This window comes from Fundulus heteroclitus, chromosome 19 (assembly GCF_011125445.2).
Source record: "Fundulus heteroclitus isolate FHET01 chromosome 19, MU-UCD_Fhet_4.1, whole genome shotgun sequence".
NCBI classification, from domain to species: domain Eukaryota; kingdom Metazoa; phylum Chordata; class Actinopteri; order Cyprinodontiformes; family Fundulidae; genus Fundulus; species Fundulus heteroclitus.
Window position 1 is genome coordinate 14983574 of NC_046379.1, and position 72089 is coordinate 15055662.

At 40.6% G+C, this 72089-nt stretch overlaps 1 protein-coding gene across 6 annotated transcripts; it reads right to left on the minus strand.

The window, feature by feature from the left end:
* Positions 1 to 7705: 7705 nt before the first annotated feature.
* Positions 7706 to 40454, minus strand: kiz (kizuna centrosomal protein). 6 transcript variants are annotated; one of them, XM_036150704.1, is made up of 15 exons: positions 40274 to 40454; positions 39297 to 39359; positions 37223 to 37385; positions 36056 to 36127; positions 33062 to 33659; positions 32663 to 32921; positions 27226 to 27345; positions 26447 to 26611; positions 25265 to 25415; positions 23029 to 23185; positions 19264 to 19326; positions 15809 to 15898; positions 15578 to 15647; positions 8580 to 8617; positions 7706 to 8005 (listed from the first exon to the last, which is right to left on the minus strand). In XM_036150704.1, exons 1-15 carry the CDS (start codon positions 40345 to 40347, stop codon positions 7983 to 7985), a joined length of 2106 nt encoding a protein of 701 aa, XP_036006597.1. In that variant the 5' UTR covers positions 40348 to 40454; the 3' UTR covers positions 7706 to 7982. The 6 variants fall into 6 exon arrangements, 5 of the variants coding, with proteins under 5 accessions (XP_036006597.1, XP_012717553.2, XP_021171863.2 ...); XM_012862099.3 differs by having other exon boundaries at positions 7706 to 8001; positions 8577 to 8617; positions 40274 to 40453; XM_021316188.2 differs by lacking the exon at positions 26447 to 26611 and having other exon boundaries at positions 7706 to 8001; positions 8577 to 8617.
* Positions 40455 to 72089: the final 31635 nt, after the last annotated feature.

Sequence of the window (72089 nt, forward strand, 5' to 3'; positions counted from 1 at the left end):
TTTTAACAGTGCATGTTAATATCTGGTTTTACCTGCAGTTGAGCCAATATTAACATGCAGCTTTGCTGTTAAAATTAACCTGGGAGCAGAATATCAATTTAAGACACTTGCAATGGAACCCTAAAAATCCAGTAATACGGTATCTAAAAAGTCAGATCTGCAGAAAAGTCATATAAATCTTTATGAGAATTGCTGTATTCATTGTGCTCTATAAATGATTATATGGTTTGATCCTTCACATAATATTGACAATTTTAAACCTTTCGCAAACGTTAAACTGGTGAAAAATATTTAGCACTGAGAGAAAGAAACATTAAACAAAAGACATTGATGAGCTTTCTAAATTGAATAAATTGCTTTTCTTTCAACATTCAAGGACAAAAATCAGTATAGCTTAAGCAAACATTTTTACTAGAAAGAGTTGATCGGGGAGAAAGAATTGTTTAACTAGATTTAATAGTGTCTGATCTCTTTTTTAAAAAAGCCCAGGCTTGTATAATCAAACGCAAAAGCCCTTTGTCTCTTTAACACACGTACGAAAGAAGCTGCAGAAGAGGCCGCATCAGAATGAATGAATATTTAATTGAGGTCTATTGAGGCAGAAGATCAAAATGACCTTGCTTTAAATGATTATTCAGTGCAAAGTAAGAGTAGGGTAGTGTGGAGAATGGAAGCCGCACGCTGAAGAGCCATTTTGCAACGCTGCTCAACAATCAAACATGGAGATCTGGAGTACAGGAGACAATTTCTGCGTCTACAGTTCACCATAATGCAGCCACAAGATATGTTGTATTTTGAATAATGGACTCGAGTGCAATCAGAAGACTGAGCATCTCAACATATCTCTGTATTTCTTCTTTTTTCACTGTACAGTTGTGGGTAAAATGAGGTTGAATAAACTGGAATCGGAATTCCATTTCCTCCTATTTTCTGTTTGCTGTTTGGTAGCAGGCTTTAGATGTTTGGTTCTTTTAAATCAACTCTGAAATGTTACTTGATTGTCAAACAAGCAGAGGGCTGCTTCTGTAGACATGTACATCTGATGAAACCACATCAACTCAGACCTTGACCTATGTTATAAACAGGAGAGCTTCTCTCTGTATGGAAAGTGAGTCACTCTATTTACTGAGAGCATTATGTATTTACTCAACAGGCGACTGATAGATGATATTGTGCTCAACCACTTTGATTGACAGATACTATAAAGGGACACTGGAAGTTGAAAAAAAAACAACGAGTTTCAGTCGTGATTTACTCTTCTGTGGAGCATCCTGCGAAGGTTTAAAATTCTGAATGAAATCTGTAGAGAAAGATAGCTGACCTATAGTAAAAGAAGCTTCAAGAAGTAATTTTATTTTGCTTTCCTTGTTCAGCATGACTTTGAGCTTTTTTCTTTTAACGTCTTGAGTGTTTGATTTCACAACAAAGAACTTACATCCGACTGTTAAATGTGAGAACTGAGTTCTGATTTGATTTTTGAAAGTATTCAACATCATGAACCTTTTTAAATGTTGTCAACTTACAGCCAAAAAAACCTCTATGTAACTTTATGCAAAGTGACTAACCACCAAGTTATGCATGCAGTAGATGTTTCACTGAGCACTGTTCTGTTATATTACAAGAGAACGTATGCATAACTGCAAACCAATGAAGCACAATCATCTGCCTAAATCCAAAATCCTGGGAAGGAGAGTATTAATTAGAGAAGCACCCAAGAGGTCAATGTTAACTTCAGAGGAGCTGCAGATATCCATGGCTCAGGTGGGAGAACCTGCTTAAAGGGCGACGATGTGCACTCTACAAATCTGGTCTTAATGCAAGAGTAGAAAGAAAAGAGGCAAAGGTGTGCCACAGGCTATTTAGTTACAGAACAAATGTAGGAGACAGTGATGTGGACAGACGTGAACAAAACTGAATTGTTTCATGATTTAGGTTTTTGTTTGTTTGTTTTGGACTTTTCTGGAGTTGTCTAGAATCAGCTCTGTCACCTCTCAGCCACATAAACCCTCCAATTAGCTCAGTCACCAGTCATCAGACCAAACCAGTTCCACCTGCTGCCACTAATCAGTTCCTACTCTGCTCACCTGTTCCCCAGCCTTCATATACCTGCCTCACTCACCCACTCACTGCTAGATCATCTCGTCATGCACTGCTAGTGTGCTGCTGCTGAAAAATTTACCAAAATGTCTGTGTAGATTTGTGAAGCTGGTAGAAACCTACCCTAAACGATTTGTAGCTGTCAATTTAACAAAAAGTGGATCTACAAAGTATCGCTCAATGACCAGAATACATATGCACGCCACATGTTTTATGTTTTCATATATACATATAAAAAAAATCTTTTCACTTCACGTTTATGCACTACTTTCTGTTGATCTCATAAAATCTCTTGCAGTATATTATGGCTGTATTCAAACAAATTGAACATTTTGTCAGGCAAAATTTCACCAGCAGGATTAAGGATTAAAAGATCCCTGATACAGCCATCTTCTCACAAAGCACACGTTCTGTCTTTCATGTCCATTAGGCCTGCTAAGTACATTTTACAGTTTATTAATGTGAGACCAATAACAGTTTGTACTTTTCCTGCTTCTCTTGCAGCAAAGGCTTGATTCTTAAACTCAACATAAACAAAACAAGAAGTCAAACGGTCACATTTAAATACATTCTGCATCTGTACATTTATTTAGAAGGAATGCTTAGTGAAAGATTTTCAATCTCTATAAACTGTAAAATTTAATGTTGGCATTTCAATTTGTAAAATGATACTAAAATAATTTTAAGGTGATACCAGCATTTTCTGACCACCTACATATCACACAGCAGGTATAACTACACGATCAAACAGCTTCAGGCCTAAATGTATTGGCAATTCAGATTTATGTTGTCTTGTTGACCGGGCAAACATCAACTTATCTTATTAATAGTGATTTAGGCACATCAACTCCCATATTCAACAGGTTTCTAGGATATCCTTCATTCACTTCCACAATACTGCAAAAATTAGAAATATCCTGTCCAGGAGTGACGGTGGAAAACTAGTCCATGCATTTGTTTCTTCAAGGCTGAATTATTGTAATTTTTAACTATCAGGAAGTTCACAAAATGTTAAGATCCTCCAGCTAATTCAAAATTCTGGAGCAGGAGTTCTGATGAAAAAAAAAAAAACAGATTATATATCTCCTATTTTAGCTTCTCTTCATTGGCTTCATGTTAAATCCAGAAAATAATTTAACATTCTCCTTCTCACATATAAAGCCCTGAATCATCAAGCTCCATCATATATCAGAGATCTGATTGCTCCATATGTTCCAAACAGAGCACTTTGCTCTCAGAGAGCAGGTCTACTTGTGATTTCTAGAGTCTCTAAAAGTAGAATGGGAGGGATATTAATAATTTAGTTATCAGGCTCCCAGTTTTAGTCCGTGAGGCAGACACCCTGTCTACTTTCAAGACCAGGCTTAAAACTTTCCTGTTTGAAAAAGCTTATAGTTAAGAGTGGCATAGGTTACTCTGTGTCATCTCTGTAGGTATGCTGCTGTAGGATTAAGCTGTTGGAGGAAAAAAAGACCACTTTATCTCACTCTGCTACATTCTCCTACTACTCTCCAATTTTGCATTATTTGCTATTATTATAACTTTTTAATTTTTGTGCCTCTGTGACACCATTCTGGAGGTTGGCATTGGCTGGGCTACTGCTGCTAACAACTTCACGTTCTCTTTCTGCAGATGAAATATGTGATCCTGTCTTTCAGTGTTAAACCTTGTTTCTCTTCAAGACATAACTATTAGCTGAGCTTTTACTGCAACTAACTGTATGCATGCACTCTCTTCCATCCTCATGTCTTGAAAAATGTCTCAGAGCTCATCTGATTAGCTGTTATGAGAAATTGTTATACAAAGCTGACACTATGTGCTCATGCACCTGTGTAGAAGTCTTCACTGCCTTTGTTTGAGCACAATTTGCTCCTCAGCCTTGTGCTATCAAGGAGTAACTAGTTTCAGAAGCAAGGTCCTGTTGTTGTAATAAGAATGTTCCTGAGACAGAATGCTGAAGTTTAGAAGGTCAGCATGTTCCCATGGTTTAAAACTGTGCGGGCGGTTGCAGGTCGAATGCTTGTCATAAATACCCTGCTCAGAGTGTGAAAGGCAGAGAACATGTTAGCAAGTGCTTATGTGCAGTTATCATCTTCCAAGATAATAAAAGCTGAGTAAATTCTCGATGATCTCCACTTGATTAATTAAAATTCCCCATTACACTGTGTGTATCTCCAAAATGAAGCCACTAAAGGAGTTACTACTGTCATGACACTATCCCAGAAAGTACCCCTGACTCAGTGCTTCTCTGTGTTCTTTGTGTGTATGCTGTCTTCTCAAATCCCCAGTCGGTTTTGGCAGATGGCCGTTGACACTCAGCCTGGTTCTGCCAGAGGGTTCTTCCTGTTAAAGGGGAGTTTCCTCTCCACTGTAGCTACATGTATGCTCAGTATGAGGGATTGTTGCAAAGTCAATGGCACAATACTAGCGACTATCCACTGTTGCTACATGGTTATCCTGCAGCCGCAAATGCTGCAAGTCAATGACCGAATGCAATCTGCTGAGTTTTTCTGTTGGCAGAAAAAAAAAAAAAAAAAAAAAAAAAAAAAAAAAAAAAATATATATATATATATATATATATATATATATATATATATATATATACACTACCGTTCAAAAGTTTGGGGTTACATTGAAATGTCCTTATTTTTTAAGGAAAAGCACTGTACTTTTCAATGAAGATAACTTTAAACTAGTCTTAACTTTAAATAAATACACTCTATACATTGCCAATGTGCTAAATGACTATTCTAGCTGCAAATGTCTGGTTTTTGGTGCAATATCTACATAGGTGTATAGAGGCCCATTTCCAGCAACTATCACTCCAGTGTTGTAATGGTACAATGTGTTTGCTCATTGGCTCAGAAGGCAAATTGATGATTAGAAAACCCTTGTGCAATCATGTTCACACATCTGAAAACAGGTTAGCTCGTTACAGAAGCTACAAAACTGACGTTCCTTTGAGCAGATTGAGTTTCTGGAGCATCACATTTGTGGGGTCAATTAAACGCTCAAAATGGCCAGAAAAAGAGAACTTTCATCTGAAAGCTGACAGTCTATTCTTGTTCTTAGAAATGAAGGCTATACCATGCGAGAAATTGCTAAGAAATTGAAGATTTCCTACAACGGCGTGTACTACTCCCTTCAGAGGACAGCACAAACAGGCTTTAACCAGAGTAGAAAAAGAAGTGGTAGGCCGCGTTGCACAACTGAGCAAGAAGATAAGTACATTAGAGTCTCTAGTTTGAGAAACAGACGCCTCACAGGTCCCCAACTGGCATCTTCATTAAATGGTACCCGCAAAACACCAGTGTCAACTTCTACAGTGAAGAGGCGGCTGTGGGATTCTGGGCTTCAGGGCAGAGTGGCAAAGAAAAAGCCATATCTGTGACTGGCCAATAAAAGAAAAAGATTAAGCTGGGCAAAATAACACAGACACCGGACAGAGGAAGACTGGAAAAAAGTGTTGTGGACGGATGAATCCAAGTTTGAGGTGTTTGGATCACAAAGAAGAACGCTTGTGAGACGCAGAACAAATGAAAAGATGCTGGAAGAATGCCTGACGCCATCTGTTAAGCATGGTGGAGGTAATGTGATGGTCTCGGGTTGCTTTGGTGCTGGTAAGGTGGAAGATTTATACAGGGTAAAAGGGATTCTGAATAAGGAAGGCTATTACTCCATTTTGCAACGCCATGCCATACCCAGTGGACATCGCTTGATTGGAGCCAATTTCATCCTAGAACAGGACAATGACCCTAAACACACCTCCAAATTGTGCAAGAACTATTTAGAGCAGAAGCAGGTAGCTGGTATTCTATCGGTAATGGAGTGGCCAGCGCAGTCACCAGATCTGAACCCCATTGAGCTGTTGTGGGAGCAGCTTGACCGTATGGTACGCTAGAAGTGCCCATCCAACCAATCCAACTTGTGGGAGCTGCTTCTGGAAGCGTGGGGTACAATTTCTCCAGATTACCTCAATTAACAGCTAGAATGTCAAAGGTCTGCAATGCTGTAATTGCTGCAAATGGAGGATTCTTTGACGAACGCAAAGTTTGATGTAAAAAAAAATCTTATTTCAAATACAAATCATTATTTCTAACTTTGTCAATGTCTTGACTCTATTTTCTATTCATTTCACAACGTATGGTGGTGAATAAGTGTGACTTTTCATGGAAAACACAAAATTGTTTGGGTGACCCCAAACTTTTTAACGGTAGTGTATGTATATACACACACATATATACATATACATATATATATATATATATATATATATATATATATATATATATATATATATATATATATATATATATATATAAATAAAAGCTACTTTTGTTGAATTGATCTTTGCTGTAAGCTCACTTGAAGCGATTCATTTCTTAACAGATGTGCAATTAATTAGTTAATCTTTATTAATTGATTTAAGATGCAATCCCTAATACATCATGTTTCATTACTCCATCCTGTAAAATAACAGTTCAAATAAATAAACCAAATTTATGGTATTGATGCTAACATTGCATGTATGTAAACCTCTGAGCACTGTAGCTAAAAATGTCAATGGAAAAACATGAACTGCTTTGATAAAGCCAAGGGAGGAGCTCCACCCAATGACAACGTGAGTCAGAAATCCCATTTTTAACCGCAAGATAAAAATGTTGTGGACGCCAAAATAAAAGAGTGAATATCATCCTAACTGTCTCAGTGGCACAGATTCAAAGAAGATCTTCATAAAAAATATTCCCGATAGTACACATTAGTACAATATAACTCCACTTTCACCATGAGCCATCAGTCGCACACAAGTATCTGTTGACATGCTCCTTAACTGGATATTATGTTGGGGAACCTTTTAGCAAACTGTAAATTACCCTGCCACAGTCCCTTTTCTGTACTGGGTCAGGGCCGACTGAAGCCATTATTGGTAATGAATGTGGAGTCCTACTTTGAAAGGTTCAGGCATATAAAGTCACCAAAAGCTGACTAATGGAATCCTACTGACACGGTGTGCCAGGGGGCTTTTACCACATCTCAGCTTGGAAAATTTACACCGCAGAAATAATGAACTATAAATGTAAACCTTGGAATGCAACCTCCCACACAGTTAATAATAGACGCAGGATGTTCAATGTGTGTGAAAATTCTAAATTGCAGAAGACTTTCTTTTTTTTTTTTTTTGCAATATCAGCATAATTTCAGCCAGTTGTGAGTCATTAGAACACTAAAATAGAGAGATTTTAAACATATTTTTAGGTCACAAATCTGCTCCAGCCCTAAGGAACTGTCTAAAGCATTTGTTTGGGTCTCTAAATGTTCCGAGTTTGTCAGCGCTGCAACACTTTGTGCCCCGAGAGACGAGCCTCTTCAGCGGGTTCACGGGTCACGCCGGAGCGAGCAGAGTGGCCATTGTGCTTTGTCGTTTCACAGGTGACTCACATCAATACACTCCAGCTTGCTGCAAGTAGAGCACTCGGAGAAGCTTGCGGCATTCGAAATGCATGATTTTCAGCCCAGTGCAAACAAATCGCTTTAAAAGATCAGTTTAATCTATTTCGAGCTGTTATTATGAGCCGGGAGAGTTGTTCAGATAAAGAGAATGAAGCGGGGTTAACATCAGAGCGTTGGACAACTCTTCACATTCTTTATCCAGCGTGAGAGCTGTCAACTTTATTATTTGTTTTTACAATATGCTTTGCATGTGATTTAGAATGCAGACCGATAAAAGTATGGTCAGGGGGGTGAATTACTAAGAGCCGATCGGCCTCATGTTTTACACTGATATAATATTGCAGAAACATCAATCATAAAAGTCATCGGTGCCATTGCTGTTTGCGTTGAAAGTTGGAGGACATAGAGCCGCCTCAATCTCGGAGTTGCTGTCATCAGATTCCTGCCAAAAAGCTTTACAAAAATCACACAAAAACACATTATTAGAAAAAAATCTCTTTCAAATACACCAAAGTTAGAGAACACAATACTAAAGGGGTCCTATGTAACATCACAGAAATAATAAAAAGCTGTTTCACTTTTACACAAAGACAAGAGCTTGGATAGCTTCTTTTTGTGATGTTATGACACAAACACCTTCATTTTTACCTGGCTGTTACCCAAGAGTCAAAAATGTTCTCCGCTATTATAAGTAAGCAGTGGTAAAATGATAAAAATGTTTTATGATATTAAAAAAATGAAGAGGTAGAATCATCCCTCAAACAGGTCATTTTAGTTGTTTATCAACTGGGTGCGTAACTTCAAAAGAAGCTTTCAGTAACCTAGACTTGGCTTCAAGGTCTTTTATTTTTTACACACCCTCAAAAGGCACAGCTGCAATCACAGACAATTTTAATCAAACAGTTGGAAGTTTTTGTGAAGCCTCAATTTTACAATAATTTCCACCATGTTAACAGGCAAATTTCTGTATGGTGGTCTGTTTGGTGTAATTATCATATTTTACATTAGACATAGGCGTCTGCACTCACCTTTTTTTTGCAGAGCAGAATAAACTCTTGAGTTTCCTGCCCTGGAAATACAGAGTTAGTTAGTAGAGCTGTAAAAGTGTTAGCTTTTTTTTTAAAGAACTTTTTCACACTGGAAATGGGCACAGAAAACAAAAAAAAGTAAATTAAAACCTGCACTGCTACAAGTTTATACACTACATAGAAAATGATGCAATATCACTGTGAATCTTTAAGAATAAAGAGACACAAATCAATTAGAAACATAAAAATGATAATAAAACCCTGCAACACGAAAGTGAATTAGGTTTAGCTACACTCAGACAATGAACTGGGAAGAAGTTCGTTGACGCCAAAAGACTTCCATAAGACCCTCTTTATTCAAAAAATAGCCCACAGACCGGGTTGCCAGGTTCCCATAGCTCCGGTGATATCGCTATGTAAATGCGTGACCTCCGCAAAGGCTTTGATCTGCCTCGATGCATATGCAATAAGATCCCCCCCTCCTCTTTTAAAGGCGTCCTCTTTAATTTACATCATGACAGAGACTGTTCAAAACCCCACAGTATAGCCCCATCATCTCTCAGGTTAGCATACACGTCCACGTGGCTATTAGGTCATCCGTTTCGGACGTCTTGACGCTTTTCTTGGAAGAAGTAATAAATAATGTGGTGTTTTGCCCCACGAAAAAAGCAGCTGGGTTACGATTTTTTTCCATCTGCTTCACTACAAACCCATGACCTCTTTGATTGTCATCCTCTCGATCACCCTCATCTCCTCAGCTAAATCTTGGCACATGTGACTGCACAAGCACGAGGAGCAAATTACCTTGGCTCTGTTCCAGTAGCTCCTGTTTAAAACTATACATTGCAGCTTTGCCACACTCGAGAGAGAAGGAGAGGAAAAAGATGAGCCTCCCTTTCCAAACTGGAAGCAGATTTATTTTGCATTAGGAACAATATACCCCGGAGCCAAAATAATCATCACAATATAACCTGTATGTTCATATGGTAATAGCATCTCCTGACAGGTGGATGGTTAATAAATCAGTGACGTATATTGAAGCTCTTTTTAGAAAAGAAAAAATAAATGCAGGAATAGATAATTAGCAAACTTGCAGGAAGCAATGTATAAACTGTCAACGCTTGGTTTTGACAGAAAGCTTGGGAAACCAAAATCTTAAGCTTCTGCCTGTCGCACTGTTCGCCATCTTGCCATGTTGCAGGCGTTTATAAAAAAAAAAAAAAAAAAAAAAACTTTACACGAGTCTGATGAGGATTTGTGGCAAATATAGCTCAGTTGCATCTTTGTTCTTGTTTCTGAATAGTGCATGTGCATTGGGACCAAGTGTGTGGAATTCAGAATGTAACTCCATCAGGACTGGATGTCATTATTGGGTCACTGCTGTGGCAGTGGCGTCGATATTAGTAGCAGTAGCACACACTGAGGTATACATGGCATTGTTTTATACCTCCAGAAAATCTATGGCATTCTGGTCTATGTGGGGCTCAAACTGTGTATGCTACAGTGTTGGTGGCACGGGCGATCTAGTGCTTGGCACTCATGCTTCACAGCAAGAAGGTCCCGGGTTTGAGTCCTGGGCTCGGCAGTGGTCCTTTCGGTGTGGAGTTTAGTGGCGGTGTGCTCAGTCGCAGCAGCTCAGGCTAACACCCTATCTGATCTATTAAATTTCGTTTTATGTACCTTGTATGTATAATGACAAATAAAAACATCTTATCTCTTATTTTATCTCTGTGTAGTAAGACAAATTTGGAGCTTTATTTTTTTCTTTGGCATTGACACTTTCTTTATCATTAGAACAAAAGGTAAATAGAGTGATGAGGTTCTAAGCACGCACAAAATAACTCAAATGGAATGCTGAAGAAAAAAATATTTTGTTTTGTTGCCAATACTGCAGGTCTGTCATGTAAAGAAACAATCTGGAATAAATACAACCACGTCAGAATCATGTGCTAGGTTGTTTTTTTCTGAATGCCACATATTCTTCTTTGGGTGAGAGTCTTGAAGTAAGCTAACCTTGAGTTAAAATGTAATTTACACAACAATTAAAAAAAAACATTCATGACCTAATCTGCTTTGAATTAAAAAAAGATAAACAACAATTGTTCACACTGCTTATAAAATTACATATTTATCAGTGCATTTAGAACAGTTATTTATGACATTTATTTATTGTTTATAAGAGGCAGAGTTAAGCTCTGATATTTAATGAACACCTCATAAATTTAGTGGTAGTAGCAGTAGAATATTCTACATATTTTCTGTTCTGTCCTTCATAGAGTAGCACAAGTGTAACAAGCTGATATCAGATTGTTAATTAGCCAGGCTATCTATATACATGATAGTCATTAAAGAGCTATAACAGAATAAAAGTTCTTAAATCCTAACATCATGAATTTATGATCAAATCAATTCAGTGATCGTTGTCAAGTTGTATAAATATATTTCAGGTCACAAATGTACTGATATATAGTTAAAATATAGAATATCAATAACAAAAACAGTTCTACTTTATGCATGAGAAATGTTACTGAAAAAAGTAATGCTGATTTAAGAATAGTGCAGTTACTTACAAATACGAAAAGCATTTTGATATATTTTTTAACTTTTATTTTTTAATTTGACCAATTTTCACTTTATCTAGTCTAAAGAGCAGCATGACATGACATGTCAGAAAATCCTCAATTGTTATCATGATAAAAATAACAAATTACTGCTGCAGGATTCAGACTAATGCACATATAATAGGAGGTTATAAATGCAAAGGCTGCCTGTTTCTGAGGTGAGTTAAAATTTCTCTTCAAATAAAAAAAAACAAAAAAACAATAAAATCTTAAAACACAATTCAAGCAAATTCCTAAGATGCAAGACTAGTGTCCAAAGTCACAAAAGACGCACTTCTCCTTTTACTCAGAAGTCTCATTAGGAAATAGTAAGACTGCCAGGGGAAATAATGCTTACCAAGCATTTAGCACTGCCTTGCTGACAACTACAACCTGCTTTTATTTATCCTAGTTTTTTTTTTTTTTTTTTTTCTAAAGCCCCTGCCACCCACGCACAAATGCTAATAGCACAATAGCACTTTTGCTCGGCTCTGCTTGTCTAAAGGTAAAGGGAGACCCATCACCTCATCATTCCCATCAACTCCTACTCCCATCCCAGCTATGACCCTGCAAAAACATTGTTTAGGCTCCGTTTAGTCGTGCTCTAACGGGCCTGAATGGTAGCAGGATGTAGCCCCTCAGTGGGGGCAAACAGTGAGAGGGGGCCTGTGAGTGCAGCATGAGTGGGTGCTCTCCAACGTGTGAGTGCTCTCTGCTGGCAGCGAGCAAGTACTGCAGCTCAAAACGAGAGGTATTTGGGCCACTGATCTCAACAAAACACGCTCTTCCACTGACTGGTGGCGGTCTAGTGGAGACTGTCGGTGCAAAGGCGGGATGAAGGGCAGAGCATTCATGGTGTTTCTTTTGCTTTAGAGCACAGATGTGGCGAGGGTTGGAAGGGGGGGGGGGCATAAATTTACTGGCTGTTTCTGCAGCCACACTCCATCACTTTATTACACCAACACATATTATTCAAATGTTATGTGTTATGCTCTTTGGGCTTTTTTTTTTTGGGCTGTATATGATATCACAAATAAACTGCACTGCAGAATGCAAAATATAAATATTCAGAAATATTCAAGCAGGAAATGTGTCACAAATAACATTATTTTTTTTCTAATCTTAAAAGATATAAAAATAAAAAGCAGGTGTAGGACAGTGACCTCCACTGGTCAGGCTTTCTAAATGCTGCCTCTCTGTTATTTCAGGAAGCAATGGCTGGGAAGCGACGCGCCGATCGGGCTTGACCAATAGCAACTTTCTTTGAGGTCTGACCTGCCAATTTCAATTTTGACCAATCCTGAAACATGAGGTGCAGTTTTTTTTTTTTTTTTTTTTGACTGCGACAGTTGTTATGACGCTAACAGAAAATTAATGTTTTACAAGATTATGCCCTATTAATATATCCAAATATCTACTTGATATTCATTTTTTTTAAAGTACACCACTGTGTACTTTGATATGCTTATAGGTCTTAGTTTCTATGCATTTAATGGAAATGAAATAAAAATGGAATTTTTCAGTATCTGATCTGCTAATCAAAGGAAATAAAAAAAAAAAACCTGCCCTATTCTGATGTCGTCTGTCCAGATGAGTGTTACACGTCTAGGATTGGGGTATTTCTTTTTGTCTGAGCTGAAAGTGAGAAATCCTACGCTGATTCATGTGACAACGATTAGTATTATTTTATTTTTCTATGAAGTGCGACCCGACAAGGAAAAAATCCAGAGAAGAAAAATAATCCCCTTGATGTGCCACGTTGCTTTTGTCTTCTTTGTTTAACTTCGCTCACTGCTGGATTTTATAACAGAAAGACCACTACCGCTCCATCCCCACTCATGTCCTCGTTTTTAGATTTCCTCCTTTTCCCTCCCCTCGCTCTGCTCGTGTCCCCTCCAGCCCTCCATCTGTCTTTTAGGTGAATCGTCAGTGCCGCACACGCAGTCCCCACCTCATGGGAGGCAGAGGGGAGGGGTCTAAAGGGAGACAGATAGAGCTTCTGATTTTGACACATAGTTATTTGAGGTCGAATGCTTGAGCACATCCTGTTGTCCAAACCAAAGCCGTAAACCACTAATGGTTGAGTCAAGGTTTTTGTCAAGCAGGCTCTAGGCACGGCACTTATTATCCCCTCTGCAGCTGCGCCGTTTTGTTTTGTCCGTCTCTGCACGTGTGTTGAGGATTTTATTTTTTGTGGGGTGGAAAAGGGTGGGTGGGTTAAAATGGTAAGTTAAAAACCTGAACTGAGAAATAAGAAGGGAGTGGCATCGACGAACGCCTGCAGAAGAGAAAGGCAAGATTATTCTTTGCCCGAGAGGAAGCAGCGGCATGCACTCGCATACAAAGGCGAACAAGTGGTCTTTACATGGAGTGCAGCTGCTTATTAAGACTCACTCCTTCGTGCATTATTCTTTTCAACCCCACTCAACCACAAAGTGATTTGACTGCAAAAGATTTACAATGGGGGGAAAAAAATCTGCAATAAATGTTGCAGATCAGTCGCTTCCCTGCAAGTTATAACACAATAAACAGAACAGTCCATAAAAGTATCAGGCTGAAAAACGCTGTGTGGGAGAGAGAGCAAAGACGAGGGGGAAAAAAAAAAAAGAATATGAAAGACTCCAAATCTCTCCAACTCCATAATAGAGAAATGAGCACATATAAATGTGTTAAGAGTATCTCCTTGCATCTTGTATAGACTGCATGTATTTAATCTGTAAAGCTTATTAAGGCCGAGTCATTACTATGCAAAGCAGCACCCAGAGCTTTTCTCTCGCTTTTCAGCCGGGAGCAGTGTTTGGCCAATAGCACTGGCCCCCCGCCTCTCATTCTGCATTCATAACATGCAACATTTGCACAATGTATCTCTCAAAGGCCCTGAATAGAAGGCCTTAATACTCATGTAAACAACTGCAAACCAATTACTTAATGAATCGAGCCCACACATAATGAGGAGCTTCACAAAGGGCTATAAATGCATTTTTGTACCAAAGCCTCTGCTTTAAACTACAATCCCTCTGCTGTAGTCCCAGGCTTAACAGGCAAATCATAATTATTGTCTAAGACAACAGAGACAGAGCCATTTTTGTATTTTTCAGAGTCCAGCTCCGTCCTCCTTTTGAAGTCACTCATCAGCTCACTGACAAAATAAAGCAAATAATTAACAAGCGGGATGGAGAGGAGGGAGAGGAAAATACGGGATGACAGAGAGGAAAAGGCAAAGAGGGATAAAGAAGGGGCAAGAAAAACGGAGGGAAGGAGGAACGCTGCAGTGTTGTGCTTCTGCTGAAGTGCGAGGCTTCCAGACCACTTGTGGGAGCAATAAACTGCAAAAGTAGCTGCGGTAAGGGGAATGCGTAAATCAGAGCACAGTGGAAAAATTAGAGATATCTGTGCCACGACAAAGAGGAGATTAGGATGTCTCTTTCCCAACTGAGAGGAGATTACAGCATCAGGCATGCCTAACTACCGATTTGTCCTATTCTCTTGTCACATACACCTTGTGTTTCATCATTGCGTTCAGGACGTCTACATTTCGCACCCCCCGCAAATTTTGTTTAATCACGCACTTTGTGGATTCCACATGCACATCCCTGACAGGGAGACAGACACCACCTGAGAGGGTCTTTTTCTTTTGCCCAAAATTGGCTCATGTTTATTAAATACGTTGGTCAGTGGCGCTGGCAGGGGCAGGAGTGAGGAGGACCACAATAGAGCCAGGCCATTAGGCCCTTCCATGGACTAATAGGCAGACCGGAGCGCCTGTTTGCCAGGGAGATACAGACTTCAGCCCTCGTGTCAGCGTGTTGCCCAGTAATCACATGAAATCAGAGAAGATTATTCCTCATAACGTTTACCCAGCCATTACTAAAGCCCAAATGGGTCTGCGGTGAAGAGGCGCTCTGAGGACCTAAAAAGCGATTGCAGATTTGATGAAGTTGTGTTGATATTCAAATGTAACAGAGACGGTGTCAGCTTCCGCCGAGCTAGTTATCATTAGACGGTAAATAATGTTTGGAGGGTGACAGATGAGAGGACATTTGTCCTTATCGACTCTCGAGTCCCCTTCTTCTGAAACAGTTTTTGGTGATTCTCTTCTTGACATGATCTGTTTGCATTCTCACAACAAGCCTGGAAACAGTAGTATTATGGCTCCAATTTATTTTTTTGTGGCGGCTGATTTGCTTTTGAATCCTGAAAACCTGGTTGAACCCCGCTAACAGTGAGTAAGAGGGGCTTTAGGGGCCTTTTGTCTTTGTAAGCGAGTTAATGGGTGGCGCCCCCTTGATCTTATGGAAATGAACAGGGAATTATGAGAGCCGCCATGCAAATGTACATCAACCACTTTGGTGTCTGGTGGCCCATTTCCTGTGGCCCGTTGAATAACAACAATGTTCTTACCGAGGGTAAGGGTCTTGATGTGAGGAGCGTTTGGCCCTCCCCAGGTCCTCTTCATGGCCGTGATTTATTCCTTAAAAGAGCAAACAGCCCCAGATAAAACCATTTGATTCTTGATTGATCTCATCACAGGCTAATTTACCATCCACACTCATGAAGAAGCTCAAAACTAGTCTCGGACTCCCTTAATGTGCACAAGAAGTAAACAGAAGCTATCAAGTTCCAGTCGCTCACCTGACAAGCTGCTTTCCTCCTCCTCCTCTTCAGAACTCAGCGGTCTTTTCTGCATGGCTGACTGCTTAAGCAACTGATATGCTTTTGTCTCTGCTCGGGGGGGCATACACACAGACACAAACACACACAAAGTCATGGTCAAATATTTACCCAAAACTCTGGCGTCCAACTTCCAGAGGTCTCAGCATGTGTGATGAGGCGACACGCTCCAGTAGCTGAGTTTTGTACTTGGGCTCGTTGCTGAACAGAAAGCCGAGCAGCTGATTCAACCAAACTAAAGCGACAACTGTTTCCTAGAGATACCAGTCGGTAAAACACAGTATCTTGGCATTCTTTAGGGGGAAGAATTGGTGGTGGATTTTTGCACGTTTGTCACCAACTTGAATGTATTTTAAATTTTAAAGAAAGAATAGAGCATAGTTGTGATCCCAGCCTCCCCTGTCACATGTCGATTAAATCTAAAGTTACCCACCAATCTGCATATCTATGTATATAAGTGTGTTGCGACTGCATGATTGAGACTAGTACTGTAAAAGGACTTTGTGTCTACAGTATCACTAGAAAAGCTCGTTGTAAATTCATGCTGTTTACAATTTAAAACAGTTACTCACTCCCTTCACCAAGCTGGACACAGCATTAACATGGAAGACGATGCTATAGGCAAATCAGGCCAAAATGACTCGGCCGTAGCAGCATCATGCTATGCAGGCCACGCCTTCAAATTTCAGTTTGTATCAAATTGTGAAAACCATGTATCATTAGGGCATTCCTCAAATGACGTCAAATTACTAAACATAGACGCATGCGTTGCGGTCGCACAAGCAGAGCGGTAACGCTTGAATAGTTTACTTGTTTGAGTCAAAAAGTGAACAGATCCGTCCTGAATATCGCCTCGACAGACATATTATGGCAACAACAAAACACTGCTGCTGCGTTGGTATCTGCTGGAGTGACTAGCAATATGGTGACCGTGAACACATGAAGGGAGTTTTTTTCTCCATTGGTTTTCCAAAACCGTGAAGGATTGCAGATGAATGTCAGTGTTGGATACAAGCTTGTAACCGGGAGGACTTTACTTTGTAATTTGACCAAATAAATAAATGTGGTCTCTACATTTTCTCGGTCGTAAGGAGCCAACACTTGAATGTCCAGACCTGAAACCAGCGACCGCAGCATGGGGGCAGGTAGGCAACGTTTATTTGGCTTTTTCTCAGCGGCTTTAAAACTTCATACAATCCATGAAGGGTGTTTATGTGAGCTTCATTGTTGCATTTAGTCTGCTTATTATCAGCGACTTTGGGCTTGTTTTTTTCTAAAGTCACTTGCAACTTTTATTAGTCGGTGGTTGCCGTTTCTTGGGGTTATTTCTGAATGTGTAGTCGCTTTTCCGGGCTGCACTTTTTTCCAACAAAACCCCTTTTTCTGGTTATCATGCCCCATAACAAGAGAGTGGGGCTCAACCCCCTCCCCCGCGTCAACTACTTTACGAGCAGTAAAAGTCCTGGTGTGTATAAATACCAGCTAAACACGTCCATTTGTGATGATTAGGAGCGGCGTGAGGTGGTTTCCTTGCTGGTCTTTCACTTCTTTTCATGGATCAAGTCGATGTTTCTCTCACAGTAATCTTGTTTGTGTGTGTCTGCAGAAGTGTGTGTGAAGCTGAGACGGAATCTGAGTGTCTGATTACAGCAGGATGACTGAGTGTTTTTAAGCCTATTTTCTGCAATGAGCTCTTTAATAAATTAAAACATAGGCCTGTAATAATACATATATATTTTCCTTAGTATTAGCTGTAATTCTACGCGGATCCTGCGGTTTTCTTGTTCGAGTTTGGTCTGTTGTGACAGAGGAGAGGACAGCCTTTCCTACCTTTCTACTAACACTGCTTTCTTTCCGCTCATTTTGAGCACTCTACATTTCATTTAAGCTGTTCTTCGCTAGGTTTCTCGCTTGAAGCAGGTTGAAATGAAGCTCCTGGGACTTCCTCATCTTACAAAATTATTAGTGATGCGGTTGTTGCCGTTGTAATTTTCACTCTTCCTGTTCGACCAGCCGGGAAACCGGGCTGTCTTCGGACAAATGTGATGTCATTTGAGAAATGCACCCTTTAATTTTACTATACAATTATGTAGAACATTGTGTTGGTTTATAACATTAAATTCTAGTAAAAATTTAAGTTTGAGGTTCTAACATCATGAAATGTGAGAAAGTTTAAAGGAGCATAGCGCAAGTTCCAGAGTTTTTGCACAAGTCTGCCCCCTCTGGGAATAAGTTGAAATGACACCAGTGTTGTGCGCGTGCATGGGAGAAGAAGAAAACATCTGCCGCTGTGACTGCACAGGTCTTTTGTTTAGAGGCGTAATGTCTTCTGAGGTAAGAAAGTCATAAATATTGAAGTTAGCCCGCGTTCTCTCGCTAATCCATCGAGGATAACACATTTTACACATTGGGCAATTATAAGGGCATGTATGGGAAAGAAAATAAATAATATTTAACTTCAAAACTTGCGCCATGCACCTTTAAGAGATGTGAATACTTTTTTCTAAACACTGTTTATATGAGTCGATTACACAGAAGAAAGCCATTTAGATTAAAATGATGTTGTCTAGGTCTGAAATCAAGAAAATAATATTGCGATCTCCTGTGACCCAATCCAACTTTTTTAACTAGTTGCTGGTAAAGGTTTTTCTTTGCTAAAAGCATTAGGTGTTGACTTAGCATGGCAATCTCCCAGAGCCCTTTGTAAAGCCACTGCTTTTACATAAGGTTAAAGGCACACATCTCCTGGCAATTACTCTCAGTTCCAAGGTCATGGTATTTGATTGTGACACTGATGTTGCTCAGCACAGTTAAATATTTTCCTTACAAAATCTTTAGTCACTTTTTTTTTTTTAGCTGGTTATAGCTCTTTTGATTAAGTGCAGCGATTAGAAACTGGACTCATTTTGCAGGCTGTGCACCTTAGGGATGCAGACACATGAAAAACCCAGTAGGAAATCCGACAGCCGCGGGTAATGCTGGATCGGCTTTACATTTCAGAGGTGAGCTGAGGGATGGGCACACCAACTGCTTCCAGGATGCCGTCACATCTAGTACTTTTTCAAGTCCAGCCCTGCCGGAGCATTGTTTAGAAGATAATGAGAACCGATGACAGATCTTTTGCGCTGCCTACCCTGGCGCCCTGACAATTAAAGCGGTCGCATTATGCCGGGCCAGCGAATTATGAGTCCTGCCAGAATTCTTCGGACATGGCTGGAAACACGGCTAGTGTTTTCTCGGAGATAATTAGAGAGAACTGGCATGGCTCTTCAGGTGGGACTTTGACCCTGGATTCACCTTGATCATCCTGCCTCAGCCATTGTGTAAAGGAGCCCATTATTCACTGCAGTAGGAAGAAAAACAAACGACAACATAAGGACAGTGTGAATGCTGAGGCACCAGCAATGCCTTTTTACCTCTAATAGGACCACTTTCCACCGGGCTTTCGTCCTGGCTGTCCTCTTCAGTGCTTTGTAGTTCTGTAAGAAAGAAAAGCACACACTGAGAAGCGACGCCAGGGAGGAAGTGAGTCTTGGACAGAAATTGGAAGGGGGAGTGGTGGTGGTGGTGGGGGGGGGGGGGGGTAGTAAGGTGTATGGCTGAATGAAAGAATGTGCAAAAACTAGCAAAAGTACATACCATGTTGTACTTACACATTTCTTTCCATAAAAGAACATACACATTTTTCTGCAGAATATACTAGCAAAATAAAAGTAAAAGGGCAGTGATCTAAATGTATTTGTTATAAAGATGAACAGAGAAATTGTCTGTGGAACCTGATTTCCAGCTTGTTTTGCCCTGACCAGGCTGCCTGGTCGGAAACTAGAAAAGCAAATCCTTTTTTCCCCTAACATTGTCTTACTCTCTAACATTGTTAAGTTTACCAAGGCTGTGAGAAAGCAAGAGAAAGCTAGACTTTAAGCAGATAACTAGAAGCCAAAGAAAGTATGACATTGCTTTATTTATTTTGTTAAAGCTTTTAACTTCAATTTGTCACAGAAATTACTGAATTTTGAAAATGCTGGATTCAGAAAAGGTTGATTGAGGCTGCAAGTCAGCGAGCGAGAGTAAGACTTTCAGCAGATTACAGGAAGGCTGACTGAAGCACAGCAACATTCCTCTGTTGGAGCTTTTTAAGCTTTCAATCTCAATCTGTCATGGAACAACTTGGAAATGGGAATGTTTGTAGCCTTTCAAGATCTTCAAGCGAATGTAAGATCTAAAGTGAATGTAAGATCTACTTTACACAGAGACTACTGTTTCTTAGAGTGCCGGCACTCTGGGTCCCTGAGCAAGACCCTTAACCCCCGATTGCTCCCCGGGCGCCGCACATGGCAGCCCACTGCTCCCCAAGGGGATGGGTTAAGATGCAGAAAGCAAATTTCATTGTAATGTATGTTTGACAGTAAAGACGATATTACTTACATATTTATTAATTAAAGCTAGCCAAGCTAACACTGCTAATCGTTAGTATAAGAAGATGAAGTCACTTGTAAAATCAATTCTGTCACAAGCTAACCACATTTTAAGCCAGTAAAACTAAGTATGGGTAAGGGTTGCATGGTATGTTGTAATAGACCCCTTGCAACCACGTGACTCCGTTACCCAGAATCCCTTGCGTGGCGGCCATATTGGTTGGCACGCCATTTGACAAAATGACGAGTTCTCCAGGTATTTTTCTTCTTTAGATAACGTATCACAAGATCGTTTTAAGAGTAAGTTGATGGTTGATGGTATCAGATTGCCAGATCCACACAGCAAAAGCCTGAAGGGACGGAGCGAGTCTGTGAAATGCTGCCAAGGGTTTCGTATGGCGACACAGCTGCTTTATAAACACGCAGGGCAGTAGGACAAGAGAGCACGAAAGCCCCTGAAACCACTGGACGGCTGCAATTATTTTATATCAGGAAAAAGGCTCCATCAACGCCCGCGACGCCATGAGGGATTAAGCGGGTCAGAAAATGGATGGATGGATGTTCAGACATGTTTGTGTAACAGCACAAAGCAGAGAGGAAGACCCGCCCGGTAGGTTAAAAAACCACCACCCACTACGGATTATTTAGGTGTTTTTGTCTTGTTAAAATGGGTGGGGGTGTCGGCGACATTGCAGCGTAAACACAGACATACTAGCTCCCGTGAACGGGCGGAGGGGAGGTGGCGATCGTTACACTGACCGAAGAGCCGCCGCTGTCTGGAGCAGCAGGAAGCGGGTGCTGCTCCAGACAGCGGCGGAGGCAGCAGACAGCTGCGGCTCTACACGGGCCGGAGAGCCGCCTCCGCCGCCGCGGCTGCTGCCTCCGCCGCCGGAGAGCCGCCGCGGCTGCTGCCTCCGCCGGAGAGCCGCCGCTGTCTGAAGCAGCAGACAGCGGCGGCTCTCCGGCGGCGGAGACAGCGGCGGCTACGGCGGCTGCTATAGCGATCGTTACACTGACCGGAGAGCCGCCGCTGTCTGAAGCAGCAGGAAGCGGGTGCAGCAACAGCGGCTCTCCGGCCCGTGTAGCGGGCCGGAGAGCCGCCGCTGTCTGCTGCTTCAGACAGCAGCGGCTCTCCGGCCCGTGTAACGATCGCTATAGCAGCCGCCGTAGCGCCGCTGTCTGAAGCAGCAGACAGCGGCGCTACACGGGCCGGAGAAGCGGCCCGTGTAGCGCCGCTGTCTGGAGCAGGCTTCTGCTCCAGACAGCGGCGGCTGCTATAGCAGCAACAGCGGCTTCTCCGGGCCGTGTAGGGATAGCTACCTCCCCTCCGCCGCTATTTAAGTAGAACAATGAATAGAGCAGAATTAAGTTGTATTTACCGGAGATGAAGTGTAGACTGCAAATTCTCTCGTAGTATGATGCGCCCCCCCCCCCTCTCCAGTCCATTGTGAGTGTCTGCCTGCGCTCTTTTCATTGAAAATATCCATTTCTTTCTTCGTCCTTTCTCCTTCGGTAAACGACAGAAACGTACATCCAACGATTTGGAATGCCTCTTTGTGCAACCGGGAGCACAACAAGTCGTAGGCATTGCTTAGATTCCAAAAATAAACTAACTAAAAGTACGCTCTAAATCACCCGTTTTGTCATGTAGTAGACGGGCTGTCAGGCTAGCCTGCCCACCAAGATGGAGGCGCGCACCCCCGATCACGTGACTGTGACGTCAGATGCAAGGGGTCTATTGTGATTTAATAAAATAAATAGGATTTAAATTAGAATTTATTGCAATAATGATGAGGGATGATCTTTGCAGGTTGAAGTTGTTCCTTTTGCTGTTTGGTTTAAATCTTTCCACAGTGAGCATCAATATTTTTGAAAATATAATTGTGTATTTACTGTGTGATGTTTAGCAGTACAATTGCACTAATTTATGTAATTATTGCACTGAAGTAGTCTTTTTGACAATGTGCAACATTTGTTTTTGACTGTTTACAGTGACACGTATTGCCAAAAACACTTGGGTCTATTTTTTACCTTTATATCATCAGCTTTTCCACTTCTATAACAAAAACAAAATATAATAAGACAATGTTAAGTGTGATGTTACCTTAACATTACCTTGTCATATCAATAACTGATGATCACTCCCTGCAGGAAGGCTGGAAAAAGCATCTTGAATGTTCTTTTAATATATTTGTATATATTATAGTTCCTCAAGAGAAATAGGTGGAAAAGACTAACCGCCAAAGTCACCAAAAGATCAGAATTCAGTCAGATTGGTGCAAGTTATAGATCTGGTTACATGCTATAAATGAAAACAGTAAATGTCCTTTTATAAAGTCTATTCACATTAGAGGTGCACGATATTAGAAAATCTTGCGATCACAATAATGTTGGCAATTATTGGGGCGCCGATAAGAGTTGTCATATATGCATATTTTATTCTTTCCTTTCTGTTTCATCTGTGCTTTTGTCACTCTGAGACCTTTAGCATTTTGGGCATTGTCGTTTGTGCCCAGATGGAACATCTGCTGCTTTGAGACTGTGCTCAACTGGCTAAATATTACATTAGCATATAAAATGCAACTTCATAACACTTGGAAAAGATTAGCCAACACCTACTGTACTCTAAGTAGTCCTTTGTGATATATATAGTACAGACGCAGATATTGCACAGATATACTGTGCAGCCTTAATCCACATTTTGCATACAGCAGTATTAGCGGTATTGTTGTAAGTGTGGTGCGCAATGTAAACATCTACAGTTACCTTGGCTACGTTGCGTGCGTACCGATCGGGAGGGCTTCACATCTCCGTCCGCCAAGGCAGATGAATTATTGCACAAAGACGAAGAGTCACTCTCATCCTCTGCTGAGGGGCCCTCCTCACTGGACCGGGAGAGAAGTGCCCTCAGCAACACTTTGGCCTGCGCACAGCACAAATTAAAACCACCTTCTTAATTGTTCTCATTTTGTGAAGGAAGCGTCAAATTGAACTTTGGCCATGGCTGCTCACGCCGAGGTGCAGTCGTGATGTGTGTTCATACACCAACACCAAGTTCCTCACTCGTTTATGGAAAAACAATAACAAAAAAAAAAAAAAGATTATTTCTCACGCTGCTGCGCCTGCTCTCCCCTTCAATCACTTTAGCTTTTCTCACTCCCTCTCTTCTCATCCATGAGATTAGAGAATTTTCTAAAGAATGCAATCACCCCGCCGTTAATGTGCAACATGTTTCAGATATCTTTCCTCTTGGCTGAGGGGATAGAGACAAACTACTCTATTCCCGCCTCTTCAGCTCATTTTTTTTTTATCTCTGTGGTGATGAGGATACACAATTAAGAGAAGCTGTTCTGGGAGATGCCAAAGACAGATTTCCTTTCTCCCCGCCCGAATCAAATCCTGCCATCAGCATCTCTCTTTTGCGATCAAAGGCTGTCTCTCGGTTGTGGACGACCATTTGGAACTTTTAATGATCGCTAATATGAAGGGGATGATCAGGAGGATTTTGACAGTGACAAAAATTGGAGTGCATTGTAAACTGTTATCAGTAGGTCACAGGGAAGATCGACGAGGCACACGCTTTCATTCTTTGAGAGGACAAAAAGATGCAAACACATGCCGATCTGACATTCCCGCTCTAGACTTGAAGCTGCAGCACCAAAAAAAAAAAAAGAAAGAAAAAAAATGTCTTGATCCTTGTCCCTAAAATCCCTTTCTTTAGATTTAGTCAAACGTACCATGAGTTGAGGGCTTTCGCTGATCCACTGCATTTTAAATATCAATGAATACAACTGTTAGCACTTGAATATTCAAAGGGCCGCTTTGAGTGTGTGCATGCGAGCTGCATGCTCCCATTTGTTGGAGTAGCCAGGCAGCGTGGCAGGACGTGAATGGAAATGTCTGTCTGAGCCCATGTGCAGAGAGCGAGCGGTTGTACGAGAGGACAGAGGGACATAAAGGGAGAGATGGGGGAGTGCAGGACAGGAGGGACGAATAGATGGAGGGAGACTCAAAGCTATAAAGGGAGAGAAAGATTTTACTCAGCTTCTTTCTGATGCACTGCGATACAATGATGCAGATGGCAGTACCGCTCTTTCTTTTGTGAGTTCATATTTTGAAGAGGCTTTCCAGCCTCCCTCTTTTGCCTCTTTCATTGATTTGGGTGACCCGCAGTAACGCATCGAAGCCACAATACCCCCAATCGTCTAAGTCAAAACAAATTAGCACGGGGCTCCATAGCTGGACAGTAATCATGAAGGATCTCTTGGCTTGGTGACTGTGAAAGTATTCACACCTCTTAAGACTTTCCACATTTACATGGCAAACACGTGGAATAAGGTGCTCTGGTCAGATGAGACCAAACACGGAACTGGGGGCAGCATCGTGTTGTAGGGGCGTTTTATAGCATTACATTTGGATCTTTTTTTTTTTTCCTTTTTCTTCCACTTTACAATCATACCCTACTTTATGCTGATGAAGATTCTCAGTCATCCAGGTCATGGTCATTCCAAAAAAAGTAAAAAAAAAAAAAAACAAAGCAACTGGACTTGTTTTTCGTAGTTAGGAAAAACAAGTCCAGTTGCTTTGTTTTTTTTGTTTTTTACTTTTGGTGGAATACCCTACTTTATGTTAGTCCGTCCATTGAAACCTGTGGTTTTAATGTGAGAAAATGTGAAAATGTTGCAGAGTGTGTGTGAAATTTCCACCAAAAACAAGGAAGAGAAGGTTTTTAAAGAGGTGTTTTTTAAAACCCATTCAGCTAATGGGTAAACCTGAATTATAACAGTGTTTTCTGATGACTACGCCGTATGAGAGTGATTTGCTATTACCGCTGTGCGACTTATGGTCTCTATTAGCGGCTCTTATGAGCAGCGAAACAAAAAGAAACAGAAGGACATAAAGAAACCATAGCAATTTGTAAACACGGGTGGGTGTGCTGTTGTGTGACTGTCTGTTTATGTGCCCTAAGAGCGTGTGTGTGTGCGTGTGTCTTTGACGCTACCTGCTGGCTGTAGTCGGCATCACGCTCCAGCAGAAGCGGCGTGAACAGTTGGACCAAGCGCTCAGTGCTGAGGACACGGCTCTCCTTGAGCACAAGGGCGTGCTTGAACCAGCGATCCCACAGCTGAGCAGCATTGGGAGGGAGGCTGGCGCTGTGGTGAGGGTGGGGGCGGGGCAGCATGGAAAACAAACAAACAAAACAAAAAAAAGATGCTTTCTTAAGAAGAACACATTAGAAAAAAAAAAAAGGTCAAAAATGAAACCTTCACATAAATGGCCAGAAATGTGAGCAAGTTCGACATCAACAAAAAATATGTTACATTTGATAAGTTAATGTTTTTAGAGATGATTTCTGAAAAGGATTCTTTCTGTATCATCTTTAAACAATGTCAGAACTATGGATTATTGACTAAAATCCAGTTAACACTGAATAGCCACAGAAACTGATATGACCCCCCGGCTGAAAAACAGGATAATAGGTCGAGGTCAACCAATTGGCATCTCAGGAGAGCAACGCTGCTGGATGTGTCTCTTAGAACTGAGTGTATAATAGGAAAGGTCTTAGTGAAATCAATAGGCTAGTGAAGCAGAACACAGATTTGGCTCACAGCATAACCGCGCATTATCCAAAAGGACTGGAAGTCGCAGATAGGGCATTTTAATTTACTCATGACATTCACCCATGCCGTGTGGGGGGACACCAAAGATGACCTTTCACGCTCGCGGACAAGGGAGACCGATCAAATTGTAGCCTGTGATATCTCAGAAACTGCTGTAGGTAGAAATAAAATAAAAGTGAAAAGAACATACAGCAAACATCTAGCCTGTGAAGCAGATTTCACCTCTGCATTGAGTGCGTACTTTAAGTAAAGAAAACTCTGTTGAACTCTGGCTCTCATAGCAATGATGATTTGGGACTCTGATTTGCAGCTATTGTCAGCTGCCAAATCTTTGTCTACGATAAGTTTTACTAATATATGGTGCGACCTCTATTTAAGAAACCCGAGATTGAAGACGACGTCGCTCAATTAGCACAGAAAAATGCATGACTTAAACAATCTGAAAGACTCATTGTTACGACAGATGCATAAATGTGACAAATGTCCAAACATCTATGCCACGTTTTGCCTTTTGAGTTCCCATAACGATTATAAAAGCTAAAAATAAAACCACTGACCCCTACCTTATTTCATTAGGCTCAGTGCTGGGCGGACGCGCTCTCACCAGCTCCGGCGGTAGCACGCAGCCCTTTTCCGTGCTCCATGACAACCTCCGAAGCTCGTGAAGGACGACGGCTCCACATGCTTCAAGGTCCTCGCCATTCAAGCCCGCTCCGTCGTCACAAAGACTGCCCCGATATATAGAAAGCGATCAGCTATTGCCATGGCGCCCTGAGGTGAGCGCCCGGGTCAGCGTTGCAAAGAAATGAATCGAAAGACAAACAAACAACCCAAACGAGCATAATCATAAATAACAGTGCGGCTAAACATTATGGGGGTCAGGACACCAAATGGTCACACGACAGACGGAGATGAGTACACGCTATGCGGTTAGACAGCCGTCTTCTGGTAAAATATTTATTCTTTTATGCTTTACGACAGGAGCTGCAATTATGGTAAATGATTCATGCGATGAAATATATATATAAAAAAAAAGCTTATAAAAAAGAAGCTCTGTCTAATGAAATACAATCCCTGTCCTCTATCTCTTTGACTCCCAATAACAATTGAGCCGGGGTGGTTACTATAACAATCCCATGCGTTTGAAAAACCCCTCAGAAATAAAGACGCGCGCCTGATGGTGATGACACTTCATCTAATGTGAGAGCCCTCAGCAGAAGGATAATATGTTTTTCTCATCTGCACAAACTGCTCCACAGCTATTTAATAAATTTACATGGCTTTCCATTTAGACAGGGACAGATAAGATTGTAAAGTTTGAAGAAAGACAGGAAGGATGTACCTGATAATCCTATTGAGTTGTCTTCCATCTATTGAAGAATCTCTGTACACGCGGCTCTGCTCGCCGTGGAGTCGCCCTTCGATGCTGTCTAGCAGATTAAAGAGTCCTTCCAGGGAGAGGCTGCAAAAAAAAAAAAAAACAACATTGCAAATATTGTGATGAAAGGAAATTAAAAAAAAAAGTGGAGGTCATGTGATCGATTGGCTTGCCATCTGTAAAAGGAAACAAAATATAATTATGGGGGGGGGGAAAAGGGATCCAGAAATCTGTGACACATGTTTTTTTTTTTTTTTTTACAGGCAATTTCCTTGAGGTACTCAAGGACTGCTGGAGAATCCGGCCGTCAAAACGCCACGACAACAATGCAGGATTTCAACACTTCACTGTGTCTGCTGATGGTGCCACATGTAATAACAGGTTGCACAGAAAAGCTCTGACACCTGGCACTCAAAAAGGAGAACTTCTGTCTGCCTCTGTGGTAAAAAAAACGTGCGATCAGTCCTGTCCAGTTATATCACAAGACAATGCTGAATATAAGGAACACAGAAATAAAGGGAATGAATTTACGGACACAGTAAAATCTTACAGAAATAATTCCTAAAAGAAGAAGAAGATGATGAAAAAAAAACCCAGGAGCCTCTGGATGAGTTCTTTGGGTGGGAGGCTTACACTTTGATCTGTACCAGTGTGAGGCTATGAAATGAGAAATGGATGCCTAATGCATGTGAATATGCAGAATTCATCTCTTTCTTGTGCATTAAGCTCGGGGAGGCCCTCTTTGAATTCTCCCAGAAACCCCAGCAGAGACATTCTGAGCCTCCATCCTTTAAAAGAGAGGCCAGGGAGAGTTTATGACAATCTGTAATAGGCTCTTGGGTTAAGGGTCAGCAAACAATCGCTCCCGCCTTTTTTTTCGCAGGTTGTTTCCTGGTAACACTCTGATTAAGCTCCAAGCTTGAACCATAACCATGACATTTTGCAGCGTGCACTCCATCTGTAAGAATAGGCAAAACCTGTGTCTTCCCCGCTAGTGGTTCCACTTTATTATGAAAAAAAGGATTCTTAGAGACGGAGAGAGTAAAATGAATGCATTATTTATTATTTTTGTCAGGATGTTTAAGCTCACTTAAGATGCTGCCGCTGTCCACGTCATCAGAGGCACGTTTTGACCAGGTGTAAGAGGCCGGCGATAACACTGCTGTGTGACGCGAGGTTCTGACTGTTCGGGCGATTTTTCTCACACAGAAACAGTCTGAAAGTGGAGTGATCAGTGTCAGGGGGAAGCACGCAGCTAGCACAGATGGCCAAAATAACTCACAACAGCACTGACAAATGCAGCCACAAATAGTTCCTGCAAACTGTGTGCGGCAGGTGTGGCTTTAAATGTGGGCTACGTTCCATAATAACGTGATCATTCAAGAGCTTTTTTTTTTTTTTTTTACTTCATCCAGCCCTGACAGCTTGTGTAAACAGTATGGTGGGTCTGGTTGCTCTACTGTGGTGGGAAGAATTTCTTCACAAAAGGGGGAGGATGGGATATTTCCACCACATCACTTTACACAGACAGACAAGAGGAGGGTGGGAGAACCTGAGAAACAACAATGACAGTCACAGCAAGAATGGCAAAGAAAGGGTGAAATGAATACATTAGGCATGGATGGGTCAAAACTGACTGATCCAGTACCGGTATCAGTCAGTTTTATCACTCCTATGGTTTAAAGTCCATTTATTGAAATTCCACAGGAAGCCTTAAGGTGATCCGAATTTTCTCTGGTTGTGTGGAGTTTAACTCCCCTGATGCTGCTCATTGCTGGTCAGCTGGCTAAATGGAGGCTCCAACATTTTACCTTCTCTTACAAAAACTTCAAATTCTGCTGTTTGAAAATATTCTCAAGGTAAGAGAATTTAACATATGGAAAAAAAAGTAAGAAAATGAGACTCACAGAGAATATTATATAATATGGAGGTAAATATACAACAACACATAATGAGTATATACACAGAGACACATACTTATATAGAATAACATATAGAGAGACACAGTGTAGACTAGACAGTACAGAGTAGACACATTACATACAGAGGTATATATAGATACGATATAAGAACTATAGATATATGTGAGAGTACATGAGATAGATATATAGGATAACTATATAGATATATATATAATTATAATATAATATACATATATTATGATATATCTATATATAGATTACTATAATTCTATCTAGAGATATCGATATATAGATATATATATGTATATATATATATATATCTATATATATACCTTATATATATCTCTCTCTATCTATCTCTCTCTATCTATCTCTCTATCTATATCTCTGTGTGTCTGTCTCTGTATATCTCTATCTATCTATATATCTCTCTCTATCTCTCTCTCTCTATCTATCTCTATATCTATCTATATCTCTGTATCTCTGTATGTCTGTCTATGTCTCTATATATATATATATATATATATATATATATATATATATATACATATATATATGTGTGTGTGTGTGTATATATGTATATCTGTGTGTATATGTATGTATAATTTTTTTTCCCTTTTCTCTGTGTGTGCATGCAGCACTGACATTGCAATTACATAATAATTAATTCTATACTGTTAACAATCTTCTATTAGTCTTTCATTGGGTCTGAAAGAACTGCGCTTGACAGTATCAAGAAACCCCTGAGCCATTGTGCAGTTAGGTGAAACTAGATTTGTGAGGCATACACACTGAGGCCATTATGAATCTTCCCTGAGAATAAACTCAGACAATATTTCAGTCTCCCTCAGTCTGTCCGTGCTGGAGGAAAAAAAAAATATAATGGGATAATCTAATGAATTGCCTGGGACTGGGGTTTGAATGGAAGGAGCGATATAAACTCTAACCTTAAGGGAGAGGGAAAGAGAGGGAGAGGATAGAGACTGGATGCTCTCTGAGCTTTACATCAAAGCCTCTGGTTCTCTCCTCAGACACAGAAGCTCTCTTTGTTAACAATGAGGGCTGCAGCCCCCACCGCCGTCTCTCCGTTGCAGGCTAACTGCAGCTCCTCTTTGGGTCACACCATAAAAAGTATGGCAGACCACACATAAATGTAGCTGCTGCACCCTTAGAGAGAAAATATAACCCTTCAAACTGCTTCAGAAATAGACAATAGGCTGCACTAACTTTTAAATAAAAATGTTTTAATGAGCCACCGCTCAAAAAGATTCCCTTTATTTGCAATAAGAACACCCGCAGTGAGCACAGTAAAATATATAATGAAACGTAAGAAAGGAGAGAAGGAAAAAAATAAATATATTTAGATATGCACAAAAATAAAGTGGATTGTAAAATGCACACAAGGGTCTGCTTACAAAACTGTTTATATGAAGAGGGGAAAAAAGCAGAGGCACTGTGTGCAAAAACATCCACGCGGGGTTTTCTGTGACTCTGACTCCATCCAAAGTGATCCTTCAACTCAGAAGCCATCATCACGCTAAGGATTTGTGGCTGTAAGTGCTGTCCACATGCCCACCCTCCAGAACACTCTATGGTGCCACAATTTCCTCCTCCAGTGGGGACTTCCTGAGGTCTCTCAAGCAGAAAATTGCTCTGTTAGAGCATTATCTTGGATTATGGCAATATTGTTGTGGACAGGTCCTGAGCTCTCCCCTCTATAAGATGCACCAGTGCCACAACAGCCGCTGCTAATGCGAAGCTGCAGACAACACGGTGGCATGGACTGTGACTGCCACAGCTCCTCTCTGTCAGCCTCAGATTTGATGCTTGCAGGGAACTTCACCCACTATCACAGCCTGCAGTGTGGTTCAGCATGAGCGTGCAGAACATTCTTTTATGCATTAGCTTGAGTTGGGGTGGGGGGGGGGGGCACACTTTATTGTGTCACTCTTAAAAGGACTAAAACAGAAGGAAACACTTTTAAAGCTACAAGCTAGACTGTTTTGTAAAATCAGACAAACTCCCCTTGGGTAATCCTTTTCACCTATAGAATAACATGTCATTGTCATGTTTTTTTGTTGATGTAAATTGTTTTTCTAATTAGGAAAAAGAAATCTACCCACCAATAACCTCTGTGCGCACACGTCTCTGACGACATCACTTAAGGCATAAAGAAAATAATCATAATTGCTTTAATTACCCCCATTTTTTGCATTTTTCTTGTTGGTTTTCCCCATCTTTGTTGTATATTTTCATTGAATTCTTGATGTTTTTTTCTTGTATTTGTACAGCCGCAACAAACATTTCAACCTGGCTCCAGCCCTTTTGCCAACTTTTAACCCCATTTCTTCCCTACGCCTTGCCATTTCATCTCTTCCCGCTTCCCTTTTGTACTTGTAAACAAACCATTTTTTATCAGTTTATTTTTCATTGTTTTTGAGTGACTTTCATAAATTATAGAGATAAACGAGGATTAAAACACCTCATGTTGCCTCGATTAGGCTTGTTGACTTTTAGAAAATGACAGATTATTGCCATCTCATTAAGACTCCACAATATATTGTGAATATACAGTATTGCTATTGCTACATCCTTGTGAGAAATGCTTGTTATGCAATAATTTGGGGCTAATACAGTCAAAGAATCAAAAGCTAACTTTTTGCACACCAATAGGATGATTCAGGCTGAATTATCCTATTGAATTATCCTATTAACACGTGTTACCATAGCCAAGATGGTAAAGGTCACAGAAGAAGTTGGAAGGATAATATTTTAAAATAAATAAGGATTTATTACAATGGATATCATCAACAAAAATAACTTAGTGATCTCCTGCTGGTAGATTTTATTCACTCGAGTCATATTACCCCATTTATTTAAAAAAAAATTATACAAACATGGAAGCCCTTCGTAAAGAAGAGTAGGGTGCATTGAAGCTAAAGTTGTGTAAATAAAGACTGCACAACTATTTCAGTTGAGAAGCAAAATACGGCATTTACTCGTTTTAGAAGTGGTGAGCATTTTCAGACAGCAACTGAAAACGGAGCAGATTCTTACCACTTAAAATCTAGAAGATCCTTGTCATCAGCTTCAAACTCTGCCCCAAAGACCTGAGGTGTAAACCCTTGCAACTAAAACACAACTCGGAGGCTTTCAGCATCTATGTCAAAATGTATTACGCAATTCCTTGTCACCCAAGTGTTAACGACTGCCAGCTGATCAGCCTAATCCGTATGCTTGTGATGTCATCAACCCAAACACAAACAAAGCAGAAATGCTGCTTTTTTTTTTTCATAGTTTTTTTTTTTGCCATTTCCAAAATGTTATGTTTTGTGAAACTCTGCAGAGGAAATCTATACATCATCAGCCAGGTGTGTTTTTATGCTCAGTGTACATTTGTTAATGAGAACAAAAACACACCCCTGGGTAGTGTGTCTCTTTAAAATTTCGGAAACCACGGCACTTCAGACATGCTTTACCTTTTCAAAGTCGGCCCTGGAGTTGAGGATTCACCGTTAAACTGCTCTGTCTTCCTAGACCCGTCTGAGTGGACGGATGAGTCAGGACGATGCTGTGTGTGATCGCCACTTCCTCTGGAAGAGGCATTTCTCTCTGATGCTGCCTCCTCTGGTAAATCCTCCTCGAGCTCCGATTGTGTCAAAGAAATTGTCAGGTCACTGCAACTGCTCTCTGACAACTGCACATCTGAGCTTGGTTCACCAGCAGCCTCACATTTTCCTAAATGTAAACAAACCAAACAGGATCACTTTTTTTTTTTTTAATTCAAAGGGCAAAATAAAGTGTTAGAAAACTGCCTGTTTCTTTGAAGGCAGATAAAAGCCACAACAAGGTAGTAAGGAAGAAATATCACTGCAAACCTGATGTCTCTTGAGCTTCTTTTCGGAAAGTGGTTTCAGGCTTCAAATGGCCAAGACCTCTCTCTTCATCTGCCATTATGAGAGGTTTGCGAGCCACCTCTTGGGAGTCGCTGGGTTCTGCAGGGGGATTCTTAGCCATCGCAGGGTTACTGTTGAAGGGAGATGGATTCTCCTCACACCCCGTCAAGGTCAGCGAAGGTGAGGCTTCTCGTTCATCATCACTTGCAGAAGCCACACAACCAGCTGCGGCTGCTGCGGCACGGGCAGATGGGAGCAGCCCCGGCGCTCTTCTTTGATGTTTGTCACTCAAATTACAGCCGTCAGGGGAATCGTTTGAGCTTGAAATGTCATCTGATAAATGCGCCCGCTTACCGGCGGCATCCTCTCTGCCAACTCTGAAGTCCTTCAAAAGGCCACTTGGTAGACGTTCGCGCGGGTGCACGCTGCGATTGGGCGAAGGCTGCGGTGCTCCGTGTGAGTGTACACTTGTGGTGGCAGCTTCAGCGTCGTAGCCCCTGGAGGTCTGGTGGTCCATAAAAATTTCCACTGGCGTGAAGTTCTTGCTGCTGTCCCACTGCCGGCGTTGCACAGCTTTAACCTGAATTCAGGGAGAAAAAAAAAAAGAAAGAAGTATTTATTTAACACAAATACAGTTGTTTCGGTAAGTTAATTTACTGCAATTTACTGTAATTCTTCAAGCTGTATGCAAACGTAATTTCGTTCTGTACGCACCCTGTGCATACAAAATGACAAATAAAGTTGTCTAAGTCTAAGTCTATAATCGAAAAGATCATTTATTTTAGCATTTCAATTCAAGAAGCGCCACTCAACCAGTATACGGATTCATTACACATGGAGGCACGGTATTTCGGGTATTTAGTTCAGCTAATTTTAAAAACTTATGACCAACAGCTAATGACAACCGAGGATTCAGTTTCTCGGGAAATCCGACTATCGCACGAGACTTGACGTGGGCAATATATCGAATCACAGTCCTAATTTTCATGTGTGGAATATCACAATAGGAAAGGATCCAGATCAGATATCATATAGGACATTAGATTTCAACTGCCTTGCGAGGAAAAATCTAAACGCCAATAAGATGTTTGGTCTGTTGGGGGATAGTTTACTGCCACCAGTCCCCATAATTAAATGTCAGCCATTTGAAAAGTATGCCCATGCACTGCGTAATTTATACACCCAATACTTGGTTAGGACTCCTTTTGCATGAATCAGATCAGAATTTGGCACTGCTCACTGAGGACTATCCTTAGTCCTTTCCAACAATCTAGTACTTACACTGGTGTTTCTGGCACAGCACTGGAGAGGGTGGCAACAATAACTCCCCAACGCAACTATAAATTTACTACCACCTTTCTCCACTTACACTCTCCCAACTGGCTTTAGTTCACAATCCCTTCTAGGTAGCGTGTATTTTCCTTCCACTCAACTTTCCATTTATATCCTTTCAGACCATGCAGCTTCTTTAGCAACGACATTTTGTGGCGTACCCCTGGAGGGTGTCAATGACTGGTCTGGTGAACAGTCATCTTCCCCGTGATTGTGGAGACCATAACACCACACATAACACATTTGTCAGAACTTATTATTTTTATTGATGTAATATTAAAAAATTTTAAAGCACCAAATTTTCCATTCGTTGTAAGCCATAATCCTAAAAAACGTAAATGCTTAAAATACAGTACAGTATGTGGAACTAATCCATATATGATTTTCATGTTTTCCATTTAATTATGAAGATAAATAAATACATTTTATATTATATCCTTATTTATTGAGATGCACCTGCTAGATGTTATCAGCCTGAATCAGAATAAATGTGGTTTAATTGAGCAAAGGTTAGGTTTTTTTTTCTTCTTACTATTTCTTTGGCACCAACATGTCAGGATCAATGTTTTAACTTTTAATCTCATGAAAAATCCTTTAGACAAGTTTTGATTCATGTCTGCAATGTCACCAAGAGGGAAGAGAGAGAGAGAGAGAGAAAGAGAGAGAGGAGCAGGGGGGAAAAAAACACCTCCCTCCAAACATAACAACAAAAAGCGTAGCTTCTGTTTCTTTTCTGATAAGCGTCTTAAATACCAAACAGTTAGCTGCTTAATAACATTCACTGTAAACCATGCAGCCTGCCCAGCAGATCCACAAAGTAGGTAAAAAAAAAAAAAAAAAAAAGAGGAAAAGTTAATTTCTTGGCTGAGTGATTCCATCGGTAGCTGCAGGGCAAAGTAAAAAGTGTTTCACTAAAGTAGCAATTGATTCTTCTATCAATCTGCGGCACGCGTGTGCTCTTCCAAGGAATGTATTAAATATGAAAATCATATCCCGTTATCATCTGTCTCCAGCTTTCAGCCCGGTAAGCTTTCCTTAATGAATGCTGCAGCCTGAGGGACATGCACACTGCCAGCCAATGGCTTGTATGCATAATGGAGTGACGGTACCATTTTGCTCATTACAATATCGACAGGCTGAGGGAGGGGGGGTGGGGGTGTTGCACACAGTTACAAGTGACTGCTCTAGACAGCATGCTCCAAGTTATTATGAGATGTCTTAGACATTTCATCTAAAAGAGCTTTAACTGCTTTAAGTGAAGGGAGAAAGCAGCTATGGGCTTGAACTACACTGCTCGTGCAGATTCACCAGCTAGGATTAGACACCTGTGCTATTACAGATACGCAGTTTAACTGTAGACTCCTCTACAGTTTTACCAGGCGTGTTGTCTGCTTTCTTCTGTTCCCCTAAATCTGGAAACAGAGCCCGGATAGGGCTGCAATTTGCATAAACCTTGTAAACATTTCAAAACAGAAGGATCTGGGGTTCAAAAGAAGCAACCAGACCAAAAAAAAAAGGGGGGTGGGGGGAATATAAGGCAGAAACAGAATAGCAACAAGATGTGATGTAATCAACGAGCTTGATGGTCTTGTGTAAAAACAAAAAAAATATACATTTATAAAACCAAAATGATAGCAATATTACCTTCGCTGCTTCCGGCTCCTCTATCTTCCTGCTGCCTTCAGTGATTCTGGAAATCTTTTTCAAAAAGTCAGCCTGTATAAAAATGCATTAAATAAACTGCTAAGATATATTTTTTAAAAACCAACACTTACATTTTACTAAAACAGGAATACCTCAAATAGCACTGCTCCATATATTATGAATAGAAAGAAATTGAAGTCAAGAGTGACATCTAAGCAGCAGTCTGTCTGTCTGTCTGTCAGTCCCAGAGGGTTTTCTCAAGTGAGCGTACCCCATGTAGCAGATGACACTCTCCTTAACGTTTCTCCGACTGGGCACACTGACTGCTTTAATCTAAATCTAAATGTGTAAACATAAGCATGCTATGTTCATTTCTTTTTTTTTTTTTTTCCAGGTATCAGAATCATTGCAAAAAAAGAAAAAAATAGAAGGGTTATTCTAAAAATTGTCTGGACCAAAAACAGATGTATAGGGACCCTGTAACTGGGTCTCTCTTGAAAATTAGGATTTATTTCTCAATGAATTGCATTCTGTGTAAATAAAGGTCAAATATAAAATGTTAAAAAAAAACAAAAAAAAAAACAAGCATCGAGAGGAAATAAACCAACTGCTTGAGGGGAGAGAATGACTAAACCTCCGGAGCACTTCAGAGTCTCTATATTGGGCAATTAACTCAGTGAGTCATAATTAGCCAATTTTGTTAATTTGATATTAAGCTGTCAAGCACTGTCATTGAGTTTTAAGTGATAATCTGACTGGCTCATTGTTTTGTCCCTTGTTCATTTGCTTGTGGTGATAAATTGCACTGTTTGAGTGTTTACTTCTCTCACATCAAGCCACTGCGAGCGATTTTCAATGGGCTGTCTACTTGTCTACTATGCATTTTCTAAGTAGTGAATATACAGCGCGGCAATTAGGCAAATGCGTGCAAAATGTGTTTTGAAGTCATCTTTTTTTTCTTAAGCCATTTGTTTACGGGCCAGAGGTGTCTTTCATCAGATTATGAATAGAATATTAAAATAAACCTGGTTCCGCCGCCTCTGGTCGGAAATGTTGAAGTTTGTTGAGAAGTGCTTTTATTGAGGGGAAATCTACATGAACGAGCTGAAGAAGAAAAAAAAAAAAAACGTGCAGACAAATTTATAACAGTGTGAGTGAATGTGGTACCTTTATTTGTTGCAGGGGGCCATGGTCAGAATTATACTCCTTCATGCTAATTTCCATGCACTCCACATCTCTCTTAAGCTCAAGGTTTCTCATTTTCGCTCGTGCCTCCCTGCCACAGATTTCTTTGAGATAGCTGCGCAGTTTGGAACACTTTATCTGCAAGCTGAAGGCATTGGAGAAGCGTTATTCAAGGGAAATATTATCTGGGAGCATTGTCAAAAACTAAGAGGTAGACCTCTCACAAGAAAAGGTTAAGCACAATATGATTTGAATTTGAAGCTTGCTCACAAGCCTCATATCAACACGAGCTTTGCTGTTATGACCTGAAATGTGAATATGAGTGAGAGTGAAAACGTCCTCTTCTGCTTAGGCTCAGACATCTTTTCCAATATTCCTCCTAAATAGCATTTGTCATACACACACTTATTCATAACTTACGTTAGGTACTGTATTACCTCACACCATGACCCCTTTCTTCTGTTAAACGTCACTGCTAGAAAATGTTGGAGGACTAAGATTCATGAGAGCAGGGTAAAACCGTCGTCCGCCAACGGAGCTGCACCGATCAGTCTTTTTCTGACCAATTACAATTTCCAGTTTTCTTTAAGATCTGACCTAATTTTATTTTAATTTTTACTATAGAAGAGAGAACAAATGTGCTGAAAATTATAGTGATGAAAGATTTGAAACCAAAGAAAATTAAAGAATTAAAAAAAATATTCCTAGGTATACGTCAAAGCATGTGGCCCTAACTTCCATCTGGCTTTTATCAAATTAAAGCACCTTCTGTTGTTTGATTTGCTTATGGGTCCAAATGGTGGTTGCTTCGTGCAACCACCATTTGGACCCATAAGCAAATCAAACAACAGAAGGTGCTTCTGAAAATCTTTCAGAATGTTTCAGCGTTTGACCTGCTGATCACAGATCAGAGCTGATCAAGGGGGAAAAAACAAAACAAAAAAACGGCGATTCCCATCTCTGGTCAACCGACTGGTGCATTTTAACTAGCTCTCCATGTTGTCTTTGGAGAAGTTACCAAAAGATCTGAAGCGTTCATCCATTTTCTAAAGTCTCTGCAGCCTTCAGAGAGGACATCTCCAAGGAGAGCAATAAGAGTTGCATCCCCTTTTTCTGCGTGCTTTTTTTCATGCACCGAAACGGCATAGTAAAGCACACAATATTATGGTCTTTTTATTTATTGATCTCAAAATCTTGAAAAATAAAAATATGAAAAAATAAAAGTAACTAAAAAATTGGAGGAGTTTTCTGTTTCTTGTTTTTCTTTTGATGTATTCCTCTTGCCTTTTATTTGTTATTACATATTTCTTGTAACAATAAAAAGCCTACCCAGACTTTTTAGTAAATAAATTCAATAATTAAACAACGTCATTAAATAAATATACATAGTCAAATACAAATCACATGTTTTATTTGGGACAATGAGTGGTTCTGGCTGGACCACAGTCCCAGAACCCCTCCCACAACTGGTCTATGGGGCAGGGACGGCGACCCTATAGGGGGATGGACAGTGCCCCACCCGTCTCCGGGCGTAGACAGGCTCACTTTGCACCTCCTAACTCCTGTAGGGTCGGCATTTAACTGAAAAAGGCAGGGTACCACCTGAACAGGTCCTCTGTCAATCTCATCGAAACAACTATGCAAGAACACACTTACACTTTAGGGCAATTTACAGAGACCAATTAACCCAAAACCCATGTTTTTGGACAGTGGAGGGAACCCAGAGAACTTCACACAAGGATTTTCTCTCAGAGAGATTCTTGCTGCAAGGTAACAAGGGTTATAACCCTTTCTCTGCAAAATAGAGGACTTAAGATTTTCAAAATTACTTGCATGAAAATCACAAAAGGAATCCTTGGATATCGCTTCTCACTGTTGTTTTATACTTTACTGAAAGCTTGTTTTTATTGTAACGTACACTTGAACGATGTCCTCTTGAGAGTGAACAATAATCTGATATACATTCCTGTACAAATAAAGGTAAAATAATGAAATAAAATGATCAACCTGCAAAAACAATAATGTCCGTGCGTTCTTGGCATTCGGTGTAACTTACATTCTTGTATCTGATCTGCAGTAGGTAAACAGCTCTCTCTCCAGCTCCAGTCTGCGCTTCTCACTGCACACAGACATGAAACAAAGTAAACAGAGACTCTGGTCGATTGCCCTCACCTCATACCGACCTGATGGCATTTTGTCCCATCTTACTTCCATGTCTTACCTGGCAACAAACCTCTAACCTGTCCATGTTCTTACTCTTTGCATCCACATTTATTTTCTTTAGTAGGTAAGTATTTCCAGAAATTATAAGGATAAACTGTCATGTATAATTTTATTGCCAATGAGATTTGGTAAGACTTTACTTAACGCTGTATTATTTTTTTTCACCCCTTGCTCAAATCAAAATAATCATTAGCGACTGGTAGAAATTGTTTTGTAATCATATAACAAAATCTCCCTGCAGCAGATATGTCAAATAACTTCCTATGTCATAAAATCAATTGGGGAATTACTTTAAATCGCCAGATAGTCAGAACGGTATGGCCGGTCCGAAACGTCCGGGTGTCAAGACAGACGGCTCCATTTCGTACCCGAGAAAGCTAGCTACGAAACGACCAAAACTGCACAGGTATGAAAACGCGTAGAGATAAAGTGAGCGGCAGCATCCACGCAGAAGACCTCAGTAGCGTAGCCCATGTTTGTGATTTATAGGCTCGTTGTTAGCACTGTTAGCTCTCCCAGTTTAAATTGCCATAGCGTTTGATTTAAAATGCCCGGAATAAAACCTAAACCGTAGGGTTAACTCTGACTAGTATCCATTTATGGCTACGAGGGCTGCTTTAACAGCATTAAATCAGACGCACCTGTGTTAGCTTAAGTTAGCCTCGGGGATCCGCTACATACCGCCGGGTAGCTAGCCCGTTTCACGCGGCAGAAGGACACCACCGGGCGGCAGAGATCGCAACTCGAGCCCCGAGTCTGGCTCGGGCCAATGCTCCTGGTGAGGGAAAAAACAACAGAGCGAAACCTCACCTTTTGTGCATGCTCTGCTGAATCGACGCTATCTTAGCATAGAACCGCTCCTCGCTGCAAGTCGATCCCGACATTTTCCCCGCCGCTTTGGAGCCGCGGCAGAGCCGAGACCATGAGGACGAGAACAAGAGGAGGCAGAGAGAAAGGCGGCTGTGTTTACGTTGGTTGCCATGAGAACCGCTTCCCAGAAACCTCCGCTGGTAAACACAGAGAGCACATGGGGTCCGTTCTTCGTACGTCGCTAACTCAGTTAGCAGGATTTCATTGTTGACGATTTGGCATGATCTTGGATCGTTTGGTTCTTCGAAAGACATCCTGCACTTGTTGTCATAGCAACATGTGCGCCAGCTTAAGCCTGCTCGAGAGCAGGCTTATTTCATGTAAACAAGATTAGATCACGGCTGTATAAGCGGAGGAGATAGGGAAGTCTGCCGTAGCCATGTCCATTTTTACGACTGCAACCTGTTGCGGAAGATGCAAGAATAATTTGCAGAGTTTTTTGAATTAATCGCGTATTGCGCAATAGACAGGATCCTTTAGCGCAGCGCGACAGTGTAGAGATTTTTTCTTGGTGGCTGTTATAAACAGACAAACACATAATTTAACAGTGGCTTTTAAAGAGGAAAAAGTGGTGTTGGAGCCATAAATCTAAAATATTTAAGTTATTTGTATAATGGTTTGCTTTTTATTTTTATCCTATAGTAAGAAGATTTGTTCGGGCCATTTTATTGTGAAGTTTAGTTTACTTTGAAAGGCTTGCTTCCTGTCGAGCCGTATATTGTATTAGAAAAAACTATGGATGGATTATCTAGACACGGAGCAAAACAGTTTTACCGTGTAAACTGTGGATGACTTGGAAAAGGAAAATTTTCATTTTTTATGGATAAAGATTTTTTTTTGTTAAAAATCCCAGTTTGCACGCATCCTTTACTTCCAGTGTCTAAGGAATGACACTGAAATTTGGATCTCTTGACTTAACAAGTGCCTTTTTAAAATAAAGTATAATATTTAAAGGCTACTATTTTGTAGAATATTCTTGTATTTCACTTTTACTTGTTCCCATGTTCTAGTGGGTCCCGTGGAGGCTCTGATATAAAAGAACAAAGTTAATATCAAATTATTAAAATGCAAAAATTCAAACTGTAGAAAGTGATAGAAACATCTACCATGGACAGTATTTACGCATTAATTTGTCTGCTGTTTTTTGCCAGCCCTCTCTCCTGGCTTTAGCAGATTTTGAGGTGTTTTAATTAATGACTGAAATTCGGCATAACCTTCCATTAAAAGCTCTTGTTCTGCTTGGGGAAAAACTGTGGGCGTTCTTTGGCCATGCTAACCAGCCAATAGCAGCGTTGCTGATCATTGTTTCTACTATCGATACATTTCCCCTTTTAAACAAACGCATGAACGCGCAGTTGTCTCAGATAACTCAATCCAGCCATACTAATCATAAACAACAGGTGTGTTGGAAGAACCCAATTAGCCGGATCAGGTTTAGCCGGATGAAATCATCTTGGATGTCTCATTTGATCTCGGATGTTTTAAGCAACGTACGAAGAACGGACCCATGGTCTGTTTTGTCCCATTTAACTCAGCAAAGTCTCTCCGTTTGAGAGACCTCCGTTTGAACCCGACTTTCCTAAATATCATCCATCAGAAGGTTTGTCTTTTGTTTGATAAGCTTCCCCTTCTCTGTCAGATGCAGATTAATGTCTCGTTTTGACAAATCACGGCAGTTTCCCTTATCTCTAGATAGCATCTTGCATCACAATTTATCACTGACATTTCTCAAAATGTCATGTTTTGTTGATAATGACGAAAAGGCTTTTTTTAACATGTTAAAATATTTCAGACAAAATAAACAGCACGTAAAATGTAATAAAAACAACAATAATAATAATATGAAAAAAATATTTCAAATAATAATAACGAATTATTATTATTATTATTATTATTATTATTATTATTATTATCATTATTATTATTATTATTATCATTATCATTAATAATAATAATAATAATAATAATAATAATAATAATCACCCTTTCTTCACTACCTAATATTTAATTATGACTTTTTAAAAAATATTTGTATGTAGTTAAAATATATATATATATATATATATTTTTTTTCTTAAATACAATTAACAACAATCTGCCCCAAAGATATGCCAAGACCCACATTTGCAAAAGTGTTTATACCCCTTGACCTTTTCACCGTTTGACAGAGTACCACAAACTTCAATAGTTTCCTGCAGTTTTTTGTGAAAAACCAATGCAAAGCATTGCTTAGTTGTGAAGTGAAAGGAAAATCTTAGGCCCATGTAGTTTTAAAAATGTGGCATTCATTTGTATGCAGACCTCTTTACGTTGATGCTTTGTAGAGCTACCTTTCCCCACCATGGAAGTCTTGACGTGTCTCTACCAACTTTGTGCAGGGTAAAAAAAACTCAGCCAGATGGGTGGAGAGCATCGGTTCTCAGGTTTTGCCACAGATTTGGGTCTTGTATATGCTAAATCTTGCTGCAAGGTGTTCCTCTGTTGACTCTTGAGGACTTTGCAGCCTACGATTCTTTCAGAATTGCCGTGCTCCATCCATCTCCCCATCATTCCTGACCAGCTTCCATGTTCCTGCTGAAGAATAGTGTGAAATGATTTGTTCAGACTTAAGAGTAGTGTATTTTTACTGCCGTGCAGTTTGAGAGGAGGCCGTAAAGTTTAGTTTTGGTCTCAAGTAGCCAAATCAACAGTTTCTGAACAGTTTCAGCCAATCACAGCTTGGCTGCGTCCCTTGTATAGCTTGTGGCACACTGCAAACAGGACTTGTTATTGTTTTTTTTTTTCACTGGTATCTTCCTTCATGGCATATTTCCTTAAAAGGTCAGATTTGTGGTGTGCTAATTAATACATCCCATCATTGGATTATTCCACACAATGAAATGTGGATAACCGAAACTCCTCCAGAGTTGCTATGGGCCTATTGGGTTGTTTTGTGATCAATGCTCAGTTTAGATGGACAGCCATATATTGTTAGATATATGCAGCTGGATAATGTATAAATCATGAGGGAGAACACCCAATCAGTCCCCATTTTCTTCCCTGTACATCACAAACACCTTACATTGGATTGCATTGGATAATGCGTCAGTATTGCCTCAGTTCATCACACAACCTGCTCCATTGCTTCCCTCTACAAATGCTGTACAGACACGCAGAATTTTAAAGTTTAATTCCCACCTCTCAATGAAAAAAAAAAGCAGTTTTAGGATGTATTCTGGAAGTTGGAGGTTTGCGGATCAATGCATTATTTGTGCTGTGTGAAAGTGTGTTTGATCAGTCAGTTTTAATATTTGCTTTATTTTAGGAATAGTGGATTTGATGTGCTCTATGAATGGCATTTTGAATAACACTCATTTGCAAAATAGATAATGACCATAACTATCATTTATAAGTATTGTCCGAAACTTCTGAAGTGTATTCATTTGAACACTACATGTCAGAGGTTTGGATCCCAGCCCCTCCAAATGCACATCGCAATCAACCAATTTCCCCCAATTCCAGACCCATCAAATTGCTCTTTAGCAGTTGAACAGGGGAGTTTTGTTGTCCTTTTCTAATGCTAATCTGCCCTATTCAGCATCTCTCTATGAGGCTATTTGTTGTGAAATAAATCCCCTTGTTTGCCTCCTGCATGTATAATTGATATTGTTGCTAGGATTTTTTTTTGTTTGTGCCACAGAGAGCTGAAAGGCAGTGCTTTAGAGGCGATGAAGAAAATGAGACTTGCAGCATCGCTGTTCCAGCTGAGCCCAGCCAAGGCTGTTGGCTGTGCGTTTAACCTTTGTTTTGAGTCATAACATGCATTGGTGAGGATTTTCTTCATCTTAATATGATTCAAAGTATGGACAATTTTCCCACTGAGCGGTTTATGCTTAAATGTCCTCCCATTCTTTTCCGCATTGGCATGTCGGTAAAATGGTAAGCTGGTATGTGGACATGGAGAACATATGCTGGGGGTGGTGTCTAGTTTGTTAAAAACAATTTGAACATATTTATTTAGTTGTTTATTTTTTTGTTTGTCGTTTATAGCCTTTCTTGGAACAATAAAAATAAACCAAAATACTACAAATATAGCACTGCTTTACAGTAACTATATTGCCATATTTTAAGTTTTGAACAGAGATCTTGCACTGTGGTTTTTTATTTTTTTTCCTGCTGCTCCTGCAGCAACATACAATGTGTATAGCCATTGATACGCCCCAACAGAGGTCACAATTTGCATAAGAATTAACAGCTAGTAAATTAAATTGATATGCAGTGCACATCTCCATTGAATCCTTCAGACCTTTGTTCCTCTGCTCGGTCGAGCTCATGTTCAGCCCGTTGCCTAGTCGGAAACATCTGTGCAGTTCATAATTTGATAAACAGCTTACACAAATGCTAAATTATCTTCCCCATTCTCCTCCCCCCTTTTATTTTTTTTTCTCGAGCACCCCTGCCACTCCATGTGCAAGACTTGGAACAGTCGCCTCACCTCTCTGTGCTGTTGGGTTTATCTCTCCTTTGTTGCTCTTCCACTGCTCTGGTTTCCGTGGCTTCACAGGGGGAACAGTGTTTGGGGTTAATACTAAATATCAGTCCTCTATTAAGAAAAGAGATTTGGAGAACTATTATCTTTTTTTCTTGCTCATTCATATCTCTGTCCAGTTAGCATTTACAAAGGCGTAAAAACACAATGACATTTCCTCATTTTAACATCCATATTTTGCTTCCATTCAGTTTAAACCCACCGACTGCCCAGAACTCAGATGACTCCATGCGCAATTGTAATTTCAGGTCTGATATAGTTTTATTTTTTTCCCCCCGGAGATTCGTAGGTCACTTGTTTCTGTAATTGGCTGTTAACTCCAGTGAAAGAGATTTTACCAGGCTCTATGATTGTATCAGAAAGTAGGCACTTAAGCAGCTGCCGGTGGAGCAATAGTTTGATTTTTCAAAAATTTGTATTAAAGAGATTCAATGTGCCTAGGCAATGATATTAGACATGCTGGTTTAAAACCAGGTCACATTTAATTTTAAAATATTGGAAAAACAATATCAGTCTAATCTTTACAAGCCAGTGTGTGCATATGGTTCACTGTGTGCATCTTCTGTGATTGAGTGCATTTTTGTCACTGGAAGAACAGCAATTAGCTAAGTGCTATCGAGTGGATAAAAAGCTGCAACAAGTCCCCTTTATGATTTCATAGAGTTGAAAGTTGAGCAAATAGAATGGCATGAAGTGGAACTATAGTGTCCCATGGTTGCCTTTTTGGTTGCGACTCAAGAAAAAAAACTTAAAGTGAGCTAGGCAGCGGTAAGACAGCCAGAGATAAATTATTTTACCGCCTTTTGTCTTTTATTGGCTTGAACAAAGAAGATCAGATTCAGGCCAATGTTGCACTTGTTGTTTATTTGAATAAACAGCAGGGCAGTCTCGAGTGCTGTCTGAGAGCACAATGTGCCAGTGTGGTTTTGAACAAAGGCGCTCAGGTCTAATGACAATGGCTTCTTGTCACGCATGTCTTGTGATGCAGAGTGGATTTGTCCTCCGTTTTGTTAATTTTTTTATATTCTTTCCTTTGAACATTGGACCCTTTTGTGACTCTTGTCTTTTTTTGACCTGCTTGTGATCCACAGGATGATCTTGCTCACCTCTGAGTTTGACGGACAGCTAATTTGAGGGACGATGTGCGTTTTGACAGATTAGATTCCTATGGGCTGTTTGATTTTTCGGGTCAAGATATTTGACAGTAAGGCCTTAGTGTTTAAAGGTTGGTAGCACTGATCCTTGACCTTTATGATGCTGAGCCGCTCTACGTCCTTCACAAGTTTGATGGAAGCCAAAGGAGTAATTCAGGATTATTAAAGGGAGGTTATTTTAGAAGATCAGAAGCAGTCGATATGTTACCTGCAGGTTAGTGTCCTTTCAGGATCTTCATTCAGTGTGAAACAGGATCGGTTCGTTGTGGAGGCTCAAGAGAAAGGCAAGTTTAGGAAAGTTTATATAACCTAGCACTCCTACAAAAGGTGATCCAAAAGGATTTACCTGTAATCAAAGAGGAGAAATTAACACCTATTTGCTTAAAAAGAGAGTTTAATATGTCAAACACTTCAAAATAGAAATAAATGTTGCACCTCAGTCACTCATTAGTGATAGGGAAAACAGAAAAGAATACAGTAGAATAAACCGTTATTATGCCACAGCGGGAAATGCAGCAGAAAGTGAGAAAAAAAAAGTCCACAACAGCATAAAAAAATGCTGTACAGTTATTAAAAATGGCATAAGTTACTCCGATTTAATTGAATATGCGACTGTGTAGGGTGACCCAAAAGTGTACAAAATATGTGCTGTGCCATTACGCATGTCTTTGAGTTATTTGATGTTTAATAAATAACTCTCTGTTAGGTATTGTCCAGTGAATATCAGCCCAAACAGCTGATATCAGGACAATAGTTGAAAGGGTGATTTGAGCACTGGCATTCTTTTAACAGAAAACTCTGCACACTTATAGAATAAATGAGTGACAACTTCTCTTCAAGTATAAGAATGAATTAATAGAAATAAAATAAACATCCAGAGAACACCACTATAGAATGCTATTTATTTGAATTAACACTATATTTCAGTCAACAAATCCACTGTAACTTATAAGCCTAGATCTGAATTGCTAGATTCTGGGAGGGAGCTCTGTTAGTGTCTGGTGACTTAACAGGCTACCAAGTGGCTTATGGTCAGTCTATGGAAAAAAAATATCTACCATTAAGGAAGTATCTCAATCTTTCACATCCCCATGTTAATCCTAGTGCCCCAGACAATACCTCCGTTCAGTCTCTGTCGTTGAACGTGATGCGTATGCAACCAATCTCCACTGTTCTTCCTCTTTTTCCAGAAGGACAGCACCAAATCCATATGAAGATGCCTCCGCCGACAGCTCTCCTCCTTTCAGCACTTTGTTGGGGTTGTAAAGTGGATTATCTCATACCACTGGAAGTGATATGAGATAATTTTTCAGCTGATCAAATGCATTTTATTGAACACCGTTCCAGATCCACTGATTTTTTTTTTTCTTGAAGAGGAGGTCTCTCAGTGGTTTGTCTTTCTCTGCCAGTCCCAGGATAAACTTCCCAAGCTGGTTAACCATTCCAAGGAAGCTGCAGACTTCACCTGAGTTAGAAGGTTATTTCATGTCTCTTACAACTTTTGTCTTGTCTGGGTCTGGTTGCACACCCTCAGCAGACAGGATGTGGCCAAGGACCTTGGACTTCGTCTCTGCTTAGCTCACACTTTTCCACGTTTAGTGTGACACCGATTTCCTAGAGCTTGTGCAGCACTGAATGAAGTCTGGTGTCGTGCTCAGCTTGACCTTTACCCCCCACACAAGAACATCATCCATGTGGCAGACTACTCCCTGTAGCCCATTGAGGATCATGGACATCCTCTGCTGGAAAGGTTCTGGGGCTGAAGCTAAGGGAGTTATGAACATTGTGTAATGTGCTTATTCTGGGGAGAATGGAATTTGCCAAAACCCTCTATTGGCATGTAGTTTGCTGTAGAGTTGAGCTCCTGCGAGAGATCCAAGCGTCTACTCTACTGAAGGTAGGATATATTTTTCTCTGCAGACTGCTTCGTTGAGGTGGGTGAGATCTACACAGATCCACACCGAACCATTTTTTTGATGGCACAGGAACCATTCCTGAGCATCATTCTGTTGGTTCTTCCACTCTTGAGATGACTCCCAGACTCTCCATTCTCTCCAGCTCCTCCTTCACTTTACTAAGTAAAGGAATAGGGACACGTCTTAGTGTTGTCATAGAAAATGGAATGGCATCTGGCCTAAGTTTGATTGTATATGGCTGCTGCATCATTCCTTCTGGGAATGATGCCTTCTGGGAATGATGCAGCAACCCCAGAAGCATTGAATGCTTCTGGGGTTGTGTTGTGAACGTTGCGCTTGCAGGTGGATTAGCAAAGTTAGCTGCTAGCTAGGGAGCCTGAGCACCCGGAAATATTGGCGATACTATCTTTTGTTGTCATTTTCCCGCTGATGAGTGTTGAGGGGAAAAAAAGCTTTTTTACTCTCCCGCTGCCTTTCCTCTGCTTCTTGCTGCTGCCACACTTCTGGCACTATGCCGTGTTTTCCAGCAATAAAGTAACAACAGACAAGACTTTCAAATTCTCATCGTTTAATCCACATAGACTCAATAACAGAACATCTCGCTTCTTATCCATTAAGACGCTGTTCCTTCCCCTATTTCCTGTCTTAGTCCCCCAACTATTCTTTCAAAATAAAAGTGTTCGTACATCATCTCAGATTCCACCACACCAATCAGTCAATAAAAATCTTACTTGTATTTTATTATCAAATATACTTTTGGAATATTGAGTTCGGACAATTATTCAGCCCTCAGCAACTTTCTTATTTACCCAAAGCTGCATAGGACTCTTATTTAGATGTGTAAAACTAACAAAATATTAATATCTGTTTCAGATTACTTTGCCTTACCTTTATGTCAGACCGTTACTTTGACATGAAAAATTTAACATATTGCATTCCCAGAGCATGTTTCACTCAGGAAGATCATTGGCAGGGCCCTGCCTCATCATTCCATGTTTGAATGAAGAACACATTTTTGGAATATAACATGATAACCTAATTGTGTTTTAAAGGTTTATGAAAATATTAGCATTAACTGCTATTATTTCTCTAGATCTAAGTTGTTGTTTTTTTTTTCGATGGTGGTATTTCTGCTTTGGTTTTGGCACCAAAATAACTTGTTGATACCTTTAGGCTCTAGGAGCAGCTAAACTGGATTTACAGCAAATTATGGTTTTATAACCATAATTAACTGCATGTGACATATTAGCTGCTTTTAATTAATCATGTAAAGCACTTTGCATTGTCTCTGTACTGAATTGTGCTATATAAATAGATTTGCCTTGCCTTGCCTTGCCTTGCCTTTTAATACTTTAACCTAACCTCAGTTCAAAAATCCAAAACCTTTGCTGCAAACCACATAGTTATTAATAATTGTAATGGCAATAAAAAGTTTTAGTTTGACTCCTTAATGTTGCTGTTAAGATCTGGATCTGTCCAGAGCTGACTCAGTTGAGAAAAGACGACTCAATATTTGAGCATCTCTTCCTCCAACCAAAGTACCAATCTAGATGTGGATGGCCCATTTGACCCGGTCCTCAAAAAGAGGCCCACAAGGCATGTCTCACATCCACATCAACACATTAGGAAATGCTTTCCTTGTTTGTGTGAGGGGCATCCTTTCCCGTCTCCTCCACGGGTCACACTCAGTCAACACAACTGTTGGCAGGCATTGTGCTTATGTGGGTTTAGTCTTTCAGGTCAAATCGCCCTTCAATTTGAACTAAAATAGAGGATGGTGGGGGGCAAGGATCAACTCAGGCCCAGTCTCTCTCTTCGGCATTAAGCCATCATCATGTTGTAAGGTGAGCTCCTGTAATGAACACTGCCACTGCCGCCACTGCACCAATATATCCACAACAGAGCGTGCATATTGATTGCAAATCGTGAGTGCGAGAACATGTGTGCCTGTAATGTATTTGTGCATGCTCACACAAGCTCACCTTTTTCTGGCAAGAAGCAAGGGAATCGTCTTACTCTCTTGCTGATTAGAAAGCTCATGCATAGGAAATCACGACAGAGACACTGCTCCCCATCTGCCCGCAGTGCAGGTGAAAACAATTTACACATCACCAGGCTAATGGATACATTCATAGGGAGCACACAGAGTGGGAAAGAGGGATTGAGCGGGCAGAGGGAGAGAATTACAGCAAGCGAAAAAGAGTCCGCTTGTAATGGGTCCAGGCCAAGGCAGGCCAGTGGCCCTGCTCATGCGGCCAAGCCAGATAGCAGCCTATCAGATAACACATAATCACCAGGGTCAGGGACTAATGAATGCAATCGTGGCCCGCCAGAAAAGGCTTTTGCCCGCACTAAAGACACTTGTAAACAATTCGACTGGGTGAAACATGGCAATAATATGTTGATTCAGCAGGTAATGAGGTTCTCCCTGAATCAATACCCCGAGCTAACCTTTTTCCCAGGTGGGCCGGTGAAGAGCAGCCAGCCCGGTTGGTTTGCATGCACCTATGCCAATGACCTTTCCACGGCAGTAAGGACACGAGGCAGTCTGAAGAGGACTGTTCTCGTATTGCACAAGGCGCTGAGTGTCAGAACTTTCATTCGCAGCAAGCAAATGAACAGGGAGGCGCTGCATGCTAATGAGCGGCAGGCTATTTTCCACCTTTTTTATCTGCACATTATGCTCTTGACTTTGGAGAAGGTGGGAATTAGGTTGGACCTCAGTGTCAGGCTGCCTGATGGCTCCGCTCAGGAAAAACTGGTAATTGAAGCCGATGGCTGCCGCGGAGGAGGTCTGAATTTGGAAATAAACAGTTTGAAGCACTGCACGTCATTTCTAGAGAGATGACAGGGGGAATGGAAATGAGCTGTCTGGATCTAATGTGATTTTGCGGCAGGGGGAAAAAAATATAAAAAATGAGGCCATCTTACAGATAACAATTGCACTCATTAGGACTTCAGTGCCACCATAATGACAAGCGACCAAGTTGCTCAGTTCAGAGAGGACAATTAAGAAGATGCTGGCACAGGGACAAACCAAGTAAACAAGGACTCATGGCTCTGAATTCATATTCTCAGGCTCAACACTGACACATGTACATTTAATAGCTTTTAAGGGAATGAAAACATGTTTAGCATTAAATGGTTTCCTGAAGGTAATTATTGTTACAGATGCATTTTTTTTATTGTTTTAATTTTACTACAATAAACTGCTTAATTCATGCTCCTCTATACAATGTTGTTCTTCTAGGATTCTGTGGGTTGGGGTTGACGCACATTCTTCCCAGAAACACACTTTTTTTTTGCAATTTTGAAAACTGATTTTATTTTTTATTTTTTTCAATGGAGGTTTGTGAGCCTTGATACAAGCAGCACAAGTCATCTTGGGGAAGCTTGGAGTAGAGTCACTGCTCCTCCACATTGATAGGAGTCGGCTGATTTAGCTCCAACTTGCTATGAGTATGTTTCATGGCCGCCTCTCTTTTTGGAAGTTTCTCTTATTCGTATTATTAACATCTGATGAGATCCCCTCCTTATGCATCCACATTCTGTTTATACTACAGTACTGTCCTGAGGAATTGATCTAACAGATGATAAACTGTAAAGATATCTTAGGAACAGCAAAGAAACAGACAATCTAAGGATTTGGTATCTTGGGCAAATGGTTTTCTATTAGGACAGACTGCAGTTTTGGTAAATGTGCCCTAGTTTTTCTCCTTTAACATTATATAAATCCACCAGACATCCAGTGGCTCATCACCAGCTTTTCAGGCACCCCATTGTTCCAGAGAGGTGTTAGGTTTTGTCTCTTACTCCTAAGCACAGAGTTCAATAGGGCCTTGTTCTTAACCCTGTTTAATGTGCATAATTTGGTTCCCTATGTCATCCTTTAAGATTGTTTGGTGACAGCACCTAACACAACTATGCAAATTATGCTCAGTATTTTAGTTATTATTAAATCTATGTGTATATCTCTGTGTATATCTAAAAAAAATACTTTATACTTTTAGTTATGAAATACTAGCTTACCAAGTGATGTAATATCTTACAATCAATTGTAGATGGGTATTCAATTACATCTCATTCAATCTTTCATTAGCCTCAGTAAAACTCTGGCTCACCTACAGCTTGTCTACAATCCAGCTGTTAAGACTGGACCCTCAATGTGTTCCCATGTCACACCTTTGCTTTTTGATCGACACCGGTTCTCTGTTTCACACAGAATACAGTTTAAGGTTCTGCTTTGATTTTTTTTTAAAGCTCTGCATTTACATCCACTACAGCACATTCCTAATTTTCTCCAGAGTTATGTCACCACCAGTCAGAACTCTGACTGGTGGTGACCTATCAGGGCTCAGGGCTTATCTGTCTCTAAAAGCTTAGTTCTTTAAGCTAAAAGCAAGATAACCTGCACATGAAGCCAACTTTTGATGCCACTTTCCCTATGTTCTGGGGGCTCAGTGGACTTGTTCAAGAAATGGCTGAAGACTTAATTGTTTACACTGATATTTGGGTAAATCTAATTATCTAAAGGTTCCTGATTGTACTTTAGCTGTTTAATACTTAGTAACTACTAAGTGCATGTGCTCTACAAGGTTCTACCTTAGGAGACACGACTTCTCCCAGTTTCCATTCTGAAAAAGAACCAATAATATTACTTGTTCATAAAAGTTGTTTTTGCAAGTTCCTCTGCTCATGTTTTCCACCAAATCTTCTTATTCTTTGGCCATTTAAAAGCCTCGCATTGCCAAAATGTAACCGGTAAACATTTCTAAGCAGGATGTCGTGATTTGCATGAAAACTCTTCTCTTTCAAGTCTTTCCGTGTGGCTGTTTCATTGATCTCTCTTGCTGAATTAGATTGAACAATTTGTTTATCTACCTTCTGATCACAGAAGATGATAATCCCTGATGCTTTTTAATGTGGCATGTAAAAAAGAGGCCTTGCACGGTCGCAGCGTGCAACCTTGATGTAGCGGGCGACACCACAGGGGTTTCTTAGACTCAGATAGCCTACATGCTCATGAATAAAACAAGGGGTTTAGGGGGCTTCCTGTGCAGCTAATTCACAGTGCCGAGCTTCCAATCTGTTTTTATGGTACTTGGGCGGAACAATTTCTCTTCCCCTGCTTCAGGGCTGCATACAGCACGGAGAGCAGCTTTTCGGGAGCTCAAACAGGGATGGTAATTTACCATAATCAGTCATTGTGCGCTGGTGAGTTTAGTACAAGATGAAACACATGATACTTTGTGCTGTTTCTTCAATTTTATGCAAATAAACAAAGCACCATTATTTCTGAATTTGCCCTTTGTTTCTGGCATGAAAACGTCTGTTGGAATGTAACTGCCAGCATAAATTTAAAGGAGTGTTTGGCGATATTATTTATCGCCTGAGCTCCTATGTTGTTCTACGGTATATGAGTTGTGCGTTTGACCTTCTGTCATTACACACGGAGAAATAACTCGCTAAAATTACTGCTGATACGCTGCTGTCTCCCACCGCAATTAACAACAATGCGCAGTTCTTTTCCTTCTGAGTCCTGTTTGCAGACTCATTACCAAGCCCTGCTGGTTTCTCCTTCACTGAGAGGAAGTTAAACAAAGCGCCACTCACACACAGCCTCTCTGCAGTGACAACAGGCTCCAGACCCATCGTCAAATGCTGAGAAGTGAAGGGTCTGCGAAAACAAACCTCTATGACACCCTTCACTCTTTCTTCTGCTCGAACGCACCCCGTCAATGTCCAAACTGATCACTCGTACCAGCTAGTAATAACCGAGGAAGCAAGCCATCAAGGCAATAAAGACGGCAAACCTCTCCATCTTAAATCAGGCTGATAAATGACGCTCTGCCCTGCTTTTTCCCCACTTGAGTTTAATGTAAACTCTAATTGCACCTTTCTTTCCCTTAAAACCAACAATAACCTGTCACCTTAAATGGTGTGGACAAACCGTATCAAGTAACCAAAGACATGCAGGAGAAGATGAAAGCTGTAGTTGATGTATATGTTGATATACTTTGCGCACACACATACAGTACACACCAACACATGAGGCAAAGGGGACCTAATTAAATACAGACAGGGGCTGTGTGCACTGGCATACAGTGGAGCCGGGCCTCAAGCTGCCACAGCAACAGTTCATCTCGGCCAATTAGATGCCGCATCAAAGCCAGGGCAGCCAAATAGCAGTGGGTTCATAGATGATATTGTTGTGTGCGTGGTCACCAATCAGTGGTGTCCCCGCTGGGATGTGCCTCTGTCGAAGCTGCAGAGAGAGTCACCTGACGACAGCTAGTGCAGCAGAAGCCTCCCCGCCTGCTGTGTGATCTGCTCCTAATGTGGATGTTGCACAGCCACAAGCCTCAAGGATGGGAGTGATGTGATGTTTTGAAAAAAAGAAAAAAAAAATATCTATCTGATCCCCCAGCAAGTTTTCTATTCATTCGTCCTCTCTCTGCCAGAGGTTGCCTGTGTTTGATCATCACAGTGTGATGTAACCCAACTAATGATCAAAGAAACTACTTCTGCACAAAAAAAATCATTAACACAAAGTAGCTTTTGTTTGTCCTGTTCACAAGGAAGACGCAGCAATTACCTCCGTGCCACAAGGATTAACTTTCTACGTTTTCTGATTTAGCTGCAGCAAAGTTATCAAAATGAATATTTTAGACAAGATAATTTGAACATTCATGAATATAATTGATAAATGTGTAGTTATTTGGAGCTGTACCGTTGTGCACCTGCTTACAAAAATGATAGCTCGTGCCGTCACAAATGTAATGGTTTGTGCTGTAATCTTTGCACTAAAATAAGATGCAGAAGTTGTTCCTTTTTTCACGGCAGTAGTATGCATTATTTAGAAACTACAAGAGCTGTAAAATTAAGGGAATTGCATCAGCGTATAGTAGAGAACATGATAGGTGTTGTAACTTATGAGTGAACTGAGGCACATTAAGGAGACTGAAACTGTGAAGTGGGGCGGGAGTCAACATAGGATGGCTTTCCCAGGATTCGGAGGGGGTCAGAGCTGGAGTGCTGCCACTCTCCCTCTCAGCAGCCAAGCCACAACTCCCTCATTATACCTGAGAAGTCCCAACATCCCCAAGCATGGTGCACTGGGACATAAGGAACAGGCCCAACCTCCTGCACCATGCAAACTGGGGCGGAGCTAGCATGATAATGGCATATTAGAGTGAAGAATAACATAATAAGAAGAGTGTTATCATTATTTAGACAATTTGAGACATAGTGTATCGAAAAAATAGTAATTACAAGGAAAATAAGTTAAATATAGAACAGTTTTGTGTTACTCAGCACTCTAGAAAACCTAATAGGGAAGTGGCAAAGCAGTCCAAACTCCTCTATATTTTGCCAATGTATTGCATGCGCTGTTTGCTTTATTTCAGCACAAGATTTACAAAGCAGATTGCACTAAATGCAAGCAGAAGCAAACATTGCTATAAAGTCCAGCAGATACGGTCTTGTCTTCATGTGGTTGACACTTACTCTATCCATTCATGTGACTTTCTGTTGCTTTCAGTTCCATTTGCCTGTAGTCAAATGGGCAAAAAAGCTTTTGTTTCGGCACCATTTTCATGGATTATGTTGCAGAATGACTGGAAATTAAGACACTTAGTCTGTTTGAGATCTTTAAATTGTTATTTAGGAGAGTTTAGCTTGATTCTGTTATATGTACATGCATTTCTTAGTTTTGTATTTTAGATGTATTTCATGTTCTTATGATTCCTATGTTTTTTTTTCCCCTGTGTGTAACGTAATTGCACTGATGCTGTCTATCTTGACCTGGAGTCCCCTGAAAAAAGAGGTTTTTAGCTTTAATGGGATCTTTCTGGTGAAATAAATTTTTGAAAAAAAAAAAAATCTTACAAACATAAACAAAGTGCATGCAGAAGTGATCAAAGATGTGAAGAAATATATAGTGATTACCACCAGCTTTCAACCGATGGTATTTTCTTCTGCTCCTGGTTTTCTGCTCCTGGTTTTTGGGAATGAAAAGCTCTTTGCATTGGGGGTAATTTGCATGAATATACATACAAATGGGCAGGTTTTCCACTTAATACTTAAATCTGGACAAACTGTGTCAGCACAGAGAGATGAGGTTTGTTGAGTAGAACTATTAGGATCAGATCTACCATTGCGTCTAGGTTCAGATTAGAAGGACCCTCAAACTTTGGTTTTTACATGTTTGGACGTGCAAATAGCTACATAAATTTGTCCCCCTGACTTTTTGCCTCTGAACTTCTGAGAATGAGACAAAGTGCTTCTCACTGTGCACTTGGCAAATAGACATTTTTTCCTGAAAACATCTATTAACAAATCCCATGAAGGCACCAATTAATTCATGCAAATTTATTTAGAGATATTACTTCTACACTAAAACAAAATGACAAACTATGTAATATCTTGGCTTAGCAGGCTAATTATTGTCCAAAAAAGGCTGCAGTTCTCAATTAATTAAGCAGTGATTATTGCTTGACAAGCATGTACCTGATTAAATGCTGTACAGTAACTGTTTCTGGAGAAATGTTTTTAATACTTTTTCAAAAAGACAACGTAAAATAAGATGTTTTTTCAATTGTACGTTCAATAACTGCAGCAATAACGTGCCTACGGGAACTTCTGACAGTTTGTGTCTCATTAAATCCATTTAACACATAAAAGTTCACCAACTGTGTTGCTTTCAATGTTTGAATACATAAAAACATGATTCAGTGCACTATTACTTATGTTGCTAAGTTAGCTTGTTTCTGAGCACAGCATTCAGTATATCTCACTGACTTTTAGACGTGAAACCGGAGCCTTTCTTGGAAAGCTTACCTTTAATTGAACAGTAACTGTGACTGGACTAATGAAGCCTAAATTTACAAAAGAAGCGCAGCATGCACGCATAACGGTTGCAGCTTCAGGTTTACTTTAGATTATTAGATTTATCACAGTCTCCTAGAGCACCGTTCTTCAAATGTTTATGACAAGTACCACTTTAGCAAATGCTCAAGTTCCTAAGTATAACCATACTGAGAGTAATTTTAAACCAGGCACACAATCTGATTTTTTTCGGGTTATTGAGCTGTTCTTGTTTTTAAAGATGATTAAATAGTAGAAGAAAAATATATCTCCTATTTACTGTCTATTCAACTTTTACTTGGTGGAAAAGTTGAAGTTTACTTGCCAATGCCAAGTTTAAAATCCAATATGCCTGCTGCGTGTTTAAAAAGTAGCAATAGCTACAGAAATAAACTGCTTATTTGAACATCTGACAGTATGTGCCTCATTAAATCCTTTTGAAACAAAACTATACATGCCCAGTTGGTGGACTTGCTCCTTTCGTTCTTGAATGTATAAAAACACAAAGAAATGCACTGCTATTAGACAGCATCGCTAACACTAGCTAGCTTGTTAGTGAGCACAGGAATTAGTCAATAACACTGTTTTTTTTTTCTCGACTTACAACTGGAACCTGGTTAAATTGGATTTGCTGTCATTCCCAGAACCACGTTTGGATTTTGCTGGTAAATTAGTAGCCTCAGTTAGTCAGTTCATTTCACACTGCCCTTATCTTGTGTGTAGTCCCTGTTTAAACCAAAAGTGTGCTTGGACAACTCATCTTTTGGTTGTTATTTGTATTCACCTTATGGTTTGGTATCAGTATTTATGTTTGATACCACAAAAGGCTACCAATTACCACCAGACGTCCTTTTGAAAATCACAATAAAATAAAACAAAATCTTAACATTAATGTTTCATGGTATGTCTAATTGAAACGCTTGTGAAAACCCAGTGAGGTTATCAGCATGAGACAATGGGATGGCTTCAGAATGAGCTAGAGACCAGACAGAGCCATCTAGTGCCCATACAACAGACCCCTGCAGCACCCTGATGGTCTATACTTCCTTCACTGGATGACCAAAAAATACAATGACAGATGTGCCTTTGTATAGTCTGGAAAACTACAATGATCACTTCCAAAAGTATAAACAAAATCTAAGAATTTATTGTAGAAAACAAGTTTGCTCCCCATTATTCTGGCCACTTCGCTTAAAGTGATTTATGTCACCTATGTTGTTTTTTCAATAGTTTCAAGCCAAAAAGAGAACAACTTTTCTTTACATGTTTACGTTTCCAACAGAGAAAAACTGTGCCTGCCATTGTGATTTGCATTTCTCAAATGTTGGGTAAGGCTGCCCCCATCTGGCCATCAGCTCACCAGAGTGTTTGCCTGTTTTGTTAAGCAGTTCCCTTGCTACTTTTTGTTCCTCCAACTCCATCACTTGCTCTTTGCAACTATTCCTATTACTTGAGCTAATTGTGAGATTGCATGGGTCATTCACCTAGATGTCTTTTCCTAATTTTAAAGTGAATTCATGGTATTTTAAAGTCTCTATACATAGTGAAATGCTGCGATTAAATACAAAACACAAAAGAGTTGTAAATGTTTTCCTTTCGGCGTACTTTTTTAACATATAGTATCAGGTCTCTTCAGCAACAGTTGCTTTGAGGGCGAAGTCTCTGTGTGTCGGGTGAAATAGCGGCTGCGGTGTAATTTGCAAGCCTTGCCCTGAGGAGCCCATTTTCCTCTGTGTGGTCACCACTGTTCATCAGTATGGAAGTCTATGAGGTGAGAAGAAATTGTAATGACGGACACTGAGCAGCGAGAATCAGCGACTCAATAAGCCCCCCTCCCCACCCCACCCCACAACCCCCTAATTGCTTAGCAACAGTCTTCCAGGGTCTCTCATTTGAGATCAAGAGTTTAGTGGACTGAAGACTCCGCTTTGGAGAAATAGAGCTTGTGCCATTTGATAAGACGCCGGAGAAATGGGCTCTATCTTCTACTTCCTCTGAGCCCTCCCCACCCATTCCTCCGGCAACCCCCCCCCCCCCACCACAACTCTCTCTATCCTTCTGTTTCTTCCTCCGTCTCTCTTCCACCGTTCCTCCCCACCCTTTCGTACCGGGATGATTATGTTACCTTTCAACTGCATGATGTATTCAGTTCTCTAGATTATTTTCTGTCATCTCAGTTAATTGAATTCTGTCCATCACATATAGATGTTTTAACATTTGCATAAAGGTTAGAGTGGTGAAGAGTGTCAAACTTCAATTTAGACAATGTCACTCAAATAAATATACTGGCCTCTTTCTAGGCCCCCCGCCCCCCCTTCCCCTGCTCCCTTGAGGTGGTATTTACAGATTCCCAGTGAATTTAAATGGATCTGTATTCCTAGAACATCCTTGCTCTCATATACATGTAAATATGAATATGAAAATGACCGGATGTCTCCCTGATATTATGTGTGAGACCGTGCAAAGTTGCAATAATCTCCGCGCATCCACATGGCCGCCCTTCATGGCAGGTTTGCCACGCAGCATGCAGGCATCGCCGTTCTCCACAGAAGCACATCCTCCTACTCCTCTACTCATTGTCAAGTGCTTCTAACGTTCAGCCTACAAATGCTACACGAAAACGATGGACCTTGTTGGGAGGGGTAAGAAAAAGACCCTAACATGGTGTAATGTAATTTAAAATCTTAAAACATTAAAAAAAACATGCCTATGGAAGCTCACAAACACCAACTGTTCAGTCCTCTGTTGGGATTTTAACCCACTGAAGCCTGATACAAGAAATCATTTTCTGACAATTGTGACTTCAAAATTGTAACCATTTCTGTATACTTTTAACATAAAAATCTTCTGGAACATTGTCCAGTATTCTCAAGTTTTTTTTTTTTTTTTTTTTGTTTTTTTTTATACAGCCAAAATAGTAGACATTGATTACATTATACAAAAACATTACGCACATATATATATAAAAGAGTTTGCATTTTTGTATTTTTGTACAGAACAAGTGAAACATATTTTTGATACGTCTTTATTATTGTTTTGGGAGAGTACAAGGAGCCTAGAATGCTTGTATTAAAAATTAGACATTTGTGAATAGAAAATTAAGTGTTTTTAATATGCATACAAAATTTCTTTTTGGTTTGACTGCTTTTACCGCAAAAGCCTGATGTATCAATTATGACACGAAAAAGAAAAACACAGATGTTTAATTTTTTTTTTGTTAAAATCATCTGAAAAATCTTTTCTTTTTTTTTTATCCAAATTCGTGGGCACTTATTTTTTGTATCAAGCTTCAAGGGTAAAACAGCATGTTTTTAACATGATCTGTGTGTCTTTCCCAGCACTTTCCATCTTAAATTCTCTTATAACAAACATGCATTAGGTTTATGTAGCAGGTTTATGTAGCATCACGGGTGTGCGGTGACAGCATGCAGCGGGAGCTAAAATAAGTCCATGTCAGTTAGTCAATAAATGGGAGAGCGGAGACGACGGACAGATTAGAGTGCTTATCTCTTTTCATCAGCTCTGAATGCCGGCTGAATTGAAGGTCAATATCTGAGGATTCTCCAAGCCAAGCAGGTGTCTGGAGAGTATGGATTGGCTAGTGCTCGCAGCGCCTCTCTCCGTCTTTGTCGGCAGGCCAGGGCCAATTTCAAATATGTCACAGCTGCATTTGAGCCAACAGGTACCTGGACAAAACCACCATACATTACACTACATTCCTCTTTAAGACACCCCCACCACCACCCCCGCTCTCGTCCTCATTCTTCCACCTTCCCCTCGCCGTCTGCGTGTCCCCGCCGCCGGTCGAGATATGTCACGCCGTGGGCTTTGTCACGCGCTGTGACACGTGGTGTGAGTTATCAGCGGAGGAAGCGTCTGCTAAGAGACAAGCGTTAGCAGGTTATTATTTGTAAAAAAAAAAAAAACAACATAAAAGACAATTGTGCATCTGCCGGTATTGACGAGAAGATTTGCAATCTTTTTCAGGAGACGGCGTGTTTTTTGATTGGAAATTAGGGAACACAAACCCGCGTGTTGGGGGGTAAGGTAAAAGAACGAGCCGTTTCAATAAGCCGTCTGTTTACAGCTATTTTCAAGGTTGTTCATTATTGATTACATCTCTATTTCTTCTTTCATAGATGCAGTCACAAAACACTGCTGATAAAGAACTATTTTAAACTTATTCAGACGGTGTTCAACTCTATCTTGTTTCTTTTTAGCACCCCCCCACCTCCCTCCTGTTTTGCAGCGAATGCGGACGATATCTTGCTGAAAATGGACGGTGAAAGCTGGCAGGCCGTCAAGGGGGCAGATGGCGCTCCGCTCTTGCCTCCACCTCCCATGTTTGTGTTTGAGTTTAGCACTCTGTTCAAACTCCATAAAAGCGTAGATAAACACTGGCACTCGTGTGGTGCAGCACGGACACGTATGCAGAATGCGGCCGGGGTTGCTCGTGAGGCTGCTGGAGATGGTGCTTGTGCATTGAAAGGTCTTGTCCGGCGTGTCAGAGGGCCCTTTCGGCTACTCTCTTCTCAGACAAAGCTCCGGTGAAGGAGCTCACTCCAGCAGGACATAGCTGCTGGGGGGGAAGTGAGAGAAAGAGAGAGAGAGAGAGAGTGAGAGAGAGAGAGCAGCTGCAGCTCTCCAGACCCGCTCGCCTGCAGGAGGAGGCTATCTCAGCCATATAGACTCCTCCCCAGGCTCCCCAATATCCTCCACCAACCACCACCCAGGAGAAAACAGCAGACCTGACCTTATCTTAGCATGTGCACGCCTGTCTGTCAGACAGAAAACAGCTTTGCTCACAAAATGGGCAGCAATTACATATTTACAGCAGGTAGCTGAACTTTAAAACAGATATAACGGAGTACGAACATTGCATTTGACTCAGTTGTCTGGCAAAAAATGGATATAATTATCAAATTTGTAAAGCGAACATGAGCTTATTTTTTCAATTTGACTCTTGCTGCTCAAGAAATTCATATACCTCTGAAGCGCCGAACAAAGAGAAATCTCCTGCGGAGTATCGCAGGGAAAGGAATGGTTGGCTATATTTGTGTATGCGTCTCTAATGTTATTGTGGCCATTTTCATTCAAGCTGGCAAAGTTGTGAGCTCACCCTTGGCTTTTATTTACATGGTAGTCTTTCGTCAGCTCGGCGGGAGAGCCTAGCCTGCTGTAGATAGGTCCTTTCAGATGCTCACAAAAGCCGCTTCAGAGGCTTTTTGTTGTCGTAACTACCTCTTTCTTCCTCACATTCCAAATATCTTTGGTTCGAACCTGGTGGCCTTGATGAACAAGGTTCTATGGAATCAATCAACTGCTTCTCCCAGAAGATCTTAACATGGTTTAATGTTGGCCTTGCCACATTGTCCTTTTGAGATATAAACCTCATCCAACTTACGCCTGAGATCCAACTTTCTTTTCTGAGGGGTCTTTTTGTGTAGAGTGGATTTCAGAGAGGCCTCAGCGTGGGGGAAAAAAAACACAAGCAGAGAGAGAGACTGGCAAGGCTGAGGCACATTGTTCTCGCTAATAATGAATGACAGCATACCTCAAGTATTTTTTGTGGCTCCCTCATTCAGCACAGTCAAAGCAACATCTCTAAAACAGTGATATTTAATTCATATTCAGCTTTGCAAACAACCATTATGAGTGCATTGCTGTTATATAAAACCCATGCATTTTCCCCATCTTTATGTATTTAGATTATCTTTGATGATTTTATTGGACAGATGTAGGCACAATCCTACTTTTTCAATATTTGGTTTGTGCAGGGGCAAAAAGTACTATGTCCTCCTGACCACCGGTGGTTGAAGTATTTCCTCTAAATTGGACATTTGTAAAACTTGAAGGGGTTCTAAATTTGGGAACTTCCTATTTCTCTTACCAGAAACTAGCATCCATTTCCAGAAGGACATTAGCCACACAGAAGAAAATTAAGAGTTTTAACAGAGCAATTTTGATCTTAAAATGTTTCATTTTATGAAACACTTAGATTTAACCCTATTTTCAAACGACTTTAAGATTTATTCCGTATCTTCCAAAGTAGACATTATTTCCTCCATTTTTCAAAGGATTTCTAAAAGATAAAAGCAATAGATACATTGTCAGATATAAAGAGAATTTTAGGAATAAAGTTACACATTAAACCACTAATATATTAACAAGCGCCAGGTCTAAATCTTGTAAGATACATTTGACCACACTTCCCATGATACTACCACCTCTGTACTTCACAGTTTCACAGTGGTTTTTAGTATCAAAGCCTCACCTTCACTTGTTTCCTTTAAAAAGAAAAGACAAAAGCACTTTCTCCAGAAGGTGTTCCATTGTCTCTAAGGACAGCTGCACATTTTGCTCAAATAAATTGTACTTACAAACAATTGTATAGTACAATTGTTTGAACTGATAATCCTGGGATCAGCAGTTGTTTAGAGATGGCTCTGAAGACTTTCTCAATGTATTTAAGTCTAGTTGTTTTGGAGTATCACTGGTCAGTTCAACGAGTTTTGCTCAACATGTCATTATTGACTGAATCATGAACACCAATGATGTCAGGTAAAGGCGCTTAGCTTGATCATTTGAAAACACACCTACTGAAAGATTTAGGTTAATGTATGGATATATTTGAGCTGGTGTCATATTGGTTTTATTGGAGACCATCTTGTAGGCAACAATTGCGGACTCCAAAGATATGTTTTAACATTTTAAGTGGATGAATGGTTTTCCGGGTTCATAAGAGAAATCAAGGACAGCACAGTCGAGGTAAGTTGTAAGTATAAGTAGGAAATGGTTGAGCTATGATAAAAATGATGGATGACACAGCTGACTTACTGTTGGAGAGATAGTGGTGATCGACCAGGGAAAGGCTAGTATACCCACAGAGGCAGAGAGTGGTGCTTGTTGGTAGTGATTTCCTTGTTCGTTCTCCCAGGTTGACACGTGAGAAGTGGTGAAGCCCAGGAGGGTGGGCAGGCAGGTGGGTAAGTTGAGTGGTCTTGACAGCAAAAACTAGAGGAGCAGCAAGAGGAGTGGTGAGGGAGTCTTGGGGTGATTTCTCTGTAGAACTCTGAGATTGAGCAGGCAGTGTAGAGGAATCCAGCAACAGAGTGCAAACTGGAAAACTGACTTCCTGATAGGAGGACAACAAGGAAGTAAGCATGAGGACACAGGAACTGGGAGGAAGTGGGCCTGATTGCCACTCATGTGAGCAAAACAATTTGGCATCTGCTGCAGGCAATCCACTCCTTTTAAAACTCCTCATGATAGGGCTTGACGTTCTCCAGCTGTGGGGACACACCTGTCGCTCACACCCTGCAGCTGGAGAAGGAAGACACACACACACCTGCACACAAACCGGTAGATTGACAGCCTGTATGCTTAATTTTGAACCTGCCTGGATTTAAAACAAAATAGCAATACATTCTGATTCTTATATAGAATATCTAATTTAGTGGACACATTCTATCTTTAACATATTAAGACATTTATTTGTTTGTTTTCTCTCATTATCGTCCAAACAATTGGGAGAGCTTAAAAAAAAAAGGAATAATGCAAGACTTAGTTTCAGAAATTACTGTTTGTAACTAAATGGTTACAAACAGTAATTTCTCCTTTTTCCATCTTTATTTAGGCTTGTCAGCCAGAAACATTAGTCGTGAAACAGACAGCTATTCATGGTGGACATATGTGCATTGCACCATCAGCCTCTCCCGGCTTCAGTAAAGCAGCAACATCTGCCTTCAGTTTTTATAGCCTGCAACATATGCCCCTTCATTGGTGACAAAGCTGGCTGAGGCTCTCATGCTGTTCCTGTCCCCTAGTCCAAACATACATCTTTAGATACCTGTCACCCTTTATTATTCCATCCTCTGTCGCTGCAGATAAGGGAAGTTAAAGTTTAATGAAATGCAGGCAGGCTGCAAAGGCGCCCTGCTTTTATAATTTGTCACCGGCTGTGTGCTGGGAGACCACTCCTATGTAAACATGGAGGTGGTGGTCATGGCCATTACTTCTAAATGACTGAGCGTGGACCAAGTGGCAGAGATGTCACTCCGAACCAGCCATTTTCCTCCCCCTGTTCCCGTAAACCAAGCTGGAGACATCAAAATCTGTAAAACAGAAGCTCTAATAAAGCCTGCGGTAATGTTTTCACTGCAAATTACCTACGGAAGCCGTATCCAAATGCTGTCATTTCCCGTCTGCAGTTTCACATAAATTTCATAGCCAGCTAGTTTATCAGCCACTGTTGTCTGTGTCCTCAAATGTGGTAGCTGTAGGTGGGATGAGTAACCTGCAACAATGAAACTGCAGTGTTCTCATGGGCTAAAGCCATCACCTGCAGTCTGAGCTATAAGGAACAAGCCATTCCTTGTCTGTAGAATTACTGCCAGAGCACTAATTAAACTTGGATGTTTCCATAAAATCTGGGCAATTAATGAAAATTTGGTTGCATGATGTGACAGTGGTCAGCTGAATGCGCCCTGTGAGTTTTGTACAATGTTAAATCCAGTTAACTACAAATCAGATCTAACATGTTATGCAATAGTGTTCACCATGGAACAGGCAACTGGACTTTGGCTTGGTTTTTGTGAATATGTTTCAGCAACAATCCAAGAGCGTTTTTTTTTTTTTTTTTTTTTTCTTTTTGTTTGTTTGTTTGTTTGTTTTTCAATTCTGGAGGCTCACAGTTGAGCATCCTGGAGTTAAGGAGCTGCTGTTTTAAGCACAGCTCAGCTGCTTAATTGAGCACCTACACTGTTGATGAAGGTCTGAAGCTTTGATCAAATCAGACCAACCCTGAAGGCTTTGGCCACCATGCAAGCACAGAGTTTGTTAGGGTGGAGACCAACATTGCACATCACCCTGGCCTGAACACACAATCTCAATGGTGAAACTTGCTTTATGCTTTGGGCCAAATACAGAGAAACTCTGGAATAAATGCTCCTAGAGTCTACAAAAGAGCTGAGACTATGGTGGATCTTCACTTGCTTGGAGAACTACATGCAGCTGGAGCAGCCCTGTAGTGGTTTGGGTCAAAAGATACTCGTGTGTTAGAATGAACCAGCAATAGACTAATTCCAATAGACATCAATGGCTGTGCAGTTCACATACCCTCTCCATTCAATCTGACTGAACTTTAACTGCTTTGCAAAGAACATAGGGAAAATGGTAGTCTCTACACTCTCAGTCTGTAGAGTCATGCCCCAAAAGACTTTGCATATGTAATTAAAGTGAAATGTGATCCTGCGAAGTGCCGAGTGCAAATGCAGGCCACACTTTTTAGATGTTCCTTAGATGTAAAATCAGATCATGTATACTTTGTGCTGGTCCATCACTTGCAATCCCAAAAAAATACATTCATAGAAGTTTGTGGATGCAACATAAAATAGAGAGATGACAAATATCTAGCAGATTAGATAAAAATATGTGCAGTTATTATTATTATTAATAATAATAATAATGATGATGATGATGATGATGATGATGATGATGATAATAATAATGGGGCAGGCAGGTGAAAATAAATAGTTTTACTTAGTAGAATACTAGACGAATGAGTTAACGAGCAGACGGGTGACAGTTTTGAAGGGCAGGGAGCTAAGACACTGATGGAAGCTCCTGGGTAGATCAGGGAACACAGACACTAATAGAAGTAAACACTAGCAGAGATACAAACCTGGGATTACATAGAAACTCAAATACTACAGATAGCAATCTGGGAGCTAACAAGAAATCAGGAACTAAGATCTATCAAAGGTGACCGAAGACCACAACTCAGAGTAGAATTGAAAAAAATAAATATCTGAAAGACTAAAGAACAGAAAAAAAGTACAAGGAATCTTAAAGTTTAAGAAGAAACTGAATATGAAAGGTAGAACTGACAAAATCCTTAAACAAAGCAAAACACAGAAGCCAGGTCACAAATAACATAACAAACAGTACATTTCAGCTTAACTGCATATGTCAAAGTTATAGGTGAAGTGGAAGATGATTTCTTTTATTTTTTATTTCGTTTGCACTTCTTTTGTCCCAAACAGACGGAGTAAATGGCTCATTCCATCACTCCATTTCGGCCTGGACCACACATAAACCCCCCCACACATTCACTCTAGCAGCCGTTGATGTCTTAATACAGGGAGGATCTAATTTAGCCGATCCCCCTGACATTTATCCTTAAGGTAAACTCTAGCCCTCCCCACTCAGTCCCAGTGGCACCCGTGCTAACAAAATGGAGCGGGGATATTTTGGAGCACCCGCTTCACACCTCAAAGTGCCCTCAGGGACACTCAGCGTCTCCTCTCGGGTTTTCTAGAGATGATGTTATTTCTCGGGCCCTTTGTGATCGGGCTCAGGAAGTTAACTGAGAGTATACCCTTGATGAAAAGAAAGAAAGGAGAGAGAGAGAGAGAGAGAGAGAGAGAGGGAGTGTGCATTCTCCGTCGCGGCCATTTTCAGGTGGCTCATAAAGTGACTGGCAGCGGTCCACCATAACATACAAGCTCACTTATGGCGAGGTAGACGAACAATGCTGCAGAGCAGAAATGCACAAATACACTCAGCAGTGGGCTGTTTGTGTGTGAGTGTGTTGACTGGTTGGGGTTATAATCAGTAGCTCTGTGACAAGGGAGGGAGGTGGTGGCTGTCGGCCGGTGGGGGACAGAGGGACAGGAGTGATAACAGACTGAGCGACACTGATAAACCTTCCTCTAATGGTTCTGCCTGTCCCTCTCCCCCCCCATCTCTTCTCTTTTTTTTTGACCCCATCCATTTAGTTGACTCTTTCACTGGTGGCGGATTAGAAACCCGGATAAGGAGAAGCAAACACTGGCAGCTTTTCTGAGTAAGCAACAGAGAGAGGGAAACAAGAAGATAGAGAGAATGAGGGAGAGAGTTGGCCATGAGGAGAATGAAGGACGGAGAGCTAGAGTGGGGAAGGGAGCAGGAGAGGATATTCAAGGAGTGGCACTTACCCGTAGCCATCCATCGTCTCTCCCTGCACACACACACACACACATGCACCTCAATCCCCTTATAGAGACCCCTGTTTTATTTTTACCTTCTGGGCCCTTGACAATGCCGTAACTGCTTACGGAGCGCCGGAGCTGCACTTTGATACCCGAAAGTAGATGATGGGTTCAAGTGGCAGGTTGCAGGAGGTGTCAAACGCCGGCCTAATTCTGTGTGGTTAACGGCTCGACGTGACACATGCAGGACCGTGTAAACATGGATTAGGTTGATGTCTCAATCCCGCGATGGCAGACTGACAGACAGGCTGCTGACAGCGGCAGCGACACCCACTCCAATTTCAATGGGGTGCACAGTACATGCACACTGTCCCTCCTTCAAACACAAGAACATCTCCAAACTATTTTGAACAAAGTCGATGGTTATTGTTGCAGTAATCGACAATCTTTTTACTTTAAATATCTTTGTCGGTCAAATTGCTTATGTTAATTCCTTCCTAGTGATGGCAAATGAAACACGTTATTTATTGGAAGACATAAAAGAAGGAATGGCTGCAGAAAATATCCTAAATATATCATAATCATAATATTAAATATTATAAAGCAAAGGACAGTTCGTTATGTAATAGGTGCTGGTTGATATATTCCAGGTGTCACAGATTCACATTTTGCATAACAATAAGATATTCAACCTGTTGGAGGGTGTCTCACTGCAGTAAATATCCACACCCAACATGGATCATAGTGTCCTAGATGCTAAAGGTTTCAATGTAAGATGTGAGTTGCATTAAATTTGCATTTAATGCAACTCACATCTTCATTGCAGTCTTCATATCTGATTAATGGTGATATTAGATGAATTAATGTTAATTGACTGATGACTGATTTTATTTAGGGGTATCAGCGGAAGCTAAATACAAATGCATGCCACATTTTTTTTGATTTCTATTTAAAAAAAAGAAAAAGAAAACAATCTGTCCTTTTCTTTCCACTTCACAATTATTACTTACATATTGGTCTATCACAATTTATTTGGACTGTAATTTCTTGAGTTGATACATGTCATTTCTATTCAGTGGATCCAACCCAAACCTGGCAACCGTTCAGCAGGGAAAAGCCTCGAAATAAAGAGGGATAATGTAACCATGCAAAATAAAAAGCAAATTATTATTTGCGGCTTTGAAGCCTCTACTAGCGCAATTTTGAACGGCAAAAATGGAAAATTGCACACTTAGTAATTTGTCCATTTGATTATGACTGCTGAGTAGGTGCAATTAAAATAGTGTAATTATATCTACTGTATTGCCTTCATGCTCGGCTAGAGGGAAATGTCTGACAAACGGTATAAGCATAGAAACAGCTTGATTGACTGGACAAAATGAGACGTACTGCAGTAAATTATTTTAAAAATTTCCAGCTTAGAAAATGATCCGTGAAACAGGATTTTTTTTTTTTTTTTCAAATGGAGCCAAGAGCTTCAAACTACACACACTGTTCACATTGCTAGAGGGGTTAAACCACTGATTTACACCACAATGTGTCTTTTTATTAGATTGTGTAAATTTAAAGCAATAAAGCTCCTCTCCTTACAGCTGTAAAAACATACCACTACTATTGCTGTTCTGCCATAATATCAAAGAAGAAATAACAAACTGTCACACATAGGTGGTATTGATGTTGAGTTAACATCCTAGTGGACAGTGTCGTCTTTCTGCACACACATGAAAACGTCACTCTTCTGAGGGCCAGTGAACGGCTTCTCTCAGCCTCACGCTCTGGTGTCAGGTGCTCCAAACAAGTATCCATTAGGCAAACAACGCTCGACTCCAGAGACAACATGCTTCAGTGATTGTGCCTTTACAACAACTGTTTGTGACTGACAAAAAGCTTGCATTGCTCACTTTGCGTCAGTATCTGGTCACTCGGCGTACCGCGTCTCGGCACACACGCAGACAAAACGAGCACCGAATAACCGGATGCTTCTGGTCCCCGCAGGCCGTCAGTCAGATGAACAAGTGTTCTCTACGCTGCGTTAGAGAGCTCAGAGCTGAACTAATCCAGTAAATACGACAAAAGCACTGACCACAGAAAGAAGGGAAAAAAAAATCCTGTCTGACGATCCAGCCTTAAACCACAGGAGAAAACCACGGAACAGGGAAATCTAATGACTCCAAAGCAGGCATGAAGTGTGAAATCCTACTCCTTTCGAGCAACAGCTGAGCCCCGAAACTGAGACAGAGTTATAGTTACATTTGCTGCTGTGACTGACACAGAGCTTTATTGAATCAGTGAGTAGAGTTATTATCTAGTTAACAAAAAATATTAGCCAATATTATGGAAAGCCACACTGAAAAGAATGCCACTTAAATTCCCTAATAGCCAAATGAATGTTGAGCTTTGAAATCTTGCAATAGGATGTCTCTCCATCATTGCTCTCATCATAGCAGTGCATTACACCGAACAAAAGAGCTACAGACTAATTATTGAAAGATCCGTGCAAACTAGTGAGCTAGCTAAATATTGTCAACTCTAGCCAAATTCCCAATCTGTCTCTATTAATTAAGTCATTTAATCATCCAGCAGACTAATTGCATAATTAAATCACTGCCTCCTGGGTGCTACTGATGTGCAGTGAGTAATCTGGCACAAAAATACCACTCATCAACAATGTGGGCTGGGTGATAATGGTAATGGATGGCTCGGACCACAACAACTGAGTAAGGACACTTGCTTTACAAACACACAATAGGTTGTAGTGATTTCTTTCACACCATAAACTGGATTTGGAGAAAGAGTATTGTTGCTTAGAAAAACGAGAAGCTTGCCTAGTTTCTTAGGGTGAAAAAAGGGGGCGGAAGACATTAGAATAGGAATAAATAGCGAACAAGTAAACAAAATTCTTTAAAAACTCAGAACCCTACAAACTGTAGATTTTAATAAGTTCATGTTTTCATTTACCCCAATTTAACAAATGAACCGCTGGTGGGTGGATAGATAGATAGATAGATAGATAGATAGATAGATAGATAGATAGATAGATAGATAGATAGATAGATAGATAGATAGATAGATAGATAGATAGATAGATAGATAGATAGATAGATAGATAGATAGAAATGTAGGATACAATACCCCCTACATGGCCGATCTGTATCCAAAAAGTTGTAGAGATGCAAATAGCACTCTACAATTATCAGAAAATAAATGAAACAACAAGCGGCAGTCATCCACTTTGGCTTATTGTGGTCAATGCATGTGACTGAGACCAGCATAAGCACCTTCCATGCTGGCATAGTTGGACGTGCTTGTCTCAGCACAAGACTCAGCAGCTCCAGCCAAGTGTTTAAATTCATGGAGAGCCTCGAGAAGAAATTAGTATGTAATGGCCACACTCTGCAAGAAGAAAGACCCATTATGCCTTTCCACCGACTGTACTTGGCTTTCATTTGTGAGCTAAATGGATGCGCGTGAAGGTGAAAGTTCAGTAGCCATTCAAGTATTTGGCTTTAACTGGCTCCAGCACTCTTGCTTTAATTCAAGCAGAAGGACGAGTATGAATAATCGCTCTGGATAAGACTCATCGCGACCAGCAGCCCGAGTCCCCACCACCACCGACAACCCGCCACCCCTCCTCCTTTTCCCCCCAAAAATGGCTGCTGCAGCTTAATGACAAAACACCATTTACATCATGCCTTTTAATTTGCAATTTGCCAGCTTTTGTTGCTGCTATCTGATTTTGGTTTGTTAGCCGCGCACTGTTATTTTGATGCAAATTTCCTCCCAGCTCATCTCAACTGGTTCTAATTTCAGATTTGTTTATTGGAGCTGGAGAAAATAGCTGGGGAGCAATGGGTAGCGCTAATCAATGCGAAATGCAGCACAAAATATCTAATGATTACAGATCTACCGAGGCTGCCAGACTGTGCCGAGAGTCGAGGCAGCAAGTTGCAGTAGCCCTCGCGGGGTGATAGAAACAAAGAGACCGCATGCTATTAAAGGGGGGATAGGTTGTAAATAAAATAAGAGAAATGTCCCTTATTGGACCTTTAGAAAAAAGGTGATACATTTTTTTTTTCTCCAGCACACAGAACCAAACCGGCTAATACAAGGCCCCATGGGTGTTAGTCTCATCTAATATATGCACAGGCTAATTTATTACACCAGGACTAATTTCCATTGCTTGTGCTTGGAGTTGCCTTGCTAATTATGGAATGTTTTTTTTTCCTTTAACATTTTTTTTTCTCCTGGATTCATAATTGCACATCCGCATTCAGGAGCAGCATCTTTGCAAATTAGATGAGGCCTTGCCATTTGGCATCCGCA

What these genes read in the sequence shown, in the direction of transcription:
- kiz (XM_012862099.3), bottom strand. Translation starts at nt 40,347, where the DNA reads ATGTCGGGATCGACTTGCAGCGAGGAGCGGTTCTATGCTAAGATAGCG. An exon ending in GGAAAGTGGTCCTATTAGAG is followed by an intron (nt 15,899 to 19,263) that starts GTAAAAAGGCAT and finishes CCCCCCGAGCAG; the next exon opens with AGACAAAAGCATATCAGTTG. An exon ending in CATCAAGACCCTTACCCTCG is followed by an intron (nt 8,618 to 15,577) that starts GTAAGAACATTG and finishes CTGTATTTCCAG; the next exon opens with GGCAGGAAACTCAAGAGTTT.